Source organism: Leopardus geoffroyi, chromosome C3, assembly GCF_018350155.1.
Source record: "Leopardus geoffroyi isolate Oge1 chromosome C3, O.geoffroyi_Oge1_pat1.0, whole genome shotgun sequence".
Classification (NCBI taxonomy): Eukaryota; Metazoa; Chordata; class Mammalia; order Carnivora; family Felidae; genus Leopardus; species Leopardus geoffroyi.
The window spans coordinates 94741947-94814035 of NC_059338.1; the positions used below are offsets into that span (position 1 = coordinate 94741947).

At 36.5% G+C, this 72089-nt stretch overlaps 1 pseudogene; it reads right to left on the reverse strand.

The window, feature by feature from the left end:
* Window positions 1-14024: 14024 nt before the first annotated feature.
* LOC123586616 lies at window positions 14025-40661 on the reverse strand (annotated as a pseudogene).
* Window positions 40662-72089: the final 31428 nt, after the last annotated feature.

Below are 72089 nucleotides of genomic sequence, written 5' to 3' on the forward strand. Positions count from 1 at the left end.
AGAGTGGGTGATGGGTATTGAGGAGGGCACCTTTTGGGATGAGCACTGGGTGTTGTATGGAAACCAATTTGACAATAAATTTCATATTAAAAAAAAGAAAAGAAAACCACATTACACAATGTGATGTTTGGTTCTCTCTCCTCTGCAGCATCTTGTCTTTTGTTTGAATTCTAGGTCAAGATAGAATTGTTAAAGGGTCTATTTAACACTGAATCAGAAGGAATCAATAATAAAGATGCTGTATATTTTGAGGGCATTAAATAACCACAGCATATATTTCTTTTCGGCTTTTCCAAGAGGCAGAAATCACAATAAAATTGACAATTGCAATTTTCCAGCCAAGTTAAATTCCAAATCCATGATTTTTTCAAAATAGAAAAAAACTATATCTTAATTTTCAGAAGCAAGTTATTACAACTCAAATTGTGAGTGGGAAAAATATGCAACAAAAGTTGCTTTTGAACAGAAAGTATGAAATTGTCTTTTGAAAAGAGTAAAACAAATCAAACTTTCATAAATACTGAACCTTAGCCACTCGTTAGGAAAATGTTTTATAGCAAAGTAGTTTGTACCAATTTTCTGATAATAAAGAGACTTGTCCTAATATATCTGATTGAAAAAAAAAAAAGTCCTCCATTTCCTTTCAACTTTTGTTGAAGTTGAGTAATTGCCGTAATAGCAAATGGCATAAGTAATGATACGAAGGATTGACTCAAGAGTAAAATCAATTCCTGAGGAGAAATGCTTTTCAGGCAACATAAAGGTCCTTTCCTTGGCCTGTGCTTTCCTGGCTTTCACTTCAGAGTGCCATGAGCTTGTCCCTCATATTTTATTCCTTTACAACAACGTGTGTGTCCTGAGGAATGGGAGAGCCTCTCATGGGGAGGGGCTCCTTCAGCCATCTGCTTTCCCACTATTAATTCTGATGTGTCTCCACGTAAGAAACAAATGCACTGGTCAAAAACTTTCCTTCTAACAAGCAGACTTAGAAATGAACATTTGAGAAAGTGTTTCACAGAAGATATGTTTTTGCATGAAGAACATGCCATCCAGAGGTGAATGTTAGGGATGTTGTCGAATGTTCAAGATACAGCATCAAGCCCATTTTCCAAGGTAACAATTCTTCAAAAAATGGGGAAAGAAAATGGCGTATTTAGCCTATAAAATGAAGGGCTAGAGAAAATTATGTTTACTGTTGTAACTAGCTCTTAGCAAATAGCTTAATTAAAGAAGCATGTGTGAAGATTCTTTTTAAGCAGATTTTCTAAATAGTTATAGAGTGTTGATTCTTTGCGCTTTCAAGTCAGACAGAATGAAATTTGTGTTGCAGCCCAACCACCTCCTAGCTTTACGGCTTGATCAAATTAATAACCTTTTATTTTCCTGAAGTTACTTTTGAGCCCTTTCAAATAACAAAATTGAGGGGTTATTAATGGAGAATTTTTGTTCAAAACTCCTGTGTCTTGACTATCTGTCTTCTTGGTTTATTTTTAGATGCCCCTACCAGAACATGATGTAAGAGGCGAGGAAGACATAGAAAGGAATTTTTCTTCTTGAGATGGGATGTAAGAAATTAATAGCAGGTGCTCTGGCATATGAACACACAGTCCCCAGAGGCCCGGTGTGAAGCAGCCTTTCTCCAAAAAAGAGTAACTTACCCATTATTGAATTCCTCCTAGGCAGTTAACAAATTTTCACTCCACAGGTTTGCTCTTGTTCGTGTGGCTGGTATTTTCTTATCTACGTTTAATTTATTTTCTTATGATAAAATTGAGAGAATTGAGCGTCCCTTGCTCAGTAGTAGCTCCTGGAGTGAAGTGAAAAGCTTTCTGCAGCCCTGACTATCAAATGCTCTCCCACCACGACATTGTTTATTACTAGATAAAAGTTTGCTGGTTATCTCTCCCTAGCACAACACCGATGACCACTGTGTATCCTTATCCCATCCCATTCTTATTCTATGACCACACAAAGTGCATCCTTTTTTAGTGGAAACATTGAAGCATATATGAACATCCTCCAGTCTTTTTGCAAGTCGTCAGCTTCAGAACTCTATGTGTAACTTAAAAGCGTATTTATCAGGTGTTATTTATAAACGCAGCTCTCATGAAACTTCATGAGGAATTATTACACAGGATACATGACATGTTGAAACACATTATTAGCATTCCTGTGGAGGTTTCTCAATGGAGAAATTCAATTATATTTCCTCCAATGCCTTAACTGCTGCTTTCAGTGGTGTTGCCAGAATCCTGGAGAAAAATAAACATAACATTTCAATTATTATCATTAATGATTTCATACTGGTAAAGGTCATAATGCACTTTAATGCTACCAAGTGAAATGTTGCTAATCACCATGGCTTATTGATTCTCTTTAGAGATAAGTAGGAGCAAAATGTGACACAGCTTTCATTTAAGATCATACATACTTCAAGCGCAACAGCAATTCCAAATAGAAGCAATATATGAATTTGGGGAGGAGCTTAAATCTTGGCAATTTTATTTGTCTAATAAGCTCAGTTAACTCTTCAGTTCTTTGCTTTTAGGAACGCAGGCAACTTCATTAAAAAAAGAAGAAGAAGAAGAAGCAGTTGGGGGTACCCGGGTGGCTCAGTAGGTTAAGTACCCAACTTTGGCTCAGGTCATGATCTCAGGGTTCATGAGTCCGAGCCCTCTTGGACTCTGTGCTGGCAGTGAGGAGCCTGGAGCCTGCTTCAGATTCTGCGTCTTCCTCCCTCTCTCTCTACTCCCCGCCCACTCCTCTCTCTCTCTCTTTCTCAAAAATAAATAAACATTTAAAAAATTAAAAAAACAAAACAGGGCGCCTGGATGGCTCCGTTGCTTGAGCAACCAACTTTTGATTTTCGCTCAGGTCATGGTCAGGGCAGTGGGATCAAGCCCCGCCTCTAGTCCCAGGTGGGGTTCTGAGCTGAGTGTGGAGCCTACTTGGGATTCAATCTCTCTCTCTCCCTCTCTTTCTCTCTCCATCTGCCCCTCTCCCTCTCTCAAGTTCTCTCTCTCTCTAAAATTAAAAAAAAAAAATGAGAGAGAGTTTGGTTTTATGGTTCTGTTTAATAGACTGGAATTTTTAAGCCATTTCGATGTTTCTTCATTTTGCTGTATTTATTCATTATGAACAAAATATTTATGAATGATAATGAAACTTTCAGGAATTGAGAACATTAAATTGAAATATTGTTTTTAAAACATTATTTTGATAAAATATGGCTAGTGATTCATTCTAAATTAGATGTCCATATGGCAGTAAGGATATCAGTATGGAGAGCTTAATTTTAATAAGAGGTAACTAATAATGCTATCAGGACAACTCTCTTTAGATGGTTGGTTTTACAACTTCCCTCCATGATATTTTAATCTGTAAATTTTCTATGTTACAAAATATGTTAAATAATGTGATTCCCTAAAAGCAAAAATGAACTACTGGGACCTTATGAAGATAAAAAGCTTCTGCACAGCAAAGGAAACAACCAACAAAACTAAAAAGCAACCAACGGAATGGGAAAAGATATTTGCAAATGACATATCGGACAAAGGGCTAGTATCCAAAATCTATAAAGAGCTCACTAAACTCCACACCTGAAAAACAAATAACCCAGTGAAGAAATAACCCAGTGAAGAAAACATGAATAGACACTTCTCTAAAGAAGACATCCAGATGGCCAACAGGCACATGAAAAGATACTCAACGTCGCTCCTTATCAGGGAAATACAAATCAAAACCACACTCAGATATCACCTCACGCCAGTTAGAGTGGCCAAAACGAACGAATCAGGAGACTATAGATGCTGGAGAGGATGTGGAGAAACGGGAACCCTCTTGCACTGTTGGTGGGAATGCAAATTGGTGCAGCCGCTCTGGAAAACAGTGTGGAGGTTCCTCAGAAAATTAAAAATAGACCTACCCTATGACCCAGCAATAGCACTGCTAGGAATTTACCCAAGGGATACAGGAGTACTGATGCGTAGGGGCACTTGTACCCCAATGTTTATAGCAGCACTCTCAACAATACCCAAATTATGGCAAGAGCCTAAATGTCCATCAACTGATGAATGGATGAAGAAATCGTGGTTTATATACACAATGGAGTACTACGTGGCAATGAGAAAAAATGAAATACGACCCTTTGTAGCAACATGGATGGAACTGGAGAGTGTTATGCTAAGTGAAATAAGCCATACAGAGAAAGACAGATACCATACGGTTTCACTCTTATGTGGATCCTGAGAAACTTAACAGAAACCCATGGGGGAGGGGAAGAAAAAAAAAAAAAGAGGTTAGAGTGGAAGAGAGCCAAAGCATGAGACTGTTAAAAACTGAGAACAAACTGAGGGTTGATGGGGGATGGGGGGTGGGGGTGGGCGATGGGTATTGAGGAGGGCACCTTTTGGGATGAGCACTGGGTGTTGTATGGAAACCAAATTGACAATAAACTTCATATATTGAAAAAAAAATAATGTGATTCCCCTAGTATTCTTTTATTATCTTAATCAGAAGTTGTTTTTAAAGCAGTTCTTGTCTGTAAACTTTTTTTAGTCTATGATTTAATACAAAAATTAAAATTAAATATTTAGAAACTATTATAGAAATTACAGAGTAATTTTATGTCTACTGAATCTAAAAAAATCTAGACTTGTATTTTGTATGTCTTTGTCATTATTGTTTTCCTAGCAGTTCATTTTGTTAAATTTTATTAAAGTATTGCTGCATGATAGATTGATGAGAGTGGACATAAACTAGGCCCACAAACAGTTTAAGAAATTCTGTTCCAGAAGATCTTTGAAAGTTGAGCCAACATACGCTGAATTTCATTATCTTTTTCTCTGCTTGCTCTTATGTTACAAGAAAACTTGCCATGGAGTTGCTCAGAAAGGTAACAGAATCCCCGCCTGCATTCTCTGGCTTCAAGCAGGTTACAACCAGAATGAGATAAAAAAAGCCCAGGTCCTGTAGCAGGACAATAAGCCTTTTCCAGATTTCAAGCCCTTGGATCACCCTCAGGCAACAACAAAAAGTGAATTCCTGTAACGCTCATAGCTGCTTGTAGATGTCCCTGTTCAGACTGCAGAGTTCACGTTCAAAGTGAAATGCAAAAATGACACATGCAGTATGATGCCAAGGCAGCTGCAGAGGCAAAGAGAGACTCTCAAAACTCAGGCTTTGCTTCCCTCCCCCCCTTGATTGTTGATACTGATACAATGTTCCTTGTATCCCTCTGCACTTTACCACATAGACTTTCCTTCAGGCAACTGATCTGGGGAAAACCATAAGGAAAGTACTTTATCAGTTGGCTTTGGTGGAGGAGAGTCATTCTTCTAATTTACTGAAGAAAACTTCTAAGAATCAGCAATAACTCGGAATGCATCTTTGGGGACTGAGTTACCCTAGCCACCCTAAGAAGACTGAATAATATTAGTGGTCAGCAAATAAACAAAGAAATGTCAAGAGTGAGGGGGCAGATGTGTAGGAGGAGTGGTGGCCAAACAGACCCAACCTGGAAAACCCTCACAGAATAAAATTGTTACAAAGCCTCCTACTTAGTTTCTGTTTCCAGTCTCATTTCTCCTTCAATCTATTAGCAAAACACTTCAACTCCTTTCACATTTAAAATGTAACCTGATTATATGCATGAGTCCTTTTTTTCAATGACTATAGCTTTTATTTATTTTTTTTTTCAACGTTTATTTATTTTTTGGGACAGAGAGAGACAGAGCATGAACGGGGGAGGGTCAGAGAGAGAGGGAGACACGGAATCGGAAACAGGCTCCAGGCTCTGAGCCATCAGCCCAGAGCCCGACGCGGGGCTCGAACTCACGGACCGCGAGATCGTGACCTGGCTGAAGTCGGACGCTTAACCGACTGCGCCACCCAGGCGCCCCTCAATGACTATAGCTTTTAGAATGAAAGCCTCCTTGACTTGAGGCACAAACTTACCAGGTTCCAGCCAATCCCTCTCCCCCACCAATCCTCACCTTTCCTTCAATTTCTCACTATTTGCACATATTTGCATTGAACTTTCAGCTCCATATTAACCAGGCCTTCTTAATGGCTGGGTCTTAGTAGCTTACCAATATTTACTTTTCTTTCATGGGCATGTCTGTGTGGGTAGGCTGTGGTCTTGCTTCATGTACTCTACATTCTGGGATCTAGGCTTAAGGAATGGCTTTGCTCTAGGACATTGTGGGTCCTGTGGCAGAAAAATAAAAGAAATAGGTGTGATCGCAGTGGCTTATAAAACTTCTGCTTGTCACTTTCATCTACATTTTATTGCAAAAACAAATCACATAGCCAAGGTTATTGGGTGAGGGAAGGGTCTCAGGAAAGGTCCAGCTGAGGAGACAAAGGCTATTTGTAAACAATATTATAGTCTGTCATATCATCCTTCAAGATTTAATGTTCTACCATAACACTGTCTGCTTGTCACTATCATACCCTACGACTCTGTAGTCAAAGCGTCTGTGTCTGTTTCTTTACTATTTAGCTTGGAGATAATTACAAATCTGTACTATGTGTTTCAAAAACTGGCATATATTTGGCACTCAAAATATTTGTGCATGGAAAGAGAGAAGGAAGGAAGGAAGGACAGAAAGAAGGAGGGAAGGAAAGAAGGAAGGAAGGAAGGAAGGAAGGAAGGAAGGAAGGAAAACAGGTTTGGAGTAGCAATAGTTGTAATATACTTGTAGCATTGAATCCATTTAACGGAAAAGAACAACTTGCACAAGTCAATATTTCATTAATTATTTGGGGTATCAGAACATATAATGTCTGAAAATATATATTTGATTTAAATGGTAGAATTATGATGTTTTCATTATGTAATTTATAAGAGGCTCAACTCCCTTCGAGGACTAATAGATTCTTTTATCTGTTATTTTTCCTTTTCTTTTTTTTCTTTTTCTCCTATCTTGCTCTCTTTATAAGAAGATTATGCTTGTGAGGGCTCCACATTTGAATCATTTCCAGCTTCCTCAGTTTGTCAGCAATCTCCTGTCCTATGACGCCTCCCTTTAACTTGGACCTGATGGTTTTCAGTTTCATGGTCATTGATCCCTTATCATATTTCTCAAAACAGTCTTTCCAATATTTCACTACATGGAACTTTCTATCTCTAATATGACAATTAGCAGAGCATTCTGCATCCTACTATCTGAAATTCTGTGGCCATTTCAATGAATTTCTTCATTTTTTTCTCCTCTTTTCTGAACCTGAAATTACTTATTATGTCCAGGGTTTCTCTTTCTTCTGTTTCAAAGACACATCTTTTTGCTTTGAAAGCTTCCTTCTCCAGCAGGTCAAATGAAGAAACAATTCTTCCTATGCAATTTCCTGTACCCCACCATTCTATTTTCTATTTTTAATGTTATTCTTTTTGTTCTTTGATCTAAACACCCACACCCCCCACACACACTTCTCTATTTAAATAACAAATGAACCAAGCTCTCTCAAATTGTTCATCCCTCAAAACTAAACCTTTTTTTATCTAATATGTTGTGAAAGCAAAATATATGTGACCCTCCTCCAACTGAAATATCCACTTCTTTATTTGGTTCTTCTCTCAACAACTAGGTAAATTTTTTTTTTTCTGTTTCTTAAGCATACTAACCAAATCCTCAAACTTATTAATAATTAAGTGGCTTTACTTCAAACTTTAGCTTCCTTAAATTCTAGAGCATGACACTAAATTTCTTCTTATCCTCTATATGTAAAATTTCATACAATGTAAATCATTGAAATTATTATTTTTTTAAGATTTTTGGAGAACCCTTAAAAAATATAAGGATTGGAAAAATGTCTTGGTGTCTCATTTATATTTCAGTAGTGATCCTATGTTGGCAGCTTTTCTTCTCCAACAAGAATATCTAATATTAATACTAATATCTCAGTGTATGCTTATAATTTTATTCCTGTACTTCTATGAAAGTTCATATAATGGTGAAATTCAATAGAGCTTACAATGTAAATATCATTCTGGTATTTCAGGAGTAACTTATTAAACATAATGGAATGTTTTATTTTATGTATCATGTATCAAGCAAAATTAAACATAAGCAGGAAATATATGAACAAATAAATAAATATAAGCATTTTTGAGTAATGCTCATTTAAAATTTCATTCTTCCATTTGAATTGAGATTGAGCATTAATATAGTTCTCAATAACTTACATCATTTCGAGCCTTTAGTTTTCCTGGGTACCTTTGAAATATTCCTCTTTTTTCTCTGTTCATACTACATACCTATAAAGCATGCTACATATATAGAAAAAGGATGAGATAGAGTGGTAAATAGAGATGATTGATAGATGTGTAGAATTGGAAAGATGAAGGAGCAAATAAAAGAATAGAATAAATTAATAAATGCGCAAGTGAATGAATGAGTGAATGAGTGAGTAAATGATGGACTTTTGTTGATGCATCTCCATATCCCATACTTTCTCTTTACAACGAGTGCCTAGGTTTTACTTTGGATGACCAAGTTACACTTTTTTAGGTTTCAAACAGGGTTGAGTCTGGATTCCACCCTAAACTCTAGTCAGGATGCTCCTGATTAAGTGAATCTTAGTAATTCTATTGTTGCTATTGCTCTTGACATTGTCAATGTGATTGTTTCAGGCTTGGCAATGGTTTAAAACTAAGATAAACCAACAGATGGTGCTCCTCTGGCCCTAGTGATTGGTTCAGTGGACATAATTTAGTTCAACTGGAGGGAAGCCCGTATCTTCTCTTAAATAATTATCAACTTGATGCAGTGCTCTTCTTTTAGATGTAAGTAAATAAATGCATGCATGTAGCCCAAATGGACAGCCACCTGACAACCATTAGGAAAGACAGGCTAAGGTTAAAGCCAACATAGCAAAGGAGGATTTGAAAGAATTACAAACAAATGGATGTGCAACCTTAAAGATATCAACCTGTGGATCAAGCAGAGTCTTCTTCTGCTCTAGACTTTCCAGCTTATGAGCCAATAAAGTCCCTTTATTATTTAAATGAGGTGAATTTTCTTTATTGGCTCTAACCCATATTCTACATAACATAGATAGATACAGGTAGATGTATAGGTAGAGAGGGAGGGAGTGGGGGAGAGAGAGAGCACAAGCATTATGATACAGGATAAAGAAATAAGAAGAAGCATTTGTCCTTAGAGTGAAATGGGATAGGTTACTAGAATGAATATTTATCTGTGTGATCTACGAAACATTTGATTTACTCATTGCTATAACACTTGAGATTTCTAACTTCTGTAACCAAGCATTTTATATATGACCATCTTGATCATCAAATCAGTTCATGTGGGTGACAGTTGGTGATCAATCTTCCGATGCAATATTCAAAAGAATACAATGACCATATGTTAGTTGGTGCAGTTGAGTTGCATATAAATGGTTGCATTTATTCTGTACTTTGATATTTAGGAAGTAAAAAGACATTTTGTTTTTCATTTTGCAATCCCTAAAAGAACAGCCAAAGGAAATGTTTGCTTTTTAGAGTATGAAATAATAGGGGTTTCTTAGTACAGTGTGAAGCCAGCAAACTTTTTTTTTGTATTGAAGCATTTTATGAAACAAAATTAAGTATCTAAATTTTTTCCAACCAAAATCCAAATAGGACTTTTCACTTATTTTTTCTCCCAATATTATCATGGTAATACAAAATAAATTATACAGATCCAGAAGAATGGGGCTTGAATTCTAGCTTTGCCATTTAACAATTGGTAAACTTAAGCAAGATATTAAATCTCTGTAAATTCCATATAAATTCTATGTAAGCTATACTAATGTGTGTGTGTGTGTGTGTGTGTGTGTGTGTGTATGAGAGACTTATTGTTAACCAGCAATGAGTCCTGGTATAAAGATATGTGTGCCTGTACATATATGATAGACAATTATATATTATGTAAAATAAATTAAATTAATAAATAAACCTTTCATTGATTACATAATTAGGTTTGATTTAATAATTATCTTGCCAATATTTATTTTGAGTTCAGTACTTTGGGGGACCTGTGATTTTATTTCTACAAGTGACATTACCCATGTGGGCCAGCCACCTTGCATATAGAATTCATTGGTAAGAAGCAAAACTTTATCTCTTAAAAAAAAAAACAGTAGGAAAACAACCCAATTTTTTATTTTATTTTATTGATTTATTTTTTTAACGTTTATTTATTTATTTTTGAGACAGAGAGAGAGAGACACAGCATAAACGGGGGAGGGGCAGAGAGAGAGGGAGACACAGAATCGGAAGCAGGCTCCAGGCTCTGAGCCATCAGCCCAGAGCCCGACGCGGGGCTCGAACTCGCGGACCGCGGGATCGTGACCTGAGCTGAAGTCGGACGCTCAACCTACTGAGCCACCCAGGCGCCCTACCAATTTTTTAAAGTGAGCCAAAGACCTTAATAGACACCTCACCAAAAAAGATATGTAGATGGCAAATCAGCATGTGAAAAAAAATGTTCCATATATGTCATCAGGGAGATGCAAATTAAAATAAGATACCAGGGAGCCTGGGTGGCTCAGTTGGTTGGGCGTCCGAGTTTGGTTCAGGTCATGATCTCACAGTTTGGGAATTTGAGCCCCGCATCAGGCTCTGTGCTGACAGCTCAGAGTCTGGAGTCTGCTTTGGTTTCTGTGTCTCCCTTTCTCTCTCTGCCCCTCCCCTGCTTTCTCTCTCTCTCTCAAAAATGAATACACATTAAAATTTTTTTTAAAAATAAAACAAAATAAAACAAGATACCACTACATACATATTAGAATGGCCAAAATCTGTAATACCGACAAAACTCAATGCCAGTGAGGATATGGAGAAGTAGGAAATCTTATTCACTGCTGGCGGGAATACAAAAGGGTCCAGCTACTTTCAAAGACAGCTGGCGGTTTCTTAGAAACAAAAACAAAAACAAAAACTAAACATACCTTTTGCCATCCAGCAATCACACTGGTATTTACCCAAAGAAGTTGAAAATTTACGTCCACCCAAACACCTGCATGTGAATGTTTAGAGCACCTTTATTCATAATTGCCAAAACCTGAAGGAACCAAGATGTTTTTCAGTAGTTAAGTGGATAAATACTCCGTAGCACATCCAGACGATGTGTGATTAAGCACTATAGAGAAATGAGCTAGGAAGCCATGAAAAGACACGGAGTAACCTTAAATGGGTACTACTGAGGGACAGAAGCCCATCTGAAAAGGCTACATACTGTATAATTCCAGCTATATGACATTCTGGAAAAGACCAAATCAGGGAGACAATAAAAAAGGTCAGTGGTTACCAGGGGTTGGGGATGCATGAAGGGATAAACAGGCGGAGCACAGAGGATTTTGGGGGCATTGAAAATACTCTGGATGATACTGTAATGATGGGCCCATGTTACTATACATGTCTCTAAAACCACAGAATATACAACACCACGAGTAAACCAGGACATAAACAATGGACTTGGGGTGGTTACGATATGTCAGTGTAGGTTCTTGGATAGTTAACACATGTCCCACTTTGGTGGGGCATGTTGACAATAAGTGAGGCTGTGCATGCCTGGGGTGGGAATATGGGAAACCCTGAAGCTTCCTCTCAGTTTTGCAGCGAACCTGAACCTTCTGTCAAATATCTTTTAAAACAACAACAACAAAAAACTTTATGAGAGAGAAGAAAATCACTGGACTTGAGTGAAGTATTTAATTTTGCTCCAGCTCAATTCACAAATGAATTCACCTATGTTATGCTAGTCATACTGCTTAACCTTACGGAGATTCATTTATCTTACCTATAAAATAGGGATAATAAGGCCTAATTCAGAGATGTTTGGAATAAATTATATCACATATGTTTTAGAATCACTTTTGAATTTCAAAAGCAGCACATAAAATTGTGGGACTTCATTTTGAAAGATATAATTAATATATTTTTAAAAGAAACTCCAGTAATCTGTTGCATTTTTAGTGTATCCTATCATCAATATTCCCTGTAAGCATATGAGTGAAGAACTCTTTTGTAAAATTAGGTAAGAGATACAAGGCAGGAAATGGAAAATATAAATGTCACATTGAATACAAAATACAGGTACGTATAACAATAATATTTTCTCCCCCATAAGATTCATTTGCCAAAAAAAAAAAAAAAAAAAAAAGCATGGGGTGGGCAGGATGAAAATCAGTATGTTATGAACTCTATAATTTCCGTGTTTTTTTTTTTTTTACACTTGATCATAGCCAAAAGGCCGAGAAGCTGTTCTTTTTTTTTTTTTTTTTAACTCCAAGTCCGGAACTATTTACCCAGTCCTAAAGTAGACATGTTCACGTTGATGTTTCAAAGCTATTGAGAATGAAACTTCCAGACATAAATTCACCATTGTTTCTGACCCAATCTTTCTCCCAGAACTGCCATTCCCTTGATCTCTCTCTCAGTAAATATATCACTCAATCACTTAAGACAGAAAATGGAACATGAGTTTCTTTCTTCCCTCTCACTCCAAGCTAATCAATCACTAAATTGTATTAATACTGCCACCTAAATATTTCTCAAGTTTGCTGTTCTCTTCGCTCACCTCCCTTACCATGCCTCTAAACCTCTTTCATTCCTTACCTATTTTCCTTCAGTAGTCTCCGCTTTGTCTCTTTGGTCCTGTTCTAATTAAAGGGGTCTTCCTAAAATGTAAATCTTAGCCCATGATTCACCTGCTTGTTGTTATTTCCTGTTATTTTCAAAAAAGTGCAAACTCTTTCTTCGCATGGTTTATGAGGAACTTCATGATCTTGTCCTAGTGGACAAGATCCTACTGGATCTTGTCTCTAGTCTTTGTCTTCCATTCCTTCCCACCCATACCTGGACAAAATTACTCCAGTTTACTTCCTCTCATATCTTAGGATACTGCCATGCTGCTTTGTATCACTCACATGGCAACAACTCAGCTGACTTGCTCCATTCATCACCAAGGTCCCTCAGCTTATGTACTGTGTACTTGCAGCCTTTCCTGACAGCTAAAAATTTAGCTGGGGAGTTTTTCTTCCATCAACAGCTTATCCTGCTGTATTATCATTTGATGCCTATAGTCCCCAATGGCCCCTGAGCTTTGTGAACATAAGGTCCACACTGACCTGTTCACATTGCATTCTTATCACCTAGACTGGTGCCTAGAGCATACACATCAGATTCTCTAAGCACATTTAGTGAAATCAGGACCTTTATGGCTTTAACGAATTTAATTTGATGATCTAAACCTTCTTGGTGAAAGTCTTGTATGCTAGCCAAATAACATCACACATTCTATTCTTCACTTATGTTTAGTTGAAGCTCACACTGAATGAATTCCTTACAACTCAGAAGAAATGTTGTGACTTGAGTCCTAGCAAGGGTAACTCCTGACTCTGACCTGACTTGGCTTCTAACACCTGCATCTTTGTTTTCCAAGACAAAGTTGAATCTTGCAATAAACCTTAAGGGGAAGGAGGAACTGAGTTGGGCATGGTTCCTAAAATTCCATTGGAGAAGCACATGTGAAAGAAACCTTTCCTGGGAATTCCTCTGAGCTTCCAATTCTGAACCATGGTGACATTTTATTTCAGATTTCTGAGTAGGCAGCCTGTTTAATAACAAAATAATGTTAGGAAAAAGTCATTAAAGCTTCGTTTGCTGTCCACCTATTTGGAATAACCTGAGAACATTAACTGTTCCAGAAAAGGAATGGAAAACAAACTGAAGGTACTAATTAGCATGAATTATTAATAGAATTTATTAACAAAAATCCCATCTTATTTTTTTTCTCATTAAGCATTTGTTTTAATGGGTCTTGAAATTTTGTAAAACGATTTTCAGTCAAGTTGTTTCCATTAAAAAAGTACTGATTTTAAAAATTAGTAACTTAAAACTCTCTCTCACACACACACAGTTCAGAAATCATTTTTCCTTCTGAGGTTTTATGATGCATGGTTATCATTAACCAGTCTTTTCTATCAAGCTTAAATGGCCGATTGGCACAAACAGTCCTGAGACCACTCTTCCCCCACTGTTACTGTTGGGGTGGCAGGTATTGGGGATAATATGATTTAGCCTTCTGAGCTTTCTGGGAAGACTTGGTGACCTTGCCAGCTCCAGCTGCCTTCTCGTCCACTGCTTTGATGACACCCACAGCAACCATTTGTCTCATGTCACAAACAGCAAAACGGCCCAGAGGAGAGAAACTCTCAAAACACACACAGGGTTGCCAGGAACCATATCAACAATGGCAGGATCATCAGATTTCAAGGACTTAGGGCCATCTTCCAGCTTTTTCCCCAGAATGATGATCAATCTTCTCCTTCAGCTCAGCAAACTTTCAGGTAATGTGAGCTGTGTGACAACACAGCACAGGTACCTATCCAGCACTGATTTGGTCTGGATGGTTCAGGATGATCACCCGAGCCATCAAGCCAGCTGTTTCCAATGGTGGCTCATTTTTGCTGTCAGCAGCCATACTGCCATGACAAACATCTTTGACAGATATGTTCTTGACACTGAAGCCCACGTTGTCACCAGGAAAGCGTCATGGTGCCTTTCAACAGATTTTGCTTCAGTTGTAACGCTGACTGGAGCAAAGGGCACCACCACGCTGGGTTTGAGAACACCAGTCTCCACTGGGCCCACAGGGACAGTACCGATTTCACCAATCGGTGTTGGTTGGATGAGTTGGTGGCAGCATGCAATCCAGAGGTTCAAGCAGTGTGGTTCCACTGGCATTGCCATCTTTACGGGTGACTTTCCAACCCTTGAACCAAGGCACGTTAGCCCTTGGCTCCAGCAGGTTGTCACCATTCCAACCAGAAATTGGCACAAATGCTATGTCCAGATTGTAGCCAATTTTCTTAATGTAGGTGCTGACCCCTTAACAATTTCCTCATATCTCTTCTGCTTCAGTATCTCTTCTGTAGGGTGGTTCAGGGAATCCATTTTGTTAACACCAACATGTAGGAGTTTCACAGCCAGGTGTGGAAGCCAGAAGGGCATGCTCACGGGTCTGCTCATTCTTAGAGATACCTGCTTCAAATTCACCAACACCTGCAGCAACAGGCAGGACAGTACAGTCAGCCTCAGATGTGCCTGCAAGCATGTTTTTGATGAAGTCTCTATGTCCTGGGGCATTGGTGATGGTCACATAATGCTTGCTCGTCTCAAATTTCCACAGGGACATATCAATGGCGATACTATGTTCACTTTCGGCTCTCAGTTTACCCAAGACCCAGGCATGCTTGCAAGGGTTTTTTCTCAGCAGCCTCCTTCTCCAATTTTTTCTATAGTTCCTTTGTCGATCCCACCTCAGTAATAGGTCAGATGACCAGTAGTGATAGACTTGCCTGAATGTATATATCCATGACAAACATGTTGCTTCAAGTCCTTTCCTTTCCCATTTTGGTTTAGGATTAGTGGTGGTTTTTATGTCACCTGTGGTCTGGCAGCAAAGCTGTATGAAAAAGCTCATTTTATTATTTTTAAAAATTTAAATAAACAGATCCCTATGAAAGATGCATAGATAGCATAACTACATTCTGTTCACCTTTATGAAATTTGAAACATTTTTTCTTTCTCTAAAAAGGAAAGCATACTTATTATTATTGTTATTATTATTGTTATATCACTTTATTTTTAATATCTTTCATAAAGATTGCTTAAAGACTAGAAGAAATTATAAAAAGAGCTTTTAGGAAATAAGATATAAAAGGAAAGGTTAGTAATCTAGCATGGACATATTCTCTGTTAAAGTTAAACTTTGCATTCAAAAATTTTAAAAAATCTTCAGGATTGGTAGACCACACCAAAGAAATTTTGAGATCTGAAGAATATAAAAATCAAAAATACTAATTACAGCAAATCTGAATATATGAAAGACATTTAGTTTGTCCTGGATAAATAAGAAGAAAATGTCTCAAATTGATTTTTTTATTTTTTATTATTTGAGACAGAGCAAGTGTGGAGAAGGGCAGAGGGGGGAGAGAGAATCTGAGGCAAACTCCACGCTCAGCCCAGTGCTGGACATGGTCAATCCCATGACCCTAGAATCATGACTGGAGCCAAAATCAAGAGTCTGGCACCCAATCAACTGAACCATCCAAGCACCCCTCCAATTGATTTTTATTTTACTCAGTCCTCTGAACTTTGATACTTAATTCTGAAAGGATGGCCTGGCAATCCTTCTGCATACTGGATACAATGCTATCAGAATATCTTCTTCCCTCACCCCTCCTTAAGAAATTACACACCTGCAATATATCCAAGGAAAATAATTTACGCTTTCCTTATTACTCTTGTGTCCTCCAGGTGGTATAGTCTATATAGTGTAGTGCCTTATAGTAACAAGTTACAAAATAGAAAGTAACGTTTTTTTGTCATTTTTTTTCTATCTTCTTTGCTACAAGCCATGGAAGACTAACACTGCTAAAAATAATACTTAGCTCAATGAAGGGATCATTACATACTTGTAACAGAAGGTAACTCTGTGGCCAGCCTCTGCCAAGTGAGTCTTAAAATACATACATCCTCCAAATGGTATGTATTTTGAGTAACTACAATTGTATTGCTTCAGGCAAAGTACTTGCAGACCTAAGACCAGACTGGCAGAATGTGCTGAACAATTAACTTTTGTATTAAATTAGAACTACTTTCTTTTAATTTCAGTTGATCGTAAGGCATAAAAGATAAAGAAGTTAAAAATAGCTGAAGGGTGTATGACAGAAAAATAAGTCTTCACTGTTTCAAATTTACTAGTAATTAAGACAGCTGTGAGAATAATGAAACATGCATAAGTCAATTTTCCCTCCCACCATATATTCAGGGAATTTTGACCTGAGTTTATAAAAGATCATACATTCACACAAGGAAGTTTGGATTTTTTTTTTTAATTTAAGGAAAATGCCATGATAAGTTCTTGCTTGTATCATATTTGTTAATTGTAGAGAAGTTAAGTGATACAGTATTTAAAAAACATTTTTAATATTTATTAAAAAAATTTTTTTAACGTTTATTCATTTTTGAGAGACAAAGAGAGACAGAGCATGAGCAGGGGAGGAGCAGAGAGAGGGAGACACAGAATCCGAAGCAGGCTCCAGGCTCCGAGCTGTCAGCACAGAGCCCGATGCGGGCCCAAACCCACAAACCGTGAGATCATGACTTGAGCTGAAGTTGGACGCTTAACTGACTAAGCCACCCAGGCACCCCAGCGATACAGTATTTTTAAAGAAGTAAATTAAAGTTGCTCAAACCCAGTAATTACTATTATAAAGTTTGTATTTTATTATATACAAATTTATTCAAAACTATATTCTATATAAATGCATTTAAATTTAGGGTAATGATATATCTATATCTATATCTATAGAATAGATAGATATAGATATAGTATAATTTTTCAAGACAGAATTTCAAAGCGAAGTATTAATTTGAACAATATTTATTGGCATTTTTGTACCATATATAAGACATTTTGGCAGGTATGGGAATAGAGATGTGTGTAAAGCATAATCACTTTCCTCAATACACAGACTAGGAAGTAAAATAAAGAAGATTACTGAATACTTGCTATATACACTAGAAAGTAATAGGTTAAAAATGTATAAGAAATACTATTTTTTGAGGGTGAGAATGAATCATTGTCAAGGGGAGGGGGCCGAGAGACAGGGAGACACAGAATCCGAAGCAGGCTCTAGGCTCTGAGCTATCAGCACAGAGCCAGACCAGGGGCTCGAACTCACAATCTATGGATGACTTTCACCAGTGACAGTTGAGGTAGAGAAGGAACAGTCTTGCCTTCTATGGCATGAATGTTGATGTGTTGAGGGATTATCAACACTCACTTTCTCAGTCATCTTCAACATCTCTCTAAACCCTCTGGGTAGCACCCTCAGGAACTTCTGCTTTCTATAACACCACTGCACAACAGAAATACAATGACAGCTACAAATTTCATTTAAAATTTTCCAATAGCCACATAAAAAGCAAAATGAAACAGAAGAAATGAATTTTAATGGCATTCTAAACCAATATACCTAAAATAGTGTTTCAATATGTAATTAACATAACAAAAATATGACAAGATCTTGCTACAGGTTGAATACTTATTTGTGTCTTCCCGAAGTTTATATTTTGAAACCTATGTAATGGTATTTTGAGGTAGGATCTTTGGAAGGTGATTAGGTCATGAGGATGAAGCACTCATGAATAGGACTAGAGTCATTATAAGAGACTCCAGAAAGCTCCTTCACCCCTGTTTCCATGTGAGGACAGGGCAAGAAGACAGCCCGTCTATGAACAGGATATAGGCTCTCACCAAACGCTCTATCAGTGTCTTATCTGGCACTTTCCAGCCTCCAGAATTGTGAGAAATAATTTTCTCAGATTTAGAAACCACCCCAGTGTATGGTATTCTGTTATAACAGACCAACAGACTAAGACAGGTCTCTTACATTCTTCTGAAGGCCTTGAATTTGGTGTGTAATTCATACACTGCATACTTACATCTCAATTCAGATTAGCCACATCAAGAGCAGAGTAGACATACGGGGTTAGCAGCTATCCTATCAATCATCACAGCTCTGCAAAGTGTCCTCATCTATGTGTTTGTCTCAAAAAGATAACTTAAAATCTGGCAGCCACATCTCATAGACTTAAAGGAGGGTAGAGACACACAAATAAAAATTTGTTTCTATGCATGCCAGTATTTCTTTATACATCTCCTGATTTTGCTCCTTCCTTTCTTTTTTTAAGCAGAAAATTATATTGTCCTGATCCATCTTGGGAAATGCTCTTTTTATTTACTTGTTTGTGCCCCTCCCGTGGTATTTTCCATATTACCCCATGCACCCCCCCACTAATGACAACTTGTTTGAGAATGCCTATTTAATGTTGCATTTCCACAATAATTAAAATTTATTTTGTTCACACCACGATCCTCAAATGCTGAAGAGTCAGCATGAACACTTACATTCTCCAGTTATTCCCAGAGGCAACTGTCCTCTGCAATTTGATGTAAAGTGCAGGTGTTAGAAATAAAAGTGGTCCTGAAAGCAGAGCTGTTGGGCACCACTGTTATGTTGTATTCTTCTTCTGGCTTGAAATTTGATGCTTTGATGGACATACTATCTGCATTAACTTGACAAATCTCCCCATATATATGCATTTAATGGATGAAAAGGCGAAGGCAAAGAGGAAAGATTAATTAGCATGTCAGAGGTCATGTAATGATACAGCGACAGAGACAGTAACAGAGGTACGTACCCAGGAAAATGAATTTGCAGGCATTTACACAAAATACTTGGAAATTTAATTTTCCTTGGTGAGAACCATAACACAGTACAAAAAACAGGAACTTCTGGGCGCCAAACACTTTATATGAATTTAAACTGCTCAGTCATATTAGCGTCATGTAAATGCTTCTGTATTACTTTTGTGTTTGTTGTCGATCTTTGTCACAGGAAAACTGATTTGTGTCTTTATATTGACCTTTCTAACAGTTGTTAGAAAGGTTCTAACAGTTGTTATGTGTTATGTAATCTAATGATCCGTGAGATCATTACCTGAGCCGAAGTCGGACACTCAACCGACTGAACCACCCAGGCGCCCCAAACATTAAAAAATTTTAAAAAAGAGAACTTGCAATTATAAATTCTTTCTCTGCCTTTTTGAGATGTAAATAATTACATATATAATGTTTTGTATATAATATCATATATGTAGTTTTAAACATATATAGTTTTCTTATCAGCGATACCCCAAGACCTGACCTTTACTACCCACCTGCTTCTACTCACTGACCTTTGTCCCACATTGTCCCTTAAGCTCTTCTTTCCAGTTTATCACTTAACTCAGACAAATGGAAACCAAAACCACTCCTCAAGTGATAGCAACTCTCCTGAGAAGATCTCCCACCTGCCAATACCACCCAGACCAGTTTGGTCAAAACCTTGAACTTGTACCTGCACAGAAGGACCATAGAGTGACTCTAGAATGACCCACAACAACCTTTACCAGATTATAATAGTAAAATCTCTGACCAAGGAGGAACACAGGCCTCATCTACATAACATACAATGTATGAATAGGCATGTTTCATTAAGGTGCAGGCGCAGCCTTATGCCTGTCTCTACATATGGTGACAAGGCTTCCCTATCTAAATATTCATCCTAACCCTGGGTAAAGGAACCCATTCACCCTTGCTCGGGGAGTCATGGCTTTGGAAGTTATTCCCCGTGGTCTCCTTATTTGCTGCAAATAAAGTTTACTTTGTGCGACAACTTACCTGGTGTGTCTGTGGCTCACCAAGAAGTGAACCCACATTGGTTCGGTTACAGTTTTAGATATACATAATTTTGGATATGTATATAGCTTTAGCCATATATATAGTTTTAGGTATTACATAGTTTTAGGTATGTGTATTTTAGGAATACATTCAAAAGCAATAATCAAAGATTTATGAATAAGGATACTTAATATATATGTATATATATATTATATGATTCTAAGTCTTTAGTGGTTCAACAGGAAGTTCTGTCTGGTTTTCATTTTCATATTAAGAATACAGCTTTGAAATGTAGCTCTGAAATGCATATATATATATATATATATATATATATATATATAAAATTATCCTCAGACGCAGTACTTTGAAAAATTCATTTGATTGTTTATTTTTTATTTGTATAGAATTTTTAAAAAAATTTTATCTCATTTTTCCATCATGATAAGTAGACTTATTATTATTTTTTAGATCTTGGTTCTTTACAATATAATAATAACTTCAAACCCAGTAAGGGTTTGGAATGAAAATATTGTATCTTGAAATATAATCATGATTTTATATGCATTCTATCTGAAATATGATTTATTGAAACAATCTTTGTCTTCAGAAAGTATCCTGTATAATTTAAGTGAAATATCTTTTGTGAGACTAAAGAAAAGGTGTAGGTTGTGTATTTTCTCTTAATAATATCCTGTTATCCTTTTATAAAGCTGCATAAGAAAGACTTCTCTTATGTTTGTGGGAAGAATAATTGCTAAAAGGAGATTGGTGACAATATAATTATATAATGTATCAGACAACATCTTAACAAATCATTGTTTATACCATGGCTCATTTCTGCAATGAAAAAATAACACAAAATGAAAAACAGGTCTGATTCTCATTTCATTTCAAAAAGTAAATGTCAACATATTTGAATATAATTTCTACAATTTCAGATTGTATAACTTATGATGGTATCATTATAGGAAGTGGGAGCTACCATTCTCCATTAATATGGTTTGATATTTTTCCAAAATAAAGTGTTTTGATCTTATCTTCAAACTAAATATATTTTCTCATGAAATATCTGCACACTTCCTCCACCTCAGAGAATTAAATATTATTCAAGAAAAGCTAGCACTGATTATGAAAAAGATAGAAGTCAAATTATCAACCATTTTATCTTTATTCAGTTATCATTTTATTGAATATCTGGCATACAGTAGGGTCCTTCATAAACACTTATTAAATAAATTAATCTTGCATATGGTAGTTTCTTTTTTTTTACAGTTTACTTTCATTTTTAGAAGTTCAATCTCTCTTTTTAAAGATAATTATAAGAAGTTTTTATAAAATAAATTTACAAGCACATTACTCTTTTACCAATTACCTTCCATAATAGTGTCTGAGTGACTAAATGTTTTTAAATATACTTCAATAGCATGAATATATTTTTGCTAATTATCTTCATTGATACTCTGCCTCTTCTTCTGTCACAAAAGAAGGATTGCTTTCTTATTTTCTGGTTCCTTCTCTTTCCACTTGAAGAGAACCATCATTTCACTATTGAGTCTCAACTCACCTGTATACTTAGCTGTTCCTTATTTATAACACAATTTCTCTGTCTCTCTATAGGTTGAAGTCTATTCTATATTCAGGAACCTCCCTTGACTTTACATTCTGTTCCAGTTACCACTTTTTGTCACAGTCTGTTCCATTTTTGAGACACATTTTTATTCCTTTCATGGTTTCTACTGATAAAAGCCTCAAGGCTATGGAATAGTTTGATAGTAATTCCTCATCTTGAAGATTCACATACAATGAGTTGTAAGAATTAACACCCGAATACTATACATATCTGAGGTCTGTGGTTTCAATTTCTCCTCAGTTAATTATTTATTTTCATGCAATTGTCTTGAAATGTTGTCAAGCTTCCTCTCTCTTGCTCAGGCTTGTGGATAGAATTTTACTAGCTCTTTTTTTCATGATGGTATAACTTCTCCGACCCCTAATTTTCTTCAGGAAGACCAGCTCCAGCTCCTTATGCATATGTAGCCTATTGCCTCAACCCTTCTTGAGTGACTATCAAAACCCCAGACCTCCATACTCCAACCTGGTCCAATTTCAACACTGTTTTCACACTCTATTTCAAATTTGCTACCTTTGGATTTTCACCCTCTATTCTCTTGAGATATGCATTCATTTACCTCTTGTGGATCTTCTATTGCTTAGTTCTTCTTTCTTGGTTTACTATTTTAGGGAAGCACTTTCTGTCCTAGCTCCCAAAGTACGGAAGAAAAGATGAATAAAAGGTGAAATTTGGAGACCTAAGATACTTTGCAGTATCCTTATTCAATATGAATGCTTGATGGAAGGGTGTCTTGGGATAAAATATTAGATTGGACATTTTCCTAAAAGTATTTAAGACTTTTTCTCAATTTTCTTCTACTTTAGAAGTGGCTACAAAAGATCTTATATTATTCTTGTTTATGAACTTTGATTATAATTGTCTGTCATTCCTTCTGTGTGAGTTTTAAGACTATTCCTTTATACACAATATTTTAAATATTTTGTGTTTGATAAGAGGGTTTTTTTATGTGCTGGGATGATTATTTATGAGTTGATCCTTTCAATCTAAAAAATGATTTTTGGTTATGGTAACTTATTTGTCTTGTTTCATTATATATTATAAAAAACTCCTTTTTTTGCAGAGAGTTTTGGATATTAGAACACATGAGATAATAAAATAGAAAATATGTGCCTTTAAGTAGTTTATATTCTAATAGAGGTAGACAGATTTTTAAATATATATATATGTTTATATATATGTGTGTGTATATATATATATATATAGGCATTTAAGCATGGCATGGGTAATGATTAAGAGAGAAATCAAAGGTAAGTAATCAAACAAGTGGATAGTAGGACATGAAATCAGAGGTGAAATAATGGAAGTAAGGTAGATTTTATAGGGACTTAAGGGTATTCAATAATAATATAGTTATTTGCATAAACTAAGACCCTTTTTAAAAATGAAAATATGAATTAATAATAACTATGCAAGGAAAATAGGCATAATCTGAAGTTTTCTTGGGTAAACCAAGACATAGGTTCACCTTAATTGTACATAATTTTAATACATTTCATGTTACTTTGAGAAAAGTGGGGAGACAGTCCATGTGTGTGTGTGCACGCTCATGTGCACTCACTCATGTGTGTGCAGGTGAGTGACATGATAATTTTTTATTTTTTTTTTATTTTTTTTTATAAGATTTTTTTTTCAACGTTTATTTATTTTTGGGACAGAGAGAGACAGAGCATGAACGGGGGAGGGGCAGAGAGAGAGGGAGACACAGAATCGGAAACAGGCTCCAGGCTCTGAGCCATCAGCCCAGAGCCCGACGCGGGGCTCGAACTCACGGACCGCGAGATCGTGACCTGGCTGAAGTCGGACGCTTAACCGACTGCGCCACCCAGGCGCCCCCAGTTTCTGTTTTTTTAAAGTTTATTTATTTTGAGAGAGAGAAAGCATCAGTGGGGGAGGGGCAGAGAGAGAGGAAGAGAGAGAGCATCTTAAGCAGGCTCCACACTGTCAGCACAGAGCCCAATATGGGGCTTGAACCTACAAACCACGAGATCACGACCTGAGCTGAAATTGGACACTTAAATGACTGAGCCACCATGCACCCCGCAGTATGCCAATTCAGTTTCTAACACAATTGTTTACCATCTTTGTGACCTTATATGAGTTAATTAACATCTCTGAGCATTTGTTTCTTCATGTGAAAAATGAGAATAATAGTACTAATATGGAATTTTTAATTAGGAGAAAAAATATGAAAGCTAATAAATATTATTCAAAGCTCATAGATATTATTTTTACTATTAGTATTATTGCTAACCAAAACTAAAGCAGAATATTTCAATTTGTAAGCATTCATAATTTGAGTTTCCTTAAAACATTGAATCATTATGTGAATTGAGAAATGAATTTCTGCACTTTCTTTTTTATTTCATTCTGAGAAGGCTATCTTTGAAGCATATAGCTATGAACTCCAGGAATTAATTTTCCAAAGTCAGCATAGACACAAAAAAGAACACATGATATAATTAAAAAGGAAAGTATCATGCTGCTACATCAGAAGCAGAGTTTGAAAAAAGAAGTAGGGATGTCATTTCATGGTGGGAAGCAGGAGGAAGGAGGCTAATTTTTTTTTAAGAAAAGAAATTAAGACATGTTGAAATAGCACTCAGCCTGCAAAGTCAGAGAAGGTTAAAAATATTTATGTTATTGTTGAACCAGCAAAGAGGAGGAGTCACCACAAGGTATCTATAGGCTTTAATGACAGAATTTTCCACAGTTCACATTTGAAAAACCTACATTTCCCATTATCTAGAATTGAATTTATTTGTGCAACGATTTATAGGAACATAAATAGCAAGAGTAATTTTATGACACTTAGCTAAGATTTTTACTACTACCTTTGTAAGTGGGAGGGTTGGTAGTAAATCCCCCAATAAATGGTACTTATATCATTTTATGTGCATTTGTAGATAAATACATAGATGCATAAGTTAGCTTTTGCTGCATAACAAATTATTCCAAAATGCAGTGGCTTAAAACAACAGCCTGTTATCTCACAGTTTTGTTGCTCAGGAATTCAGCCACATCTTGGCCAGGTTCTATGGTTCAGGGTCTGCAATCAAGGTAATGGCCTAGATGGTAATCTTAATTGAAGGCATAACAGGCTGCAGGGCTTGAAAGCAGGGAAGGACTTGCTTCCCAGCTCAATTATCATTGACAGGATTCATTTCTTTAGAGGTGGTTGAAGTGAGAGACTCAGTTTCTCGTTGGCTGGTGGCCAGAGGCTTGCTCAGTTACTTGCCACCTGAGCTTCTCTGCAGGGAAGCTCACAATATGAAAGCTGGCTTCCATCAAAGCAAGTAAGAGAACAAGAGAAGGTGAGCAAGAGAGAAGCCGAGGTCTGTCTTCTTGTTGCCTAATCTTTGAGCTTTTCACCATATTCTATTCATACGTAAATTACTAGGTCCAGCCCACACTAAGGAGTATGGATTATGTATAAGAGTAGAATACTAAAAGGAGAGGGTCTTTGGGAGCCATCTTAGAAACAGACTGCCACAACAGACCATATATACATACCCAAATATGTATATAATAATAATATGTATATTTATGTATATAATTATGCTGTATACATTATTTATATACATATTTATACACAAATACAGGTTTACATAAAATTCAAAATATAATTAATAATTACATATAATAAATATATTATACATATTTATTTATAAATATACATATGCAAGGATATACAAGTAGAAATATGTTTATGCTAAATACTGAGTAAATAATACATTTTTAGATTTAGGTTTATTTATTCTAAATTAATCATTTTGGTTGCAATTAAAATGTTCAGAATATACATAACTTCAAATATTGCTGGAGTGTTCTTGAAAATGTATAGTTTCAAATTTCACTTTTAATCAAGAATATCACGTATAGAATTTGTAGAGCAAATGAAGAATAGCGCTGTTTTCAATACTGGTGGCTAGAGTAACCCAATTTTGGTTGGCCACAGATTATCATATCTTTGACACCTTTATTTGCAGTTATTTACGTTTTTTTAAAAAGATTATCTTCATTTTTTAAATTTTAAATTCTTATTTCTTTTTAATTTTAGAGAAAGAGAGCATGACAGAAAGGGTGAAAAGGGGAGAGGGGCAAAAGAAGAGAGAGAGAGAGAGAGAGAGAGAGAGAGAGAGAGAATCTTAAGCAGGTTCCATGCTCAGCATGGAGCCCAATACAGGGCTTGATCCCAAGACCCTGGGTTCATGACCTGAACCAAAATCAAGAGTTGGATCCTCAACTGAGTGAGCCACCCAGGTACCCCTGATTATTTTCATTTTTTAATAACACTTTTGGCAAAGTATTTTAAGGCGTTAATTTCTTCAGATTTTCTTCAAACATTATTTTCAAGTTATGAAGCTAGTGACATACTAAGTGACAACTAATTAATGATAACCAGTTAATTTCTAAACAAATAAGTACAGGAGTCCTTGTTTCATATAAATATGAACATAAGAAAAAAACAGTAACAAGTTAAATTTAAATTATTATCAAAGGCAACAGAGGAAAAAAATATTAACAGAATGGGTATATTGACCATCTTACAAAAAAATGATCCCTAAGATAAACATTAATGTGATTAATATATTTCCAAACATGTTATATTTTAATATTAAAAATAGCTTGCTGTCAGAAAATTGTTGAATTATCTCATACTCTTCTGGGGGAATTCTAGTAGCAATAGTACTACATGTTCTTCTAATAAGGGAATTCACATTTTCTGGCTCATGGCTAATGTTACCTATAATAATAGCAACTTTCAAATGAATGTCAAGCTTGCTACATTTACAGAGGCCCTTTGGAGGAGCAAGCTAGGGAGGCTCATATCAGTTCATTTTCAGAAATCCTCTTTTGGGCTCTGATTAGTCAACTATTAAATAATGTAATTATTCAAAACCTGAGGTGAAATTCAAAATGCTGTATTTAAGAAGCACTATGGCACTGTCAGTCATCAGGGAGAATAGAGCTGACTCTTAAGTGTAACCAGAAGATACTGTTTGAATGACAGCTTAGGATAATAGAGCAGACGATAGCAGTTATAGGTGTTCTACAAATTACCTTTCAATCAATGGCTGCATGGGCATACTCATTTTCAAATTGTAATTCATATGGAAATGTACTGTGGCAGAGAAAGAAGTTTCCGAAAAAAAATAAATGTAATTTAAAGGTAACGATAAAATTGATCAATGTGAAATAATGTTGGCTAGCCCTATTCTCTATAGTTTATGATAGATACAATACATACTAGAAAGTAATTTAAAAATTAATATCACTTAGGAAACAGCACTTTAGAAACACAAAACACAGTTTTTTTAACAATGATAGTTTAATCTCTCTCCTTGCTTCTGAATAAGGCCACTAAAGTCTTTTTCATTTATTATCACTTCTTTACTAAAAATCTTAGAGTTGCAAGGCATCATCACAACTACATCCAGCCCTTGATTTATCATCTTTCATCAGATTCTTACATGTGACCTTAGTACTGCACGGATTACAAAGACATGGGATAAATACCACTTGAGACAAAAAGTGTACCAAATATAAACATAAAAAATATGCAATAATAATCTGTAATGCAACACTTGTTTATTTTCTGCCATTTGCAAGCCTGGGAGCCCTCTTTGTAGTATAGGGGCAAAGGACTTTAGCTTTCCTGGGGCACCTGGGTGGCTCAGTCATTTAGGTGTCAGACTTCAGCTCATGATCTCACAGTTTGTGTTTGAGACCCTCGTCCAGCTCTGTGCTGACAGCTCAGAGCCTGGAGCCTGCTTTGGATTCAGTGTTTCCTTCTCTCTCTCTGCCTTCCCCTTCTCTCTCTCTCTCGAAAATAAATAAGCATTAAGAAAACTAATTAAAAAAAAAAGACTTTAGCTTTCCTTATGTCCACAACTGATAGTCCCACTTCTGTAAATCCCTTCCTATCTAAATTTCTGTCATGTATTTTCCCCTTTTTAAAAACACATTTTCCGGGAGGGAAGATGGCGGCATAGGAGGACACTGGGCTCACCGCGTGTCCTGCTGATCACTTAGATTCCACCTACACCTGCCTAAATAACCCAGAAAACCGCCAGAGGATTAGCAGAACGGAGTCTCCGGAGCCAAGCGCAGATGAGAGGCCCACGGAAGAGGGTAGGAAGGGCGGCGAGGCGGTGCGCGCTCCACGGACTGGCGGGAGGGAGCCGGGCGGAGGGGCGGCTCGCCGGCCAAGCAGAGCCCCCGAGTCTGGCTGGCAAAAGCGGAGGGGCCGGGAGGACGGAGTGTGTTCCGACAGCAAGCGCGACTCAGCTTCTGGGAGGTCATAAGTTAAAAGCTCTGCTCAGAAAGCGGGAAGGCTGGAGGACAAAGGGAGGGAGAGCTGCTGAGCCCCCGGACAACAGAGCTCAGCTTGGCGGGGAACAAAGGCGCTCGCCAGCGCCATCTCCCCCGCCCATCCCCCAGCCAAAATCCCAAAGGGAACCAGTTCCTGCCAGGGAACTTGCTCGCTCCGCGCAAACACCCAACTCTGTGCTTCTGCGGAGGAGCCAAACCTCCGGCAGCGGATCTGACTCCCTCCCGCTGCCACAGGGCCCCTCCTGAAGTGGATCACCTAAGGAGAAGCGAGCTAAGCCTGCCCCTCCTGCCCCCGTGCACCTTGCCTACCCACCCCAGCTAATACGCCAGATCCCCAGCATCACAAGCCTGAGAGTGTGCAAGTAGCCCAGACAGGCCACGCCACCCCACAGTGAATCCCGCCCCTAGGAGAGGGGAAGAGAAGGCACACACCAGTCTGACTGTGGCCCCAGCGGTGGGCTGGGGCAGACATCAGGACTGACTGCGGCCCCGCCCACCAACTCCAGTTATACACCACAGCACAGGGGAAGTGCTCTGCAGGTCCTCACCACTCCAGGGACTATCCAAAATGACCAAACGGAAGAATTCCCCTCAGAAGAATCTCCAGGAAATAACAACAGCTAATGAACTGATCAAAAAGGATTTAAATAATATAACAGAAAGTGAATTTAGAATAATAGTCATAAAATTAATCGCTGGGCTTGAAAACAGTATAGAGGACAGCAGAGAATCTCTTGCTACAGAGATCAAGGGACTAAGGAACAGTCACGAGGAGCTGAAAAGCGCTTTAAATGAAATGCAAAACAAAATGGAAACGACGACAGCTCGGCTTGAAGAGGCAGAGGAGAGAATAGGTGAACTAGAAGATAAAGTTATGGAAAAAGAGGAAGCTGAGAGAAAGAAGATAAAAAAAATCCAGGAGTATGAGGGGAAAATTAGAGAACTAAGTGATACACTAAAAAGAAATAATATACGCATAATTGGTATCCCAGAGGAGGAAGAGAGAGGGAAAGGTGCTGAAGGGGTACTTGAAGAAATTATAGCTGAGAACTTCCCTGAACTGGGGAAGGAAAAAGGCATTGAAATCCAAGAGGCACAGAGAACTCCCTTCAGACGTAACTTGAATCGATCTTCTGCACGACATATCATAGTGAAACTGGCAAAGTACAAGGATAAAGAGAAAATTCTGAAAGCAGCAAGGGATAAATGTGCCCTCACATATAAAGGGAGACCTATAAGACTCGTGACTGATCTCTCTTTTGAAACTTGGCAGGCCAGAAAGAATTGGCACGATATCTTCAGTGTGCTAAACAGAAAAAATATGCAGCCGAGAATCCTTTATCCAGCAAGTCTGTCATTTAGAATAGAAGGAGAGATAAAGGTCTTCCCAAACAAACAAAAACTGAAGGAATTTGTCACCACTAAACCAGCCCTACAAGAGATCCTAAGGGGGATCCTGTGAGACAAAGTACCAGAGACATCACTACAAGCATAAATCATACAGACATCACAATGACTCTAACCCCGTATCTTTCTATAATAACACTGAATGTAAATGGATTAAATGCGCCAACCAAAAGACATAGGGTATCAGAATGGATAAAAAAACAAGACCCATCTATTTGCTGTCTACAAGAGACTCATTTTAGACCTGAGGACACCTTTAGATTGAGAGTGAGGGGATGGAGAACTATTTATCATGCTACTGGAAGCCAAAAGAAAGCTGGAGTAGCCATACTTATATCAGACAAACTAGACTTTAAATTAAAGGCTGTAACAAGAGATGAAGAAGGGCATTATATAATAATTACAGGGTCTATCCATCAGGAAGAGCTAACAATTATAAATGTCTATGAGCCGAATATCAGAGCCCCCAAATATATAAAACAATTACTCACAAACATAAGCAACCTTATTGATAAGAATGTGGTAATTGTAGGGGACTTTAACACCCCACTTACAGAAATGGATAGATCATCTAGACACACGGTCAATAAAGGAACAAGGGCCCTGAATGAGACATTGGATCAGATGGACTTGACAGATATATTTAGAACTCTGCATCCCAAAGCAACAGAATATACTTTCTTCTCGAGTGCACATGGAACATTCTCCAAGATAGATCATATACTGGGTCACAAAACAGCCCTCCATAAGTTTACAAGAATTGAAATTATACGATGCATACTTTCAGACCACAATGCTATGAAGCTTGAAATCAACCACAGGAAAAAGTCTGGAAAACCTCCAAAAGCATGGAGGTTAAAGAACACCCTACTAACGAATGAGTGGGTCAACCAGGCAATTAGAGAAGAAATTAAAAAATATATGGAAACAAACGAAAATGAAAATACAACAATCCAAACGCTTTGGGACGCAGCGAAAGCAGTCCTGACAGGAAAATACATTGCAATCCAGGCCTATCTCAAGAAACAAGAAAAATCCCAAATACAAAATCTAACAGCACACCTAAAGGAACTAGAAGCAGAACAGCAAAGGCAGCCTAAACCCAGCAGAAGAAGAGAAATAATAAAGATCAGAGCAGAAATAAACAATATAGAATCTAAAAAAAACTGTAGAGCATATCAACGAAACCAAGAGTTGGTTTTTTGAAAAAATAAACAAAATTGACAAACCTCTAGCCAGGCTTCTCAAAAAGAAAAGGGAGATGACCCAAACAGATACAATCATGAATGAAAATGGAATTATTACAACCAATCCCTCAGAGATACAAACAATTATCAGGGAATACTATGAAAAATTATATGCCAACAAATTGGACAACCTGGAAGAAATGGACAAATTCCTAAACACCCACACGCTTCCAAAACTCAATCAGGAGGAAATAGAAAGCTTGAACAGACCCATAACCAGCGAAGAAATTGAATCGGTTATCAAAAATCTCCCAACAAATAAGAGTCCAGGACCAGATGGCTTCCCAGGGGAGTTCTACCAGACGTTTAAAGCAGAGATAATACCTATCCTTCTCAAGCTATTCCAAGAAATAGAAAGGGAAGGAAAACTTCCAGACTCATTCTATGAAGCCAGTATTACTTTGATTCCTAAACCAGACAGAGACCCAGTGAAAAAAGAGAACTACAGGCCAATATCCCTGATGAATATGGATGCAAAAATTCTCAATAAGATACTAGCAAATCGAATTCAACGGCATATAAAAAGAATTATTCACCATGATCAAGTGGGATTCATTCCTGGGATGAAGGGCTGGTTCAACATTCGCAAATCAATCAACGTGATACATCGCATTAACAACAAAAAAAGAGAAGAACCATATGATCCTGTCAATCGATGCAGAAAAGGCCTTTGACAAAATCCAGCACCCTTTCTTAATAAAAACCCTTGAGAAAGTCGGGATAGAAGGAACATACTTAAAGATCATAAAAGCCATTTATGAAAAGCCCACAGCTAACATCATCCTCAACGGGGAAAAACTGAGAGCTTTTTCCCTGAGATCAGGAACACGACAGGGATGTCCACTCTCACTGCTGTTGTTTAACATGGTGCTGGAAGTTCTAGCATCAGCAATCAGACAACAAAAGGAAATCAAAGGCATCAAAATGGGCAAAGATGAAGTCAAGCTTTTGCTTTTTGCAGATGACATGATATTATACATGGAAAATCCCACAGACTCCACCAAAAGTCTGCTAGAACTGATACATGAATTCAGCAAAGTTGCAGGATACAAAATCAATGTACAGAAATCAGTTGCATTCTTATACACTAATAATGAAGCAACAGAAAGACAAATAAAGAAACTGATCCCATTCACAATTGCACCAAGAAGCATAAAATACCTAGGAATAAATCTTACCAAAGATGTAAAAGATCTGTATGCTGAAAACTATAGAAAGCTTATGAAGGTAATTGAAGAAGATTTAAAGAAATGGAAAGACATTCCCTGCTCATGGATTGGAAGAATAAATATTGTCAAAATGTCAATACTACCCAAAGTTATCTACACATTCAATGCAACCCCAATCAAAATTGCACCAGCATTCTTCTCGAAACTAGAACAAGCATTCCTAAAATTCATATGGAACCACAAAAGGCCCCGAATAGCCAAAGTAATTTTGAAAAAGAAGACCAAAGCAGGAGGCATCACAATCCCAGACTTTAGCCTCTACTACAAAGCTGTCATCATCAAGACAGCATGGTATTGGCACAAAAACAGACACATAGACCAATGAAATAGAATAGAAACCCCAGAACTAGACCCACAAACATATGGCCAACTAATCTTTGACAAAGCAGGAAAGAACATCCAATGGAAAAAAGACAGTCTCTTTAACAAATGGTGCTGGGAGAACTGGACAGCAACATGCAGAAGGTTGAAACTAGACCACTTTCTCACACCATTCACAAAAATAAACTCAAAATGGATAAAGGACATGAATGTGAGACAGGAAGCCATCAAAACCTTAGAGGAGAAAGCAGGAAAAGACCTCTCTGACCTCAGCCGTAGCAATCTCTTACTTGACACATCCCCAAAGGCAAGGGAATTAAAAGCAAAAGTGAATTACTGGGACCTTATGAAGATAAAAAGCTTCTGCACAGCAAAGGAAACAACCAACAAAACTGAAAGGCAACCAACAGAATGGGAAAAGATATTTGCAAATGACATATGGGACAAAGCGCTAGTATCCAAAATCTATAAAGAGCTCACCAAACTCCACACCCGAAAAACAAATAACCCAGTGAAGAAATGGGCAGAAAACATGAATAGACACTTCTCTAAAGAAGACATCCAGATGGCCAACAGGCACATGAAAAGATGTTCAACGTTGCTCCTTATCAGGGAAATACAAATCAAAACCACACTCAGATATCACCTCACGCCAGTCAGAGTGGCCAAAATGAACAAATAAGGAGACTATAGATACTGGAGAGGATGTGGAGAAACGGGAACCCTCTTGCACTGTTGGTGGGAATGCAAATTGGTGCAGCCGCTCTGGAAAGCAGTGTGGAGATTCCTCAGAAAATTAAAAATAGACCTACCCTATGACCCAGCAATAGCACTGCTAGGAATTTATCCAAGGGATACAGGAGTACTGATGCATAGGGGCACTTGTACCCCAATGTTTACAGCAGCACTTTCAACAATAGCCAAATTATGGCAAGAGCCTAAATGTCCATCAACTGATGAATGGATAAAGAAATTGTGGTTTATATACACAATGGAATACTACGTGGCAATGAGAAAAAATGAAATATGGCCTTTTGTAGCAACGTGGATGGAACTGGGGAGTGTGATGCTAAGTGAAATAAGCCATACAGAGAAACACAGATACCATAAGGTTTCACTCTTATGTGGATCCTGAGAAACTTAACAGAAACCCATGGGGGAGGGGAAGGAAAAAAAAAAAAAAGAGGTTAGAGTGGGGTGGGAGAGAGCCAAAGCATAAGAGACTGTTAAAAACTGAGAACAAACTGAGGGTTGATGGGGGATGGGAGGGAGGGGAGGGTGGGTGATGGGTATTGAGGAGGGCACCTTTTGGGATGAGCACTGGGTGTTGTATGGAAACCAATTTGACAATAAATTTCATATATTAAAAAAAAAATAAATAAATAAAAACACATTTTCCACTTTTCTCATTATATTATATCTCTATCCTCAACTGAATTCTCTTCTACTTAAAGCTAACCAAATTAAAAACCTTGACCTTCCATAACAACTTCCTCAATATTACCATTCTTTCATAAGCAAGATTTCTGACATGGTGGCCGACATGTTATATTCACCACTCGCTTACCTCCCACTTATCTGGTTTACCTACTGAAATTTGGTGTTAATCCTTTCCTCTCTGGGAACTCCTATGGACATTTCCCAGTATCTCAAATGGAATTGCATCTCTAAGGGATTACATATTCTGAGCAAATTTCTACCCTCTATTTTCCTTTCCCTCTGGGTACACCTTAGTCCCTTAATGAGTAGAGTGATAGAGTTGGTGTCAGGTGTTGTAATAGTGGGGGAACAGAGCAGATTTCCTCAGGAATCAGCTCTCATACAATTGGAGAATAATGGTGGTGGTAGCTGATCAGTGCTCTGACTAGAATGACTTTGTATATCCGATGTAGAAACAGAGAGCAGTGGGCTATTTCTTCTAGTTTACTCCGTTATGGGTTGAATTTTGTCTCTGAAGTCTTTTTTTCCCTTCAAATCTTTATTTATTTATTTATTTAGAGACGGTGTGAGTGAGTGGGGGAGGAGCAGAGAGAGAGGTAGAGAGAGAATCCCAAGCAGGTTCCTTCCTGACCGTGCAGAGCCCAAGGCAGGTCTTGAACCCAGGAACCGTGAGATCATGACCTGAGCCGAAATCAAGAGTATGGGGCTTAACTGACTGAACCACTCAGACACCCCTGAATTTTGTCTCTCAAAAGATGTTGAATTCTAACCATCAGTGCCTGTGAATATGACTTTATTTGGAAATAGGGTATTTTCAGTTGATCAAGGTCATTCAGGCAACCCTAATCCAATATGAATATGTCCTTATAGAAATGGGAAACTTGGACAAAGAGAACATCGTGTAACATTGAAAGCAGATCAGGGTGATGCACCCGTTGCCAAGAAATGCCAGACATTGTCCAAAAACAACCAGAAACTAGGAAAGAGTCATGGAACATATCTTTTGTCACAGCTTCTCAGGAACCAGCCCTGCTGATACCTTGACCTTGGACTTCTAGCCCCCAGAGCTGTGGAATGATACATCTCCATTGTTTAAGCTACCTAATTAGTGGTACTTAGTTACAGCAGCCCTAACAAAGTAATTGTGAAAATAAATAAAGGAAAGTTCATTAAAAATGGAGTTGGGAAAATAAAATAAAATAAAATAAAATAAAATAAAATAAAATAAAAATGGAGTTGGGAATCCCTGAAAGGGGACCTCTCAGGCACTACCACCAACCCTAAGAAGGAAATCTGGAATTCTCCAACTGGGAGAAGCCTACTTTACACACCTTAGTGTAGGGAGAAAAAAGTTTCTCCTTGCCCAGCAACAGTTCAGCCAATGAGAAGCTGCCACATCCAGCCTGTGAAAAAGTACAACAGCCCCTCCAGCTTCCTTTTTTCCTCTATAAAAGCAAATCCCTCCTCTGTTCTCCAGACTTGCTTGTGGTCAACCAAGGTTCTGAGCTGTCAGCACAGAACCCTATGCGGGGCTTGAACTCATGAGTGGTGAGATCATGACCAGGAGTGAAGTTGGATGCTCAACTTACTGAGCCACCCAGGCACCCCTGGATCTTTTTCTCTTTCTTTCCTTTTGTTTCTTTTCATTTTTTTTAAGGTCAACATAATGAACTCAAATTGGTCAAAGTGTTAAGAGATCATTATATTCCGCTTCTGTCAGTTTTATTAGAAATGCACTTGTAGGAAAACTTTTTTTTTTAAAGGGTACATTTGTTTCCAACAATGAAAAATTTCTGGAATTGTAAACATTCATGAATTTTCTAAATGAGTAATAAAAGAGATTTTATCAGGTATGCAAGAAAGTTATCATTTTAGACTATAGAGGTTTAAATAACGTTTATTGCAATTTATTACTGTAAAAACAGAACACACGCTATATACAAAGTTGAAATAAAATGCTGATGTATATGTCAGCGCGAAAAGCATTGTGTCCTGGCTCTTGGCACCGATGCACTAAAGAATTAGAGACTGGCTTCCAAAGTGAAAGCAGAAAATGGTTTTATTAAAGCAACAGTATATTCTCTAGGGCAGAACAAGCAGGTTCCCTGAGGTAGAACCAGTCTCTAGGTTGTTTTGGGATTGGATTTTTTTACGGTCTCTAATGGAGGTTGCTTCCAATCATTTGGGAGACTCCTCCCACAGGTTTGGAGGGGGAGTTTAGATCCTAAAAGACTTGTACCAGACTAGTCATGGCAGCCCCTCCCCATTGGGGATGACTGTAACCCCCATTATATAATGGGTGTACGGGTCACCCTGGGGCAGAGGTGTAGAGGTCTCCTCTTCCAGAGTGCATGCTCTGGTCCTGTGGCTCTTGGTCTGTTAGCCTCAGGGTCTCGGAAGCCACAAGGTCAGAATGTTGTGCCCCTGGGTTTCAAATGTGTAACCTCTTTATATCATCATCCTTGCCTCCAGTTCATGTCTAACTAACTGCCTACTCTATCATTCCTCCCTCAAGGACTTGGGACTCTGAAATCTTTCAGGTCAATGAAGGTTCCTCAGGGCATTCCTTCCACTGCTTACATCTAGCTTTTACCTAACATATATACGAAGGCATAATAAAAAATGGCCCATGATATCACTTTCCAGAGATAAATATTATGCTCATCCAGCTAATTTTTTTTCTATTTTTAGTTATAGTTCTATAATCTTATTTGAAATGTATCATCAGTATTTCCATGTGTCATAAAGTAATAATAGCAAAAAATGTTAGCTATTATATGCATATCAATTGGGCACCTATTCTCTGCCAGTATGGGATAGTATGGATTCATCTTATACTTTGACATAAACATTATATTTGTTTTCATTGTTAGCTGTTAAAACTGAAAACTTAGAGATTTTAATTATATAAACATTTTTATGCTTCTCTGAATATTTCTCTTGTGTAAATTCCTGGGTCTTTATACTGCCATTTAAAATGCTTTTGGCAAATATTACAAAATTGCACAACAATATTATATTAAATTACAGTGAATTTAGAAAATTATGAGTGTTCATTTGGCTCAACCCTACCAATACTGGATGTTATATTAAAAAACAAAACACAAAACAAAACTAGCAATTTGGCAGCCATATTGTTAGTCAAATCTAGCAGCTAATTTACATTGCTTTAAACATTAGATACATTTATGAGTCATTAATACTCTTTTTTAATTACCTTTTGCAATACACATTGAGCTGTTTCTTTCTGAGATTGTTCCCAATGAAAGATCATATCCTGGTTATATTCCGATTATATAATCTACCCGTTGCTTTGCTTCAATGGATTAGATAAAATCAGCTGGTAGACCCAACTGGAACCATCAAATTATCTTCCTCAGCAATTTAGAATTGGAAAACCACAGAATTCAGTAAGTTGCCATTAGTATCTTTAGGAACTACTATCAAGTTGCGTTTGAGCAGCCACTGCTGGATACGTTCATGATGAAGTAGATGATGGAGGGTTACATATGTTCACTATTCCAAACGTGCCACATCAGCATTGTTCAGTATGATGGCTGCTATCTACTGCTATGGTGGCTCTTGATTATTTGAAATGTGACTAGTGGGGCTGAGGAATTGAATTTCTAATTTCATTTAATTTTAATTAACTTAAATTTAAATAAATAAAAACTATTGTACTGAACAGTGCGATTGTAGACAGAAAAGGCCGAAGGTTGCATACAGAGAAAAGAGAAATGAAAGATTCTGTTGCATTGGAGAAATGGAGAGAATTAATGATAATCTCTAAGTGCTTTTGAGCTTCATGTTTTTTTGTTCCAGTTCCCAGTGAAGTTAAACTGTATATTTCCTGCTCTGAATTCAGTGATACTAAATGCTAGCATCATAAATAATAATTTAGGTCATTTTTCAGGTCATTTTTCCACTTGTGTTTTCTGCTTGACTCAAACTGTGAAACATACATTTTCCTAGAAAACTGTTTATCCAACTGGGAATTTAACAATGATAAGAATTCACTATTTTTTTAAAGAACATTTTCTTCATATGGGATGGTGTGTCTCTATTTTGTTGATAAGAATAGTCTGCACTCCTTAATTATTTTTTCTGTTTACTAGCTAAATGATTTCTGTTTTTTTAGGTTTTTTTTCTTCCCTCTTCCTATTTATTGTAATTTGAATAATGTCTTTAATGCCATATAAAGAAATAATTCTTCTAAGCAGCAGGCCAGGTGTTTTTCTATCAGAAAAATTCTACCTGAGTTAAAAAAAAATATTCCAACCTTACTTAAATTCTTTCAGGGAATGTAAAAAACTAACCAAACTATAACTGATGTTTACATCATAATACTTATCATTGATATCAAAACTAGAAAAAAGTATGAGAAAAAATTATAGGCCAATCTCATTCCTAAATATGTAAAATCTTAAGCAAAATATTAGTAGATCTCAGTAATGTATAAAGAATATATCATGATATAATTGGGTTAAGCTCAGGTGAACAATTCAAGATTTATTAAAAAATAGTTTTAGAATGTTGCTAAATAATTACAGATATAAGTAAAAACCACAGAAAGAAGTGCTTTATAGGACAACATTGTCAATAGTTCTAAAACTGATGAGAAGTCACAATGTAATTATAGTTAAAAACCTACAAAAATTCTCATGAAATGGGAAAAATTGATTGCTTTGTCTACAATTTCTGGATCAGCAAAAGGCCATTTAGAGCAAAGATACTCTTGATAAAGAATAATAAGCTTATAAGACATATTCTATTAACTGTCAAGAATTATTATTAATTATTATTATTTAAACCCATACAATATTAGTATTAGAATAGTGAAATTGGCTCTAGGAACAGATTACAGAGCCCAGATATTGTCCCATACATATATAAAAACTTTAATTCTGAGATATGGGACATTACAGACCCCAGAGGAAAAGAGACACTGGTCAATATATGATGCAGAGAAAAGTGATTACCCATATAGGGAAAGAAGTCACAGCACTCACACTATGCTCAAACAATTCCATCAATGTGAAAGGTCAAGCTTTAAGAAACTCGAAGAAAATTATATACAAATATTTTTACGGCTTTAGCATAAGAAGGGGTATTATGAACAGGATAAATTTGACTACAATGAAATTAGAGAGCTCTCGCTCTCCCTCTCTCTCTCTCCTCTCTCTCTCTCCCCTTGGTTCATTAATGTACACTGTGGGGATGTCAAAGAGGCAAATCACAAGTTGGGGGAAATGTCTGCACCAAAAATGATCAACAAAGAATTTTGTACACGTGATGACAATACTGAGTGCTTCTACAAATTCATAATCTTAATAACAACAAAACAATAGAAAAATGAACAAAAGATATAGAAAGGAAACATTTCTTTACTCATTCACCAGATATTTACTTAGCATCAATGTATACTAAACAGTGTTCTGGATGTAATATATGTTGTTACGGAAAAAGCACATAGATTCTTTATTCTCACAAAACATATTCTAGTGGTGGCAGACAAAAAATAAATGAAATAAATAAGTGCAATGGAGAAAATAAAGCAGAAAAGGTAAGGTAAGTTAAAGGGGTAAGGAGATTTCCATTCGAAGGAGGTTCTCAGTAAGCAAGTGACCTTTGAGAAATGATCTGAAAAAAACAATGAAAGGCACATCATGAAGTTGTTGGGGGGAAAAAAAACCACTTTCCAGGCAGAAGGAAACCTGGGAGCAAAGACTCTGAATGTCAAGTGTGTTTGATAAACTCATAGATCAACAAGAAGCTTAGTGTAATTAAACTGGAACAAGAGAAGACTTGATAAAATGAAGAAGGAGAAGTAATTGGGGATCAGGACAAACAAGCTCTTATCAGCCACAGAGAGACTTTGGTTTATATCATATACACTCAACTCTATTCACATCAGAGAAATGAAAGTTCAGACCAAAACCAATATTATTTTATGTCACTAGAATAAAAAAACTGGTTCACAATTACAAATGTTGGCAGGGATATGAATAAACACCAGTTCTTGCTGGTAGAATTCTAAATTCTAGTGCACTCTTTGAAAGCAATGCATTTATTGATGACCCATTAATTCCATTTCTAAATTTATAGAGGAAGCCTTGTATACATGCTCCAGGAGATATATACTAGAGGATATTCATGATAGTACATTTATTGGATCAAAAATTGGAAACAAACAACCCAAATAGCCTTACATATAGATATACAATGAAGTGTTGTATAGCAAAGAAAATGAACTAAAACTGTGGTAAAGATAAACTTTATATCTATAATGTTGCATAATAATCATGTTGTAGGAGACTATATTCAGAATGTACCATTTTTAAATGCTTATAAAGGGGTAAACATTTATCTTATTTATGGAAATATAAATATGGGATAAAGGAATACAAAAACATAAGAAATAACAGACACAAATTTCTTAGTGACAACCTCTAGGAAGATGGTGGGGTGGAATGGAGAAGGGGAAGGAGAGAGTCAAAATAAGCAGTTGACGATACTGGTCCAGTTCCCAAGTTGAGTACTGTAGGGGCGCAGAGCATGCTGCCCCCAAATGCGCGACTTTGACATAAAGATGATTTTGAGGTAAAAGTATTCAAAACCCAGCAGATGCAGGAAAAGTGCTTTCCCTCCCCCTCAACCACCTAACTTTACATTGGAAAGGAGAGCCTCTACCAGGAAGAGAGCTATTAATAGAGACTACTCTTTACCTAAGGAACTTACCTGCATAGTACAGCAACCTTGTTTTTCCAAACATCTTTCACTTTCTTGTTAAAGAGCTTTCCCCACCTTTGCACCCTCAGACTCCCACTCCTCTCCTTAGCTCATATAAGCTTCATGTTGTTTCACTGTCCTTGGAATTTCATGTCTATATGGATTCACCATAGTATGCCTATTAAATTTGAGTTTTTTCTGTTAACCTGTCCCATGTCAATTTGATTCTAGGTCTAGATAGAAAGACCATAGTGCAGAGGAATGTCTCCTTCCCTGACAGTACTTAGTGCATAGGTTTTGTGAAGTTTATACATATATATGCATACATATATATTTATGCATATATATGTAAATATATGTATGCATATATATGTAAATATATGTATGCATATATATGTATATATGTATGTATGCATATATGTGTATATATGTATGTATACATATATATGTATACATATATATATATATAGAGAGAGAGAGAGAGAGTCTATCAAATTTGTTAATTAGATCTTTTAACTATAAGTAATATGACAAGCATAATAAAATTTATGCAAAGGCAAATGACTCAGTGTGATTGTCTCATATTATTTTAGATTCATATTTAACAGTTTCCTAAAGCAGGATGTATTAGTTTCCTCTGGCTTTTGTAACACATTAGCACAACCTTAGTGGCTTAAGCCAACACATTTTATTCTCAATTCTGCAGGCTAGACATCATAAATCAGTCAGGGCCTCACTCTCTCTGGGGGCCTAGGGGAGAATCCATTCTTGGCCCCTTCAGCTTCTTTTTGGTGCAGCATACTGGGGCTCCCCTTGGCATTTGGCTGCGTCACTCCAATCTCTGCTTTGGTCTTCGTATTGCCTTCTCCCCTCTCTGTGTCTCCACCTCTTCTATCTCCAGTCTCTTTCTGCCTATTATAAGGACACTTGTTACTGGATTTAAGGTCTACCCTTTTAATCCAGGATTGTTCATTTCACAAGCCTTATTCCCATCTGCAAAGACCCCTTTTCCAAATAAAATTAACAATCACAGATTCCAGGAATTTGTTTGCATATTTTTGTGGGCACCTTCTTCATCTGACCACAAATAATTATGATATTCAATGATTATTACTTGATTATTGAATCAAGTTAACAAATCGAGACTAGGGCTTTTACAATTCATTAAAATGCGTTCCTTAAATGTGCTATATAAATTAGGCAACTTTCATAAATTTCTAAGCGTGTGAAGGTCCACACTACCTTGAAATCGTATACAGCCATTTCGTAAATCATAGAGCATAAAAGTATCTCCAGAGGTCAGTTACTGTCTTTCCTTGCCTGTAGGCACAGCTACATTTAAACTAACACAGGAGGAGAGGTGTCTGTTCTGTTCTTAAGGATTTCCAGCAAAAGGGATTATATATCCTCTTCCAGCAACACATTTTGGCATTTCAAGCATTGAATATTTAAAACCTAACTCTTACATTCCAGGGGCATGGGGAATAGTAAAACCTTTACATCTTGCACATTGACTGAGAACTTCCAACAGTCATTAGAGGAGACTGCAAATATGAGGCACATAAGAAAAACTAGAACAATGCACGGATTTTTATATTACCACTGATATTATGAAACTTAAATACAGCTTGACATACCCATACATTTTGATCTTGCTTTTTCTAGTCTTTTGAGAAAAAAAAAAATGAATTCACCCTTAAAACAATTTAGCCTGAAGTGATTGAAAATATATGAAGAAAGGCTTTCAAGTTCATGTCACTCCCGCTAATTTTTCTCTCTCCTATCATGTCACACTGAGACAGGGAAGAAAGCATGACATGAGGGTAAGGGGAGGATCACAAGCAAATGTGGAAATGAAAACTAAACATGAAATAATATGGCTGTTCTCTTACAGTCACAGGAAGTTTGACAATTTCACTTGATAAGATATAAAATGGACGTAGATTTGTTCCAAAGCTCTGTTGTTTTATGAAAGAGAGTTGATAAAGATGGAAGGAGCACAGTCAGCTTTGCTCGCAAAATATTTTGATTATCTCCTTTACGTTCTCAGATACATTTTCCTGACAGCATTTCCACTGACACATAGCTCAGACAACATCCCGCATTTTACAGAGGCAAGGATAGCATCTGATTCATTGTCCTCGGAAATCGGGTAATTTGGCAAGTAACTGCATTGCTGTGTCATTCTAGAGATTATGCACGATGTGGTGTGAGCATTCTACCCTCAGATAAAAAAGTGAAAACGTGGGGGTGGAAATGGATCTGGCCCACCACCTAAGTGTGGTGGCAGTGAAAAACAACTCTCGTATATTTCCATACTACTGAGACTCTAATACCTAGTGTGTAAATAAGATAATACAATCTGTCTGTCTGTAAAGCAGAGACCTAAGTGTTGATTCTTAAAAGTTTCCCTGAGACCTTCTTTTGGGAAAGAATTGCTTTAATCCCAAGAGGTTTCTTGATTATTAGTATAAATTGTCTAGTATTTCTTGTATACATCTTACTCACAATCACTGTATTTAATGCAATAACTCTTGATTTTTTTTTAATGATAGTAGTTTGGCAAAGTGCCTACGCTTTGGTGATGTTGCTTAATCACTGTACTTTAAAGAATGGCTTATAGGTGACATGCATAATATCCCTCAGGAATTGTTTAGTATCTGATACGTTTAGGATTCAGTCAAATGTGAGTCTGAAGTCTGAGATAATAAATTACCACTTGGAAAAATGATGTCAAGCAAAGGGACTGCAGCAACGTAGCAGCTGCTAGAAAAGACTGATCTACAGGAAAAGAATCAGGAATGGATAGAGCATCTTAAAATGTGAGCATTCTGGTAAAGGTCACATTGTATTTTCGTCTCTTTGAATATACTTCAAGATGAAGAATAATATCTCAAGAGGGTTGAATGGCATGTGATTTTTATGAAACAGTTTCTTCCCAGATACATAATTGTTAGATGATTACAACTGTTCCTTTCTTCAACTTCGAGTTTATAGGAGCAACTCACAATTCATTCTTTGTGAGAGAGTTTGTCTTTTCTACTCATCTCTAGGGATTTCATGAGCTTATGTTTGCCAGAACTAGGAAATTTTCTTCAATCAGGTAATGGTGAATAATGTCTTATAGATTAGTATGGATGTGGAGGGATAGGGGAACGAGAGAGGAGGGTAACAAACTGAACAATGGATTAGCTTTGCTCATGATATTAACCTTCGGAAAATTGTACATTTCTACCTTAATGTTAGACATACATTTCAATGTTTTGGATTGCAAACATAAAGAAATGCATTCAATTCTTCAGTTGCAAAGTCTTTGCTTTAAAATTTCTTCTGTAAATAGTTTAGGACAAAAGAGTATTTTTTTTTATTTTAAGAGTATTTTAAATTATGGCTAAATCTCTAGCAAAATAGGAACACTTATTTCAAGTGGGAGAAATTATTACTTAGTCACGTCTCTGAATACAGAATGCAGTCCAGGACAAATCTTTAGCCATGGTTCACTGTTTAACATCTTTCTTTTTAAATTCTTGATCTTGAGAATGTAAAGAATTAGCCAACCTGTTCCTCTTGTACTTTCCTTGTTATGTTTCACCAGGCATGTTTTCTTGAGGGGGTGTGTAGATAGAAGTAGAATAATAAACATAATCGAAGAAACTTAGAAATTCACATTGAGGGAACAGTATTTGGGGGAGGGGAAGTTGACTGTGAGTGACTGGGAGGGTTTTCTTGTCTATCAGCCCTTTATTTATTTTCCAACGCCACTGCTGTGCACTGAACAACACAACTTCAGGCCATTTTTGAATGTTGTCTTGCAAATAGGGGTATCTGTATTAGCAGAAAAAAAGGGAGAGAAATAAAAAGAAAATACCAAATGGTGTTTAAGGGGAATAAACAAAATGCTTGAAGATATAGATCCTAGCTTAGTCACACAACTTAGAAGTCATGTCTCAGAGCCATTTATGTGCAAGAACCATTTTCTTGGAGCGAAGCTCCACAAACATAAGTTACTCTGTATACAAAATGTTAATATGAAGAGTGATAATCAATTACAGGAATATGTGAAGTTTTTATTATAATATAGATTGTGATGTCTCTTTAAAATGAATGGAGCCCTTGTTTTGTGTCACTGTGATAGACTATCAGAGATAATTATACTATAATGGCATTTAAATGCAGGTAATACTGGATAAAATATTTGCCATTACCGGGAGAATAGAAGTGATTCACATGTTTGGATCATGTAATTAGGAGCCAGGAATTATATATAACAATAGTGAGCTTCACAAATTGAGGAACAACGGATACTACAGGAAGAACATTTTCTACCGAGGGCAATTTCACAAACTGATGAAAATGGCAAATGATAGAAGTATTAGAAGGAAATATATAAGGACCTAAACTAACTATATTATATGCAGCTTTGCTTCCAGGACTCAAACATACAAATTACTGAACATAGATCGATCTCATCTTGGCAACTCAAATGTCTCTGTACAGGGTCCAGAAGTGTTATGTTTTGCACTCGTGGTGATTTACAGGTTGAAATTATTTTCACTTTGGTGTATTATTTCATTAAGGGCTGTCTTAGGAAATAGGAGTCATCCAAAAAAGGAGGATGTGACACGACAGATATGGCAGTCAGCCCGATCCCTTAATTCATAGGCTAGAGGTTAAGATTTGGTTAACTGCCTTTTCCTACAACTTATGGAATAGCAAGCATAAAATTCATATAATGTACATTAATTTAAGGTTTAAGATTTCATTTTAATGCCTCTTTAACTAAGTCACTTTCTGGAGAACTAAGGATTTGGAGATGGATCCAGGACTACAATGTTGAGTTAGTAGGTAGTATCCTAGGAGGTGATGGAATTAGATTTATTCATGGAGAAAATATTTTAAATACATATGCGATGCTTATAAAAAAGCATAGTAAATGAAATGCTAGTCTATCCTGCCAGACTTGAGGAAGAAACTACGTGTTTGAGTGGATCTTTTCTTACCTCTTTTGATCACCAGAAATAAGGTGTGGGCATTCTGCTATCTAAAGGGGGGTATTTCTCTGTCAGATGGAGGCTCTCAAATGTGGGGCAATGATTGGGTGCAGGCCAATGGCGTGGGAGGTGGAAGAATTCACCTGAGGCAGAACAAAGGAGATAGAAGTTTGTTGAATACACCGCAGGGTTGCTGTGGGCAGGACAGCAAAGAAGAGGCCTTGCCAGGAGGTGTTGGAGTGCACCATAAGGGAACAGAGGGCAGGACAGCTGAGGAGAGGCTGGAGGAGAGGCTGTCTGCAAGGGGGCAGTGGCTGTGCGTTGTTTTTAAAGGGGGAACATGAGGAGGTATGGCAATGTGTGGAATTCTCCCTTTTTTGGTAACTGTGCCTAGTTTTAAGCAGCCACTTGGTCAGCTGGGGCCTATGGATATTCTGAGGTGGGTTGCCTGATGGACCTGTCTGTCTTCAGCCTGGGGTGGCTGTGGGCCCCTTCTATATTCTATTACTCAAGCCCATTTAAGCAAAAGCAACCTCTACAGACATGAAGAGTCAGGAGAAAGAGGACCTATGTTTAATTTAGGCCTTATGCCAGATGAATAAAAGGATATTTTCTTTTTTTTAATTTTATGTTTATTTATTTATGTTTATTGATTTATTTATTTTGAGAGAGAGAGTGAGTGCGGGAGAGGTGGAAAGAGAGGGAGTGAGAGAATCCCAAGCAGGCTCTGCACTGTGAACCCAGAGCCTGACATTGCGGGGCGGGGTGGGGGGGGGGGCTCCATTGTCACAAACTGTAAGATCATGACCTGAGCTGAAACCAAGAGTCAGATGCTCAGCTGACAGAGCCACCCAGGTACCCCAAATAAAAGGATATTTACAAGCTGATATGGGAGTAAATGAATTAACTCAGTGTGTCTAGAGTTTTTGCAGTGGAGATGTGTTGAAGATTTACAAATATATTGAGGAACTGTGTGTAGCATCATCTCTCTGTGTTATTCTGTTTTTTTAAAAAATTTATTTATCTTGAGAGAGGCAGAGACAGTGTGAGTGGGGGGAGGGGCGTGGAGAGAGAGAGAGAGAGAGAGAGAGAGAGAGAGAGAGAGAGAATCCCAAGCAGGCTCTGTACTGTCAGCTGTGAAGCCTGATATGGGGCTTGAACTCAAAAACCACAAGATCATGACCTGAGCCAAAACCAAAAGTCAGTGGCTTAACTGACTGAACTACCCAACTGCCCCTCTGCATTTTTCTTTTTAAGCCACAGGGGCCAGTGAATGCCTGGAATAGATCTTTTAATATTCTCACAACTAAAGGAAGCAAACAAAAAAAAAAGAAGTTTGTACATGGCATATGATGAGAATACCTCCAATCTCAAGGTTGAAATAATGCCAAGTCATGAAGCTCCTGACAGTTTTCCTACTTAAGCACCACATTGTGTAAGTGCTGAGGAAAAGTTTACTTCACAGAGGGAAAAGGGATAGCACTCCAGTTACAGACTCATCATGGCCAGTTGCATGAATTAAATTCAGTTCAAAATGTAAAAGTGAATCCCAAGCAAATTGCCAGTGTTCTGAAATATTTGATCTCATTCAGGGCAATCAATCAATTTGACGGTAAATAGACAAGGTATTGAAGTGAGAAAGTTGCAAATTCTTTTTAAAATGCCTAAGCTATACTTAGGGCACTTGGGTGGCTCAATTGGTTAAACGTCCAACATCGACTCAGGTCATATCCTCATGATTTGTGGGTTCAAGCCCCACTTCAGGCTCTGTGCTGACAGCTCAGAGCCTGGAGCCCGCTTTGGATTCTGTGTCTTCCTCTCTCACTACCCCTCACCTCCCCCTCACTCTTTCAAAAATAAATAAACATTAAAAAATAAAAAATAAAATACATAAGTATAATTTACAGTAACATTTCTCCAAAAATGTCTAAGGTTTTTTCTTCTATATTTAACATTTAATGGTTTATCCTGAAGAAAGTGCCTTGATATGTCACCAGAAGAATAAAAAGGAACATATAACATCAACAAAAAAATATGTTTTCATCTTTGAGATACTTTGGAATATTCTAGTCATGTCTAAAAAATCTTTTTGCCAGTATTTTTTTTTTCCTTTAAAAAGCAAGCAAAGTAAGGAAGCAGAATAGTAAGTCAGAGAGTTCTGACTTGGTTATAAAATTATATAACATGGGATGCTAACGCCAGATCATTCAAATGGAAAAAAAATCACATAGAACTTTCTTAGCAAGATCTAGAGTGGCCATGTAAGTTAAAATGAAGAAATCATAGGCCCTGGGAACAAACTGTTGTCATGTGGAAGAAATATGTCAACAATATAAGAGCAAAGTAGTTGAAAAACCTGGCAAAAACAGTATTTGACATTATTATCACAAAACCTAATAAGGACTCTGTGTTTAAAGTCATAACCGTTCATTCTCTACTGGCATGTTAGGGGTGATACTGTATTGTATGAATATTGATAAACTTTAGGGATGCAAATATTTATAAATGAAATAAGTTTATAAAAATATCTTTCATTTAAAATGTCTTCAGAAAGCAATATTGCCCAAACTGCATTGCACTTCAGATCTATCATTAAAAAACAAAACAAAAAAAAAAAACTATTCTGAGGCTCCACCAGTGGCCTAATGACTCAGTTTCCCTGGGTGAAAGTCTGATTTTAAAAGTCTGTGATTTAAAACTGAACAATCAGCCAACAAATAAACAACAGAACTAAGGGCTACTGTTCTTAAGCTTCATTTCTTCTGTAGTTCTTTCTCTGTTTTCTCTAAACTTTATGTCTGTCTATAGTCAGATTACCATCATTTCTTGAAATATCTTGCTCTTAAAATTGGGTAAATTTGCTTTCACAATACTAGAAACTTAGTATCATTTCAGACAGTACATGGCTGCTATTCAAGTCAAAAATGAGAAAAAAGAAAACAAAGATAATGTGGTGTTAGAGAACTTGTTTCAATGTATCTTTTGTTTGTGACAAAGGTTCAAGAGTGCAGTTGCCATAGAGTGGTTTAGAAATAGTTCAAGTCCTTCAGGAATGCATTATTTCTTTATTTTATTTTTTTTTTAAAAGTTCATTTACTTATTGTGAGAGACAGAGAGCATGAGCAAGGGAGAGGCAGAGAAAGAGGGAGAGAGAGTATCCCAAGCAGGCTCTGTGCTGTCAGTGCAGAGCTCAACGTGGGGCTTGATCCCATGAACCGTGAGATCATGACCTCAGCCAAAATCCAGAGTCAGATGTTTAGCCAACTGAGCCACCAGGTGTCCCAGGAATGTATTATTTCAATTAATTTATTCATTCATTTAATCTACGAAATACATTGAACTTCTGAATTATGGCAGGTGCTGTGGTATGTGTTGGGTATAGGGTAGTTGATATTCCTTTCTCTTGCAGAGTTTTCAGTATAGGTCAGTGGGTGGGTGTATCTTTTGTGTGGGTGGAGATGTGTTAAGGTTTCTTTACAAAACGTCAGAATACCACTGGAGTTGGGTTTTGTTGTTGTTGTTGTTTGTTTGGTTGGTTTTTTGTTTTCCTAAACTGGAGACTAATTGAAGGAGCAATATGTAGCCAGCAATATCTGTAACATAAATTAGTTATAAGGTCTGTGATTTGGCTGACAGCAAAAGCAGATCACAATGATGTTTGCTGCTCTGTGTCATAGCAAAATTCTGACTCCAGAGTAAGCAGATAATTCTGAACTTCAGGCCAGTGTTACCTATTTAGCAGGTGTTTTCTAGCAGTTATGATGTTATAGAGCTTCCAATATATGCATGTATGCACTTGAACATACACATTCTATAGTGTGTGTGTGTGTGTGGTATATATAAAACCTCTTCTGCATATAGTTTGCCCGTTTTTTTTTTCCATACGTGGATGTTTGTTTGTTTTACTTTTCTTAGGATCAATTCAGTGACCTGCATCTGATAAATTGCTTTGAAAATTTGCTCTAATAAAAGACTGAAACATCAAGACCACAAGATGTGGTATGTCTACAATGGAATATTACTCAGACTTAAAAAGGGAGGAAATCCTGCCATTTGCAACAACATGGATGGACACAGAGAATTTAATACTAAGTGAAGTAAGTTAGCCAAAGACAAATACTATATAGTTTCACTTACATGTGGAATTTAAGAAACAAAACAAATGAACAAAAGAAAAAAAAAGAGATGAAAAAAACCAGACTCAAATATAGAGAACAAACTGGTGGTCACCAGAGGGCAGGTGGGTGAGAGGAGGAGTGAACTAGATGAAGGAAAATAAGAGTACAATTATCTTGAGGAGCACCGAGAAATTTACAGATTTGTTGAATTATTATATCATACACCTGAAACTAATATAACACTGTATGTTATATAATAATTGAATAATTATTGAATAATTTAAAGAGCTATTTAAGAGACCATAACATTAGGGGTGCCTGGGTGGCTCAGTCGGTTGGGCATCTGACTTTGGCTCAGATCATGATCTCACAGTTTGTGAGTTTGAGCCCCACATCAGGCTCTGTACTGACAGCTCAGAGCCTGATTCCTGCTTCAGATTCTGTGTCTCCCTCTCTCTATGCCCCCTCCCCCACTCACATTTCCTCTCTCTCTCAAAAATAAAAAAATAAGAGACTATGACATTAGATTGAAATGTCTATAGTGGTGATGCTAGGCCACTGGAGAAATATAATCTAGTTGGAGGCATGATCAGATTTGGCCTGAGAATCAATTTTGGGTAGTTTAGTTGGTTAAGCCTCTATCTCTTGGTTTTGGTGCATCAGGATCTATGCTGACAGCATACAGCCTGCTTAGGATTCTCTCTCTGCCTCGCTCCTGCTCCCATGCACATGCTTTCTCTCTCAAAGTAATAAATATAGCCTAAAAAAATGGAGTAGAGAAATAGGAAAGTAAAGTCAGTGAGATCATTTAGTCCCCATTTGATTGTCCAGGTAAGAAATAATGAAAATCTGTGGAGTTGGAGAGGTTGTTCAAGATATATTTTTGAGACAGAATTAACAGTTTTTAGGATATAAAAGTATGGGATAGGTAAAGTTTTACAGAAAGGGACTGTTCATGTCAAGAAGCATTTCAACTGCTTTACTTTTCAGGAAATAGGCAGGTGGAGAAGGCACTCATTGGGTAGAAGTGGAAGAGTTGTTCTTGGGGAGAAATTATCAAATTAAATTTTGAGTTTGCAAAGCTTGTGACTTCTATATGGCAACATTTGGATATGTCCGGTAAGCAGTTAATTCAACGAATCTCTGTCTCAAAAGAGAAGTCCGAGTAGGACATGCAAATTTGGGAAAAACCAGCTCACGATAGAAATGAAAGTCATGGGTGCAGCTGAAGGCAATAGAGAAAATTATATATGCTAAAAATAAACGAAGCCAAGGAGGACATGAGCAAAGAGGAACTTGTGCGGAGTAGTTGTCAGGGATGGATGCTGGAAACAAGGAAACCAGAGGAGAAAGAAACTTGAGGTCCTATCAAAAACTGTTTTTACATCACTCATTCATACATCCTCTACGCCAGGATCCCTAAACTGAATGTGTACTTTGAAGTAACAACCAGACCAGAGGGGATAATGGATAATTCTGGCAGTTAATTAGTTATGATAATTTGATTTCCACTGGAGATATTAGAAAGACATAGGCAATCTCTTAAGAATAAGACCAGAAAGAACCCCAAAAGTAGAATAAGCTGTTTTTCCTCATTTCTCATTCTTGCTTTTTTTGCTCCATGTGCATTTCCTTCACTTTCTGACTCTGACTTGTTTGATTTCCCGTTTCCCTTGTGATAAATCACAACTGGAAGCTCTAGAGTTAATAGTTCCCTTTGTTCGAGGGCATCAAACCCACCGAGGATATTTTGTCCAAATAGAACAATGGATGGTTTTTCTCTAATTCAACCGACAGCGGGTGCCTGCTACAGCCTCAGCAGCAAAGCAAAAGGGAGGCCATTGTTGTGTATGAACACAGATACTCATTCTAAATTTCTTTTTTTAAGGTTTATTCATTTCTCAGGGACAGAGCATGAGAGGGGGGTGTGGGGGGCAGAGAGAGAGAGACACAGAATCTAAAACAGGCTGCAGGCTCTGAGCTGTCCGCACGGACCTGATGCGGGGCTCGAACTCACTGAGTGTGAGATCATGACCTGAGCAGAAGACAGCCGCTTAACCGACTGAGCCACCCAGGTGCCCCCCAGATACTGACTCTAAACAAGCCTCTCCATAGCACTGAATTGCAAAGGAATATTCCTGGAGAGCTGGAGTGCTCCGGCAGACAAAACTATAGATGACCATAAATCTTAAAGTAGTGGAATAGGCAAGGCAATATTTTAAGACACAACTACCTTTAATCACCAAAACTATTCTGTTTTTTATTTCAGAGAGCAAGGATTTAAAGAGTATGCAGAGTAAAGACTACTTAGTCATCCAGATATAGCTGATGTTTGAGTTGTAGGCAGGAAACAGGAAGAATGTAGACAGCAAGGGATTTTGGAATTTACTCACATTTAACCCGGTAGCATTTAGATAGCAAAGGGTTCCTATATATAAATATTGACACTAATATGGAACCCAGCACAAATCCATGTCCTTTGAAAAAATAATCTGTCATAGGATATTTTCACAAACTTATTGCTCTCAGGATCCAATCGCAGCCTAAAAATTATTGCTTAGCACATAACAGAAGTACTTTAGATGTGCTTTCCATTTCATTGCATAGCATTTTTAAAAGGACATATACAGAGTGGTGGAGATGTAATAAAATTAATTTTTACTGTTTTGAAGAGCTCTTTCTGTGTTTTGGTACCATCTACTGATGTTAACCATATTAAATATTAAAACAGAAACGTTAAATATATTTCTTAATTCTTTTAAGGTGACACAATAAACTTATGATATGGTAACATAAATAATATTTTTATAATGTAGATATTTTGGAAAATAGAAACAAATAGTAAAAACACTGGAATTTTATTTTCCAAATTTCTTTAATGTTTGGCTTTTAGAAGATATCTGGGTTATAATGTCTGTTTCTACCTTCAGTATATCACTATATGTGTTGGTTGAAGTATATGAAGAAACATGTGGTTGAAGAAGACTTAAATTGTTGAAAAAAGATTAAAGGGGTACTTGAATGTCATTGAAAAAGTGAGAAATATCTCAATAGCCTTTTCAGATAAGTGTGAATATTTCTATTTGATGTCATACCTGCAATTTATAGCAGAGTCTCCTCTCCTCTCAAGGGAGTATTATATTAAATCCTTCGGTTTTCTTGCACTCGTGCTATGTTGTTTAGCCTTGGTTAATTTTGTTCCATCATCACTGAGCGTTTGGAAAGCAAAGTTCACTGTTCTGCATATCTTCTAAATGTTGTCACATTTTACTAGAGAGTATGGAAAATTGGTTTTGTTGATCTCACTACCAATTTTACCAGAAAATTCTTTAAGTGTTTGCAAGTTTCGGAGTGGCAGATACGTTTTTCAAAACTCTAACTTTCACGTGAGAGATCAAACGCTATCGTGAGCAATCCATTTTTTCAGTTGCTTTCCTTAAAAGGACTGGGTCACTTTGTTCTTTTGTGAGAAAAGTCAGCCTAATACCCAAGCCTGAATAACCACTGATTGCTGGTCAGTTTTTCAGGTAAGAACGATTTACTTTTACAAAAGAAGTGGCTAGTTCAGCCAGCAACTCAATGGCACCTGTGCTTTCCCTCAAGCCAACTCTTATATTCCAGAACATGGCAGAACCATTTTTGTGTGCTTTCCATTTAATTACAAAGAATTTTAAAAAGTACATAGGCAGGGATAGGGATTTAGTATAGTTAATGTTTAACTGCTTCATCAGGACATTCCTAAGTAAAAATTTTTCTGTTTTTTTTCTCCTCATGTGAGTGTGTGAAAATAAAAAATAAAACGACTACCATAGTTTAGTAACACAGTTTCAAGTCATGCTCTTTCACTCACCAATTCCTTTTCCACCATCAGTACACCCAGTGAAAAAAAAGCAATAACGACTCAGTATTGTGATGAAAATAGTTTTGACCTTATGAAACCTTGAATACATCTCAGAGACACACAGGAATCCATTGACTGCACTATGAAAACCACTGAAATATAATCTAGACAAGATGAGAATATTAAACGCAGACAGAAGGAACCAAAGAAACATGTCAATGTCTTTTGCTCTTTATATACAGAATAAAATAAAGAGATTATATCTAGGTGAAAACTTATCTGAAGGCACAGTAATAGAAAACATGACTTCACTAGGTGCCTTTCGAGACTAAGATTGTTGCTTAAATGTAAAGATAAAAGCTAATAGCTTTTTGAAAATGAAAGTAAAACAGTTCAATAATGATACACTCTGTGCTCTTTATTCTATCATCTTGCTTTCGTGACATTTAGTAATGCCAAATGTTTCCATGCTTCTCTGACTTCTCTGTTCTTTTGGATATACCATGAGCATTCTTTACCTAGAACTGGTATTAGGTACCATTCATTACTGTCAAAGTTACATGGAAAACCTATTTGTGCATCTTAGCCACGGCTCCCTTATCATCTCTTCGATATTATCTTCTCTGGAGTCCTTTCAAAACATGTCAGTCGTTGATCCTCCTCAACTCTATTCCTTATATCGACCAAAATACTCAGAACCATTAAAATGTGTTCAGAGAGCTCACAGTGACCACTAACGTTAAATAGAGCCTGGATATAAAAAGCAACTTGGCTGTGTGGATGTGCATATCCAGTACATACACATCTGCCCTTGTGTATGGAGACCGGTACTCAAGGTTTTCTGCCCACGTTATATCTGTTTTGCTGTTATTTGTATCTATAGTATTTAGTTTAGATATAGAGGTAAGAAAGAGGATGTTTAGTGATTTTTTTACACATCTAATTTTTTCTGGTTAACATATATAATTATTTGGCATTTTAAATAGCTGCTTATATTAGTCATGGTTTTCCAGAGAAACATAATACCCAGTAGCAGATTGTCTACATACGTATAAACATGACTTAGAGAGGTAAAGAGAGAGATTAAAAAAAATGGTTACATGACTGTGGGAGGTGGCAAGCCTGAAATTTATAGGGCACATCAGTAGATTGGAAACTCAGCCAGTTTTTGATACTGTAGTATTAAGGCAGAATTTCTTCTCTGGAAAAATTCAGCGCTTTGCCCCTAAGGCCTTCACCTGATTGGATGAGGCCCACCTGAATTATCAGGGGTAATCTTTACTTAAAGTTAACTGATTGCAGTTGTTAACCACATCCATAAAATATTTTCACAGCCACACTTAGATTAGTGTCTAATTAAATAACCAATACTTTAGCCTTTTCAAATTGGCACATAGAATATCACACCATCAATGGGATCCATGCTAGATAGGAGCTTCTCTTCAGTTATATTTCTTGATTGTTGATATAAAATCCAAGTTTACTTTTTAATCAAGAACTAAAACTGAACTTTGTGATAATTGTGCCCCAAGGGGAATGCAATAGGGAAAACTTTGGTTCATGGATTGTTTTGATTATTTTGAGAAAGAGTGTTTGAGCTGTCGAAATTCTATCTCACATTAGGCTATGGAGACTATTCTAAAGATCAAGTAATACATTTCAGTCCTCACAGTACCTTGTACTGGTCAGAGACAGTTATAATGAACCCCCCTCTGGGTATTGGCATAATTTCATCAAACAACTGTTTTATTTTAGTAAATAGAGTGAGGGCAGCCCAGCTGGAGACATTCCTGGATAGGAAGGGTGAGGAGCCAAGCAAAACAGAACCACAAAGAGCTTTATGTTGTGTTACTAATAATCATTTATTCTCTATCCTTTTTTCACTCTTGCAGGAGTTCTCTGTCTAATTTCCTTTTATTCTTAATTCCTAAAAGCGTCCCATTTCCGCTGACACATTTTTCTTCCTCTGGGAAACAAAATACCTCTTAAAAACCTGCCTGGAAATCTCACGCTTGTTTTCCTGCCTAGCCTTGGCTTTGCATTTTACATTCAGTCCTCTCCACTGACACTCAGACCTACTAAAGATCACAACTACTATATTTGGAGCCACAAAGAGTTCAGGTTTTTTTTTTTTTAATTAGAAACTGAGTGATTTATGATTTGAAATATTAAAACTTTTTTTTTTTGGTTACCAAGTAACACAGAAAAACATTAATGACCCAACACAAATTTCACATTAATTTGGACAGACCACTCAGAAGTCACAAATCAGCACTTTAAGCACAATATATTATAGAGAAGTGTCTGTATAGCACTCTTAACAACATAAATGAAATTATTTATTCTAATTGTATAAATTATTAAATCATGTATACTAAATTGATTGAACATATAAAGACATTGAATTTTAATATAATAATATTGCAAAATTATGCCCTAAAAGTAGCAATTGTGTGTCAAGGCCATGAGGTACCATAATTTAAACCAACTGCAGGACAACCAGATAGTTTTTATAAAATAAAAAGTGGAGCATGTTAGTCTCTCAAAATTTGCAATCACTTGGGATTTTGTATTTTTAGGTTGGAAATAATGTCATGATATCATATCTTCTAAATGTACTAAGAAACAAGGTTTTCACAACCCATGCAGATAACTGTAAGGATTCTTTTACTTGGTAGAACAATGGTCTTAACTGAAGAGAAATTAAATTGGCAGCATAGATGTATTTAGATTTTCATCACTAGAATGAGCAAAAATCAGCCACGGTACTTGATATGAATGCCGACACCACAGTTCCACACAAGACATACTGAATCAGAATCTCTATTCAAACAGCAGGTTCATACTTTTTCCCTTGATGACACGTTGAGAAACAAAGTGCCTAGATTTGACATCAGTAATTATTTGCTGAGGTTTGTTAATATCACTTAATCTATGCCATTAAATGGTAGTTATTGCTAGTTTGCTTTAAATTAAATGTCATAGTTTTATCACATTATCTAAAATATTTGATATTTTCTTACATTAAATTCCATATTAAAGCTACATGAATATTTATCAGACCAATTTACATATACAAATTATTTTGTAATTTAAATAAATATAAGCCAATAATGATTATTAAAATAAATTAATAGAAATTATATATGATCATTAAAGCAGTATTAGGGAAAATAAAACTAAGCGGACAGGTTGTGCATATTTTACTCTTATTTTCACTGCTTCTTGTCTAAATTGCATGTATTTTCCATTGTTTATAAACTTATTATATTGTATGCAAATTAGAAAGGATATCTACTTTTTTGGAATCCATGAGTTTATATTAAAGAATTGCAAAACCTTCTTTATAAGTTTTTTCCATTTACAATATTGAAGGGTCATTAATTACATACTTGGAATTATCAAATTAAGGAACAGATTTAGTTGTTTTAAAATTCAAAAATTACCTTTTGTCTACATTTACTAAGAATTTTTAAGTTACTGTTTTTCAAGAAATATGCTAAGTACATAACATAAAGCCTCTTCATTGTATTACTATATTTATGAGATACAAACAACAAATGCTCTGTGCACTTAAAGAAATAGTAAGTAAAATAGTAAGGAATTTTTAGAGAGAGCTTCTAAATTCAGTTCATTTTACTGTCTTAGAAGCAGATACTGAGACAAGGATTTGTATGCATGTGATTTATTAAAGAAGTACTCTCAGGAGCAAATCTATAAATGAGCGAGAGGAGGCAGGAAAAGGAAGGGGGAAAATCCAAGCAAGAACAAGATACAGGGCAAAGTCCTAACCACAGACTAATCCCTCAGGAGAGCTCTAGAGTGAAAATTATGTTTCCACAGTTGTCCTAACTCATGACATGGAAGCCTGGCTTTCACTTTTCTGTACCAGTCATTAGCTAAGGGCCTGGCATCTTTCTTTTAGCAAAATGTATTCGAGGTTCATTCATGTTGCATGAATAAGTCGCTATTCCTTTTATTTGCTGAGTAGTATTCCAAGGTATGGATGTACCACAGTTCATTTTTCCATTACCTTGTTTACTGCCTTACTGTTTCCAAAATGGTTTTACCATTTTGCATTTCTGCCATTGATGAATAGGAATTTTTATTGCCTTCCATCCTCATTAGTATGAACATATTGTCATTTTTAAAAAAATTTTAATGATTTTAATAGGTATGTGGTATTCTGTCTTAGTGGTCTTAATTAGGATTTACCTAATGACATTTACCTAATATTTGATATCTTTTCATATGTTTAATTACCATCTCTTCATATTTTTTGGGAAAAGATCCGTTAGATTTTAGCATTTTACTTTTAAAACACATTGTTTGTGTTCTTGCTATTGAGTATTGTGTTATTTTTATATTTATTCTGGAAAAAAAACTCTCTTATAGAATATATGAGTTGTAAGCATTTCCTTCCAGTCTGTGCATTGTCTTTTCATTTTCTTAGCAGTATATTTTAAAGACCAAAAGTCTTACATTTTTATAATAAAATATTCTATCATTTAAAACTTTTTAATGCTTATTTTTGAGAGAGAGAAAGACAGAGCATGAGTGGCAGAGGGGCAAAGAGAGAGGGGGACACAGAATCTGAAGCAGGCTCCAGGCTCTGAGCTGTCAGCACAGCTCAAACTCACCAACCTCGAGATCGTGACTTGAGTCAAAGTCAAATGCTTAACCAACTGAGCCACCAGGGTGCCCCTATCATTTTTTATGTTTTATGGATTACACATTTGATGTTACATCTAAAAACTCATTGCCACATCCAAGTTCATAGAGATTTTTCTTCCATGTTTTATTCTAAAAGTTAGGAGTTTCATATTTTATATTTAGGTTTATGATCTTTTATGAGTTAATTTTTATATAAAGTATATGTCGAAGTTCTGCCTCTTCAAGTGATTATCCAATTTTTCTAGCAACATTTATGGCATAGATAATTTTTTGTACATTTAATTGCCTTTACACCTTTGCAAAAATCAGCTGGCTATATTTGTGTCAGTCAATTGTGGAATTTAAAGTAAAACAAAGAGTATTAAAATTACTTATAATTAGGAATAAATATAATACCTAGTATTTCCAGCTCTTCTTTTCTCTCCCACGTCAGCAAATTCATGTTGCTCATTAAATACATTTATTTTATTCATTCAAGTAACTGAATTTTGTGAGACACCATTTCTATAAATAATTAATAAGTGCTATACACACACATATGAATTCTATGGTCAAGGAAAATCTTCAAACATCATGTTAAGCAAGGAGAAATTAGTTCTCATTAAAGGGAAATCTCATTAAACATTCAACTTGCAAGATTTCAACCACTGAACGTAGATAAACAAGAAAATAAAACAATAACCATATAAACAAATATAAGAAAAAAATACATAAATATCGTACATTATTCCACCTACTGATCCTCTCCATTGTCCAGAATAAAATTGAATTAGAAGATGGGAATTTGCTTTTGGCTGAACTGGTCTAAATTGCCACTCATGTTGCAATATGTTGGCCATGTTGCATATGAAACTATGCATATGAAACTAATGTTTAAAGATACACATCTTCAACACAATTTGGTGTCTAAATTCAAGCCAAACATTTCGTGTGAGCCTCTACCAAGAAAACAATGAAATAGCATTAGACTATATATTTTCTTCCAACATGACCTATAAATTTAGCCATATATATTATTATATCCTGTAAAAGATTTAGGAAACTTTTAAGGGTCATTTTGAGTATTCTTAATTTTGCTTTTTAAGAGCTAACTTCTAAAGAAGATGCTAATTCACATATCAGAAAATACATTTCAAGAGAGGGGGTAAAAGCAATATTTATAAATTGATTTGAGGGGCGCCTGGGTGGCGCAGTTGGTTAAGCGTCCGACTTCAGCCAGGTCACGATCTCGCGGTCCGTGAGTTCGAGCCCCGCGTCGGGCTCTGGGCTGATGGCTCAGAGCCTGGAGCCTGTTTCCGATTCTGTGTCTCCCTCTCTCTCTGCCCCCCCCCCCCCCCGTTCATGCTCTGTCTCTCTCTGTCCCAAAAATAAAAATAAAAAAAACGTTGAAAAAAAAAATAAATTGATTTGATGATAAATAATCAAATATTTAATTTGATTGAGCATATAGTGCTCAAAATATATTTTCTTAAAATTTTTCTTAAAATCAGTTCTATATAGAACACAGGGATAGAGATGCCTTGTTAAATCATAATCTTCTTTCAGATAGAGTGTAGTCTTTTCCATTATTTTAACTCTAGTCCTGGTATAATCCCTTTAGCATGTATCATTATGTATTTCTTTACATAATGAATAAATAAATGCATTGCTTGCCAGATAATTTTCAGCTCCAACTATAACAATAAACAAATGATAGGTCAATATGGAAAAATATTTGGAAATTCTTTATTTCAGATTAAGGTTATTATTCTTTCTTATATTATTTATGTTTTAAATTTAGCTTATGTTTTAATTTATGCCTATCATTTGAATTTATTTAGTTATAGGCAAATAAGTTTTGCTCTTTTCTTTGATTAAAGAAAATTTATTTCTGTCTTTGTCTTCGGCTTTAATATCGACATTTAATACTCCTTAATTTTATTCATTGTGTAGTACAACATTTTTTTTTGTACATGACCACAGTCTATTTTTCACTTATTCTTTCCAACAGACATATTTATATTTCCCTTCAGAATAGTGTTTTAATTAAATCTGATTTCAAGTTACAAATAATTGGAAAGAATTTCTAAATGGTAGTGGTTGCCAACACCAGAACTTCTGCACGAAAATATGCTCATCTCTCCAGGTATAAAATAAAATTAAGGCACTCTTGGGTGGCCCAGTTGGTTGAGCATCTGACTTGATTTTGGCTCAGGTCATGATCCCAGGGTCATGGAATCAAGCCCCACATCAGGCTCTGTGCTGAGCGTGGAACCTGCTTAGGATTCTTTCTCTCTATCCCTCTGCCCCTCTCCCCACTCTGGTTCTCTCTCTCTCTCTTTAAAATAAAAATAAAAATAATAAAATTAAATTTTTAAAAAGAGTGATTTTATCTGCACATCATGATATATTCTCTGGCCCCTTTACAGTATTATATTACATTCACATACCATGTATTACTGAGGGGCAGTAATATTTTGAAAATGAGCCTAGCCTTCTAAAATAACGTGTCTACATCTCTATATCTCTTCTAAATTTTCAGTGGGCATTGAGAAAATAGCTATGATATTTAACATATTCTGGACATGAAGACTTGTTCTCTAGGAAGTGAATATATATAGGTAACAGTGACTGAAATTTATCCCTCAAAGTTGACAAATGAGAATCAACATTCCCTAGTTTACTACTCCTATCTATCAGTGATCTCTCAATTGTTCCCCTAAGCAATTTTTTTTAAATGAAGCAGAATCTCTCCTATGCAAATTCTAGAGTCAGGAGGAAGACTTTAGTTCACAGTGTCCATATGATAATATTTTATTGACAAATATTTCTGGTGGTTTTTTCTTTTTTTTTTTTTCTTTTTATTTTTCTTTTCTTTTTTTTTTTTTTTTTTTTTTTTTGTAGAGAGATGTGAGTGGGGGAGAAGGGCAGGAGCAGAGAGAGAGAGAGAGAGAGAGAGAGAGAGAGAATCTTAAGCAGATTCCACACTGAGCGTGGAACCCAATTCAGGGCTCCATCCCACGAACCTGGTATCATCACCTGAGCCCAAATCCAGAGTCCGGTGTTCAATCAACTGAATCACCCAATTACATATATATATATATATATATATATATATATATATACACACACACACACACACTTTAATATATTAATTATATGTATATTTTAATTTTCTCTGACATTTTTTAAAAATCTGAGATCTAATATCTTCCATCTACACTGGTTCTACTAGTTAGGGTTCTCTCTGTTCTCTGTCTAATGTCCAAACCCATGTAGGTATAAGCTCTGTCTTCCAGGTGACAATTTTCCCTTATTTGTAACTGATATAAAGCCTCAGATCTGTTCTCAGAGTGTGGGTCTTTTACTTGAGGACAGGATAAGTTACTGTTATTCAATTATTCCCCTACATTTTTCAATATTACTTGCTCTTGCTGTGATGTTTGTATTGGGCAACAGATAGTAGGGTAATATAACACAATGGTTAAAACTTTTAAAACTTTTAGTCAGGAACAGAACTGATTGGATAAAACCAGGATCTATCAGTTAAACATTGAATAATTTAGGGAGTTACTCTTTTTTTTAGCCGTAATTTCCTCATCTGTACACCACTATCTTTAGAGTGGTAACCAAAATGATATGTTCCAGTGGAGTTGTGAAGATTATTTTTTTAGCACATATAAAGTTCTTTGGATGGCAACTGGCACATAGTTAATTACTACTACTACTAATTCATTTGAGTAGATTCCTAGATGCTGCCTAACTAATGCCACCCTTGTGTTTGAAAAGAGCACTTCTTTCAACATATACATGCACCATAAGTGCATGATATAATCTTTCCGCAGAGGTCCTTCTGGGACCTTCAAAATATGGAGTAGTCCCAAATAAATATGACAAACATATTTATTTTGGAAACAAACATATTAATTTTTAAGGAAATAAGACTAAGGAATTTTAAGGAACTTTTTAAGGAAATAAGACTAAGCTGAATGTAAGTTACATGAAGGCATTACTCAATACAGAAGAGTGTAGGAGTAGATGACTGTAGAGAGCCATGTTTACACAAACCCTTTCAGCTCATCATGTCCAATTGCCTTGCTTTATGTATAATGAACCTCAACCTGAACCTTGCTTAATATTGTAATTCAGATAAAACACATGTCTCATCAGAAGTCTGTTGGCTTAAGAAGCTAAGAAGAAACAAGTTTCCGTGTTAGGTAGATAAATGTGACCTAGTCATAAAGCACTTATTTTATTTTTTATTTTTAAAATATTTATTCATTTATTTTTGTATTTTTGAGAGAGGGAGAGAAAGAGAGAGAGCAAGAGAGAGAGCATATGAATGGGGAGGGGCAGAGAGAAAGGGAGACAGAGAATCCCAAGCAGGCTCCACACCATCAGCACAGAGCCTGACATGGGGCTCAAACCCTCAACCATGAGATCATGACCTGCTCTGAGACCAAAAGCCAGATGCTTAAGTGACTGAGCCACCCAGGTGCCCCGGTCATAAAGAATTTATTATTGTAATGGACAGATGCTGCTGAACTAGGTGGGCTTCACTCAGACTTGTTTCTTGGCCCAGTACTCCATGCACTCTTATCTTAAGAGAATGATGAGAAAGGAAGACAAGGAGTCATAAAATTTTTGCATGAGATTGAAATGGTGGTTTCACTGACACTTCTGTAGTTATTAGAGAACAAAATACACAGCCTTATAACCACTTTGAAAGAGCATCTGAAGGACAAGTGGAGAGAGTAACTGATCACTTTGCCCCAGAACATCCTATCAAAGGGCTCCTAAGATCAGAGTAGGATTAGCAGTGGTTTCTAGTAGGAGATGGCGATAACCCTCTAGGAAGCAAGAATAACTGGATAAGGATAGTTCTTGGTAGAAAATCATGAGAGGTGACAGGTAAAGGCAGAAAGCAGAAGCACCTTGCAGAAGTATGGTGGTGGTGACCTCAAGACAGTGTATTACTTAGTGTTTGATAAGAGTGTATAAATGGTAGAACAATAGGGGACCCAGAAGTGGGGGAAAATAAAGTAATACATCATCAGACTTTTTTATGAAGTCATGTGAGAATTCCTTAGCAGCATCTTCAAAATGAGAACTTTGCAGGAGTTTGAGGTCCAGCAATCACAAAATAGAGATAAAATTCAAAAAAAGGTATGAGTTGTATACATATGACATATTAGACTTTCAGAAAATCTATTGCTTAAAAAAAGGTAGGAACACAGACCTGGTGTCTTGAGTCATCAGGGCCCTTTCCAATGGTTTCATATGTTTAAGATAATCTCCTGAGTTCTAGCAATGATGTTAAAATTCATAGGAAAATGTCTTTCCCAGGTTGCCCATCGATTTGTTAAAATGTTTCAATTTACAAAATAAACTTAATGAATGTCAACAGAGGCATATTACAATTACAATAGGAAGCTTGCCATCTTCCTCCTCAAACCCTATCTAATTTGTGAAAATGAAAAAGAAGAGAAGTACAAATATTCCAAGTCAAAGCTAAAGAGATTATTATATCATGATGCTGGGATGTGTTAAGGAACAACCTGGCAGGGTGAAGAGTTGGTTGAGTTAGTTTTCAGTCATGTAAGAGACGTTAAAGATTTTTGTATCTATTTGCCAAGGCCTTGGGATTTCTTCAAGAAGTTTATTTTTTTGAAGTCAGTTCTTTGGATTCCTCTTAAATCAATTTTTCTTTAAGCAGATTGGCTCCAAACTTGAGAGGCCAAACAAGAGGTGGAGGGGAGCCAATAAGAAAAGGATGCCAGAGACCTAGGCTCCTAGTTTATGAAAAAGGAACTGTTGCAGTTCACACACGTACTATCTCAGGTGATCAGAAATGTTTAACTGAGGAGCTCTAATGCAGTTTTTGGTCTTGTCTGATTTGCATTATATTTGCAAATTTGCAAGTATCTTTCTTGAGTGTTTAGAATGGGAAATCTATGGCAATAATGGATTCAGAGTTTTTGATCTTGGTTATACTTGTCATGGCTAATAAATAACTAATAGGTGAGAGTATGCCAAGCACTTGTACATCCGAAGATTGACTCTGACTTGCCCTCATACCAACCAACATGGAGCATCATTGATAAGTTTTTTTCTGGTTCAGTTGTTCACTATATATCTGAACATTTTTAAGACTAGCTAAGAAGACATCCTGCAATACAATGAAATGAGAATATAAAGCATTAGTTTAGTCAACCATTCTATGCAGCAAAATACAAATAACATATTCTGGTCTATCAATTGTCACCTGTTAATGGTGACTATTTATCGTTTTAACTCTTTCTGTCTCATTCTGAATGTTCTCTACCTCTTGGTATTTTGTCACAAAACTTTATTTTCTTTATGCTAATTTGAAATATATGATTTATAACTGGCTCCTTTGAGGAGAAAGAATGACATGTATTTAATCTTATAGAATTATTTCCAAACTGTGTATATTCACAAGGGTGCATTAGGCTTTCTGTTTAACTGTTTTCAAGTTACAGTGACTGAAAATTTCTGATTTCATTGCTTTGCCATTTCATGCCCATCGTTGTAGGTTAGTCTCTCATCGTGGAGGAGGTAACAAGTGGATGGTAACAACTGACAAGTTGCTTTATGTTTATCTTCCAATAGATGATAACTACTGATCATATTGACTGAAATTTACTCCTCACAATTTGTAAATTTTCTCCACTTGATCATACGATGCCAGGTGTTCTCTTGCATTGTTTTGTGAGAAAATATATACCTTCGTGGGGCGCCTGCGTGGCTCAGTCCGTTAAGGGTCTGACTTGGGTGCAGGTTATGATCTCACAGCTGGTGAGTTCAAGCCCCACGTCAGGCTCTCTGCTGACAGCTCAGAGCCTGGAGCCTGCTTCAGATTCTGTGTCTCCCTCTCTCTCTGCCCTTCCACCGCTCGTGCTTGGTCTCTCTTTCTCTCAAGGATAAATAAACATTAAACAAAAGAAAATATATACCTTAATATCCATGAAGTAGATTTTAGACACAAGAAAAGAAACAAAAAGAAAGAAAGAAGTGTTGGATTAGAACAGGGTTTTAATGTGATCTGTTTCTGAAGTAGTTTGCCAAAGGGTGTGATTTTATGAAAAAAACAAACAAACCCACAAACACAAGAGTTTGATGTATAGAACACAATCTACTTTAAAATTCAAGTAAATATGGAAGTATACAAAGAAATTTCATGAAAGGATAATAACTATATGCATCTCTTCCTCATTTCAATAAATTGCAAGTATCCACAAAGTACTTTTTAGTTCCACTTAGATTGAACATTTTGCAATCAAAGCTATTCCTTGGATTTCAATAAACATTCTGGTTGTCCTTGGCGTCTTTCACTTTGTGAATGAAGAACTTTGTTCTCCCTGGTCTGGGAATACTTTTTACTGGTGATGTTTTCCCTTGGCTGGGAAACAGATTAAGGGCCTCTCTTCCTGGCAGATCCTTCTTTCTATTGGATGTAACTACTAAACTTACTTAAAAGAATACTTTTATTTATCTGGCTGTTCAAATCCGTTTTGTAGATGTCTATAAATTTGAAAATTAGAGGAAATAAAAAATAGAGTTTTTCAATGTACACCTGCAAATGGGTTATCTTAAATATACCCTGGAGAGAATAAGAAAAAAAATAATGATGATATTTTAATGGTTAGACCGCACACAGGAGTGGTTTATAACTACAAAAGCTCTATTTTATCAAAGAAATATGTATGTAAATTTATTTTTAGTCATCAGCTTTTCTGGTCTTTCACTCTGAAATGCTTTCATCCTCAGAAGAAACAAAGCCATGTGGTTTACCATAACTGTTTGCTGATTTTCCTTGAATGTATGAAATATCTTTCAACTAGAGCAGTTTGAAAAAATTATGAGACAAAGTGAAGCATAGTTTTGTTTTGTTTTGTTTTCTAATTGTGAAGTGTTTTAAATTTGCCTGTTGAGAAGATCAGTTTTTCTGCTCCTGGAAAATAAGTTTTTAAATACTATAAACTCTTTTATTGTGGTGGGTATTTCCTGTTGTCCTGCTGGCAGCCAGTGCTTTGGAAACTGTCATACTTTGTAATGCTGACGAGCTGCAAAATTTGCCAAAGAAAAATGCAGTAGACCAAAATGGAACATCTTGCACATGAATTTTCTGAGATTTTCTTAGACTCTATAACTGAAAAGACAGGTAACCTCTGGTGTAAAGTATCAAAAGGAGAATGCACCCACTCCTACAAAACTTTGAAAGCAGGATGATAAAAATCTTTTAAAACATAATTCAAGGGCCAGAGGAAAGGTTTGGAAGCTGTCTTTGCTGGTTTTATTTCCCATCTGCGCTTTGATTTTGAAGCATCAGTATTTGTTTTGTCTCTAACCCAAAAATGATTTATCAAATATGGATACAATCAATCACCACTAATTGCAAGCAAATTCAAAAGCACAGTTTCAGGGTACTCATTCCATTGTCCACAGGAATGGTAACAGTACATTTGAAGTTTTTCGGCAAAAGATTTTTTTGGGGGGAAAGGACGGGAAAAAGCTGTGTCTCTTTTTTTCTCCATAAACGACATAATGAAAAATTATTGGTAACACAGTAGTTCCTTTTGGTCTTTAAAAGAACATAATTCATGGACAGATTATCAGACTGAGAGTTGTGGCTTCTATATTTCTATTTATGTGGCCAAGTTTGTGCTTATTTTTAAACCGTTCTTTCTTTTCTTTTTTTCCAATTGATGTTCTTGCTCAGAAAATGTTTTGTTGGTATCATTGTCTAGTAGCATAATGGATATATACGAATTAAGCATATCCGATATTGTAATGCTTTTCTATAAGCATAGTATAATCCAATTAAGTTTCTTTCCTTTATAATATTGAATTTCTGCTCAATGTTACTTATTATCAGAAGTCTTTTTCTGAGGGAAGGAGGGAATCAATCACCCCTCCCTTAAGTAAAAAGAAAAAAAAATTAGCAGTAAATGTCACTACTTTTCTGAAAAAAAAAATCAAACAAAAAAAGACCTCATCCCTATATAAACCAAACTATATCTTACTTCCTGAATTTGTGCACTTTCGTAGGAAATTGTTAGGGCAGGAACTCTGTCTTTTCTAATAGCTTGATTAGGCCAAGTACCTGTCATCACTTCACAAATAAATAAATGATAATAATGGTGGAAAAATGAAATATTAAAACCAAACATTTTTACTAATTCACTCTTCATTTCCCTAATAAGCTGTATAATAATTTTAGTTAGGCTATTTATGACTAAAATAGCAAAGTCTTCATGTGGGAGCAATTGCTTTTCTGTTTAGCATGTCCATTGCTCCCATTTATCATGCCTTCAGTCTAGTGCCAAAAATGGCTTTCATAATTCTGGCTATAAACGGCTGACTGAGAATATCAAACCCTGCTCCACCCAATACATCACTAAAGAAAGAGCTATAGTTTGCAGTGTCTTATTACATTTTTAGTTTATGGGGGAATTAAGGCAGTTATAAACATTAGTTGGAAATATTGGCAAGCAAATTGGGGAGTGAGGAAAGGCCAAGGAGACAGAAGAATAAGAAAGTAGACATATTCTTAGCTTAGGTTTTGGCATAACACATGGGAAAGCTAGCAAGTTTTCTCTGAGTATAAGAAATCGATATTCATTTGAGGGCCTGAATTATTCACTTTAGCTACCTTTGTTGCATATAAAGCCAAGTTAATTAACTCCATCTTTTGCTGAGTATTTGCAGCTTCTGGATGAATTGTCTTTTGGTGTTTTTGTTGCAGATATACACTATTATGATCCAGGTGGAATTCTCTTCTTCAAAATTCCTGGGGAATTAATCACAGAATTAATGGGAATTGGAATAACCTTTGGCATTGAGAGTGCTGCTGATCTGACAGAGTTCCATGATATTGGGGATCCGATTAACATGGTGTGACGAAATTCTTGTGTTACTTTACTCACAAATAGACACTTCCTCCCTAACCAGCTTCCCAACCAACATGGCTCTGAATGCATCCAGGTAGTTGTAAGTCTCAAACTCAGCCTCCACAGCCATGTTTATGTATTATATTTAAGAAAAGCTCCCTCTGTCACCATCATTTTATCCCTTTCCTAAAGAAGGAAGAGGAATTGTTATGTGTGGCTGCACTTTCTGCTCTATCATTAATGTCTTTTTCTGATGCACGGACATGGGACCCCAGTGCCCATGTGTGTGCTAGGTGACCCTGTCTTTTTTCAATATCTGCTTGATTTAAAGGTGGTTATCTCTTAGCAAATCAGAGTAGGAGGACGACAGCTTTCAAACTTTCAATAATCAGAGCATCTGTCACTCTAATAGCAAAGCCAAGAGATATGAAATTGTGCAGGTTGTCACATTTCCAATCATGCAGAAAAAGTTGATCTGAGAAAATCAGGCAGAGAGAAGTGATGAAAGACAGAGCAGACTTTTAGAAGTTCCAGTTAGCCATGACACCCAACTAAGCAGTAGAGCTGCTAGTGAAATTCGCTAGTCCCACTGGTACAGTTTCCCTCATACCTGAATTAGTTTACATTGGGTCCTACTTGTCTGAAATACGGTCTTGACTATTTCAACTTCCTTGACTTTACGTGACAAAACTATATCTCCCAGGTACCTGAAAATACTAGTGCTTGTTTCTCAAATTGTATTCTTCTTTTTTCCTTAAATAGAAACCTCCTTCAAAAGAAGAATCTACTTAGCTAGAATGTAGCTATCTAGATATTTCTATTCTCTATAATTGGATAAATATGCAGAATCAACATTTGCTTAGGCTGCCATCAATATTCCACCACGTGGTGATTCACCTTATCTCTTGGTCAGCAGAAATGCCTTATTACTTAAAAATGAGACCACCCTGCTTGCTCTCTCCTACCCCATAAATGCGCCCAAGAGCGTTCTTAATATCATGAATATAGAAAGATGGCAACACTATATTTAAAAAAAACCTGAGAAATAGTGAGGAAAATAACAAACTCTTAGTCTGAAGTCCTGGCTTTATACCTCAACTGTGTGCCTACTATGATGCTTTGAGAAAGTCACTTAGCTACTCTGGGAATGAAAATGAACTTCCTCCTTTGTATGGAAGAGACAGAAATATGATTTATATGGATATACGGAGATATATAATCTTCCATTTGCATAAAAGTCATTTATAGAGAGAGCACCACTTTTATCAAGGAGCTGTTAGTATAATACCATTTCAGGTACAAGTACAAGTGTTTGAGGATGAGTCATTTTGCATGGAGGCTTCAGAGACGATGGTAAGCTGCAGGTATAAGCGGTGGAGGGAGGAATCTTTTGATGCTTGAAATGGAGAAGGGAACTAAAGAGGACAGATTTTATGGATGATGACACCTGTGACAGCCTGAAATGGAGAAAATGTGCACAAGTAAAATGTTGATAGGTAATTTTGGAGACAAAGGATAAATGTGATATTCTTCCCAAGAATATTGAGTATTTATGAGTATGATTGATTTTTATCATGTCCCAATATGATGAAATAGAAACAGCACCAAGTTGTGTCACCCCCCACCCAACCATTGGTCGGTACCTATTTCTGTGGCATAAATGAGTTTTAACTAGATGTTGCTATTCATGGCTTAGCTTTGCAGGTCCCATTTTTTCTTTACAGGTAGAAACAGTGTCATAATTTTGGTCTCAAGATCTCAACTGACATAATGTTTCATCAGAATCAGGGCCTTATCCCTCACTGGCTGGCTCACTTTCAGTGGATATATAACTTCTATTGACTCAACTATTTTATAATTATTGAGGAAGTGTTAGGAAATAAAAAAAATAGGTCATATTTCAAATTTTAATATATTAGCATTTCCTTTGATCCATTTTAATGGGAGAATTATAACAATTTATTTCAAGTGAAACATCAATGCTTTACCTATTTTATATCAATCTCATATTTGCATAACCTCAAACAAAATTTTAAGAAGTATTCTGTACACAAAATATGAGTCCTATGAATTTTCATTTTTTTTGTCATTATAATGTTCTGAATTATAGAAATCTTCAAGGTTTTGTTAGAAAAATGTGGGCCACTCACCCTCACTTGCTCTTTGTGCTAGTACTTCTTACATAAAGATAACAAAACAAAGCTGTTTCCTATCTAGATAGGACATGGATAAATCATAAGACTCTGTAACATTATAATCTACAAAAACATTCAAATCAATGTTTAACTTCTATTTCATTGTCTATGTAGTGTGGTTAAGAGTATGGGCCCTCGATCCAATACACCATGGCACAAAATCTGGATTTTGGTCAAGTTACTCAAATTCTATGGGCCTTAGATTTCTTATCTATAAAAGGAAATTAATAATAGTATCTACTACTATGAATGTTTGAGGCATTAGTGAAATTATACTCGTAGAACACTAGAACAGTGCCTGGTATACAGCAACCACTGTATTAACGTTGACAATTAATTTTGAAGCCCATGACTTGCAGAACAGAACTGCAGTTCTGATGGGCAAGGTATTTCAATCATATTCATAAGTCCAGTCATAGAAACTCTGAAATATTAAAGAAAACAATGTTTAACAGGTCACACAGATACCTAGTGTCCTGCCCAAGTCTACTAGAAAATTCTGCATATTGACAGCTGATAAATCTAAAGCCACTCTAAGACTTGCTTAGGATGAGCTCATGAAGAAGACTGTATACTGAGATGAGCAGAGAAGAATCAAAGCAGAAGCTACCAACATTAATTATTTAACTCAAACAAAGTTTGTCCCATACTGAACTCTTGTTTCCTCTTGCTCACCAATACTGTCTACCTTTAAGATGGAATCAGCTCTGTAATTTCAGTGATCACTTCCACATGGATGATGGCACAGTCCCTTTTCTGCCCCTTTTTGAGTTCTCTCCCTCAGGCTCCTGGTCTCCACCAGCAACAATCTCCTAGACACTGACCCTCATATACTCAGTTGTCATCCCAAGTCTTTTTTTCCAACTTAACATTTTCTTTCCACCGAAGCTGACTCCCACACCTGAATTCAGTCACCACCCACTCTTCCCTTAGGATTTAAGGCATGGATCCATATTGGACTCCTCTTCACTTGCATAGAAAATCAGCACCTGACTTCTCTTATTGCTTTTCCAACCTTCCTTTCCTTTTTATAAGCATGATTCTTCCTCTCTCCGGACAAGTGCTCATCACACAATGGATTTTATTTATTTATTTATTTATTTATTTATTTATTTATTTAATGTTTATTCATTTATTTTGAGAGAGAGAGAGAGAGAGACAGAGAGTAAGCAGGGAAGGGGCAAAGGGGGAGAGAGAGATTGAGAGAGAGAGAGAGAGAGAGAGAGAGAAAGAATCCCAAGCAAGTTCCCTGTAGTGAGTGCAGAGATTGATGTGGGGCCCAATCTTATGAACAGTGAGATCATGACCTGAACTGAAGTCAAAAGTCAGACGTTTAACTAACTGAGCCACCCGGGCACCCTGTCCATGGATTTTAGTAAAACGCTCTGCATTTGGTCTCTCTTCTCCCAAGTGCAAAGACGTAAATGGCTTACACGTAAATCTTCTTATACTGTGTTCACTGTGGGTCACCACTGTGTAGAGAATTATGGTTACTTCCTGCTACCAAAAACTAATTCTTCAGCTTTCCTTTCAAGGCCCTCCACATTTGTTATAGACTTATTTTTATTTCATTCACTCATTCATGCACCATTCACTTATTTACTCATTTGCTTATTTTCAAAATATTTGGAGGTTCTGTTACTTTACAAACAGCCATTTGTAATTTAGCCTAGTTAAAGTGCTTATGAACTATCTCTAAGGATGTTTTACTTATCTGTTAGTTGAATCAAGCTACCATAACCAAATGCCACAGACTGGA